This window comes from Schistocerca nitens, chromosome 2 (genome assembly GCF_023898315.1).
Source record: "Schistocerca nitens isolate TAMUIC-IGC-003100 chromosome 2, iqSchNite1.1, whole genome shotgun sequence".
NCBI lineage: Eukaryota > Metazoa > Arthropoda > Insecta > Orthoptera > Acrididae > Schistocerca > Schistocerca nitens.
Genome location: NC_064615.1, coordinates 1,088,343,682 through 1,088,415,770, shown reverse-complemented (window position 1 = coordinate 1,088,415,770; position 72,089 = coordinate 1,088,343,682).

The following is a 72,089-nucleotide window of genomic DNA, read 5'->3' as shown; positions in this document are numbered from 1 at the left end:
GCCAAATATAAATACGATTCTTCGCTGAACACAATATGCTACCATTCTCCGTCCGTAAGTGAGTTGTTGAGATAGGAACGTTTGCTGAAGTTAGTTGGCTGTCAAGGAGGTTGATCGTAAAAGCTGCCTTGGATGAAACTCTAGCCATGCATAAATTTGGAAAACTGTTGTTGCCCAAGAAGTGGTACGTGTTCAAGGGACAACGTTCTTTCGATGACGAAGTCATTAGATAACGAATTCTTTATTAAAGAAGTCGTGTCGGCATTAGACTTTGAAAAGAAAACACGGTACATCCAAACCCGAGTGACTAGAAAGGGATTTGAATTCCATTTATTCAGAACGCTGGTTTCTTAACCGTGGCTCGATCTTGCCCAGTGCCTCATTATGGATCTGGCCACTCTCTGAATGCCTGAAAGTCAGGATAACGGCTCAACTAACGTCAACCGAGAATACCATTCCCACAGAAAAAATCATATTTTTGTGTCATGTACCATAAATTTTCAGAACACTGCATCGAAATTACGTAGACGTTGAATGTCCATCATCGTACAGGCATCGACCACTCAGGCTACATTTGTTACAAACTTTAATGTGACTAACACGTAGTGAGAGAGATACTAACGCAGGACATTTCAGGCTAACTCCGATAATTGGTGCCAAGTGAAGTTCTCCTTCAACTGTTGTGTCTTGGAAAGAACAACGGCAAGAAGATTAAGGTTTAAAGTTCCGTCTGTGATAAGTCATTTGCCTTAATCTATCTGGGTAAACCACATAAACACAAATGTGGGTGTTTGGATGGGGAACTGGAGTTCGGTCTCGCAGAATGTGAATCCAGCGTCGAACCCCTGAGTCTTGGGTCTTTCTGGGTGTAAACCTACCCGACTGGGGCCATCTAATTTTATAATCATCGACAACACTGACAACAAAATCGATAACTAAACCATCTCTGGTTTGAAGCGATCAAAGATTTCTGTCCAGCTTGTCTTTAGATGACTTATCTTCCATCTTCCTTGTTTTGCTTTATGCTTCAGCAATGACTCTACGGTTGTGGTTACTTGTGCTCGTTATAGTTACACGTCTTTTTCTTTAATACTTTCCCTGTACTCAAGCACTTATTAATTCACACGAAATATGTAAAAATCTTTCGCCGTGTTATTTAGTCCTTAGCTCGTGGCCTCTGGATCACGGGGTCCCGGGTTCGATTCCCGGTCGGGTTGGGTGGTTTCCTTACCTGTGGACTGCGTGTTGGCGTTGTTCTCACCATTTCATCATCATCACCATTCGTGACAGTGGCTAGATTGGACTGTGTAAAAACTGGAGTGTGTAAAAATTGGGACTTTGTATGGGCGCTGATGACTGTGCACACACCACATTCCTTCAAGGAACATTAGGTCTGTTTTGGGAAGAAATACCTATAGGAACGAGGTACGGAATGCGGCATCAACACGAGGGTGTTCGGCAGATTTTCCGCTGATCGCTAGAAATGAGTTGCACAGAGAATTCCCAAATCGTTGGATTGGGCGCGGAGGAGATGTGTCGTGGCCGGCTCGTTCACCTGAGTTAACGCCTTTGATTTTTTCTTGTGGGGATTCCTAAAAGACATTGTTTATAAAAACGTTCCAACTACACATGAAGATATGCGAGAGAGAATTGTCACAGCATGTGCTTCGGTAAGTGCCAGTGTGATAAGGAATACCACTCAATCGCCGGCCGCGGTTGTCTCGCGGTTCTAGGCGCGCAGTCCGGAACCGTGTGACTGCTACGGTCGCAGGTTCGAATCCTGCCTCGGGCATGGATGTTTGTGATGTCCTTAGGTTAGTTAGGTTTAAGTAGTTCTAAGTTCTAGGGGACTAATGACCACAGCAGTTGAGTCCCATAGTGCTCAGAGCCATTTGAACCGTTTTTTGAACCACTCAATCCATGATAAGAAGATTGAGCACTGCACTGATGCCAATGGTCTTCACATCGAACACCTCCTGGAAATGGCCGTTCATGCAACCTTTCTGACATTCGTTGACTTTACTGTTACACATAATTGGATTCCTCTCGATAGCCACTAATAAGTACCAAACTATAGCATCCCAGTTTAAAAAATTAAGTTGACCTTCATATCTCTGACGCGACCCCACCTAGCAACAAAATACCAATGTTGTATGGTTTCCCTCCTTGTCCCATACAGCATTTGTCCCACTAACGTTTCAGCTACTACTCGTCCGTAGCTCGTGGTGTAGGGCTAGCTTCGCTGCCTCTAGATCACGGGGTCCCGGGCTCGATTCCCGGTCGGGTTGGGTAGTTTCCTTACCTGGGGACTGGGTGTTTGCGTTGTTCTCACCATTTCATCTACTACTACTCACATAATTTCGGAGTTATTCTAGGTGGCAATAGTGACTGACTTCTGAGAGTTGATAGCAGTTCTGTCAGCAGCTCCTTCTCCCGCGTCCTCGAAGGCAAATGTTGCGTGGCCCCTGGGCAATGCAGCCAATCGGGAGGAGGTTGACAGGAGAGTCTCCACCGCCTTCAGATTGAGTCATTCTTAAAGGACCACAACCCGATCAGAAAAACAGTCAGTTCTGTAATACCAGAGGTGGGTTCTCCACTACCAGACAGACAGAAGCTCTGACAAGAATGATCAGTCACACATTTGCGTCTATCCGTGGGGACCGTGCTTTTCCTCGGCATGGAGGCATCTACCAGCAGGACAATGCAAAGTGTCACACAGATCGCAGTGTTTGTGTGTAGTGCACAGAGCACCAGGATGAGTTCACTGCGCTTCGCTGGCGACTTAAGTCTCCAGATTTAAATCCAATTGAAAATCTGTGAGACTGCCTGCATCGGGCTGTTTGCGACATGGATCCTTGATCAATAAACCTAGCGCATCTGGCGACGGCACTGAAGTTGGCGTGGCTCCACATCCCCGTCGGCACCATACAGACTCTCACACACTGTCTTCCTGCATGTTTCGCAGCGGTCCGCGCTGCTTTTGACAGGTAGTCGCGTTAATGTGACTGGACAGTGTATGCACATGGCCTAAGCTTGGTTGTCAACACCAGTCTTTTGGGAAATGTCTTCCACCTGTGGGCATATGTTTACTAATACACTCCTGGAAATTGAAAAAAGAACACCGTGAATTCATTGTCCCAGGACGGGGAAACTTTATTGACACATTCCTGGGGTCAGATACATCACATGATCACACTGACAGAACCACAGGCACATAGACACAGGCAACAGAGCATGCACAATGTCGGCACTAGTACAGTGTATATCCACCTTTCGCAGCAATGCAGGCTGCTATTCTCCCATGGAGACGATCGTAGAGATGCTGGATGTAGTCCTGTGGAACGGCTTGCCATGCCGTTTCCACCTGGCGCCTCAGTTGGACCAGCGTTCGTGCTGGACGTGCAGACCGCGTGAGACGACGCTTCATCCAGTCCCAAACATGCTCAATGGGGGACAGATCCGGAGATCTTGCTGGCCAGGGTAGTTGACTTACACCTTCTAGAGCACGTTGGGTGGCACGGGGTACATGCGGACGTGCATTGTCCTTTTGGAACAGCAAGTTCCCTAGCCGGTCTAGGAATGGTAGAACGATGGGTTCGATGACGGTTTGGATGTACCGTGCACTATTCAGTGTCCCCTCGACGATCACCAGTGGTGTACGGCCAGTGTAGGAGATCGCTCCCCACACCATGATGCCGGGTGTTGGCCCTGTGTGCCTCGGTCGTATGCAGTCCTGATTGTGGCGCTCACCTGCACGGCGCCAAACACGCATACGACCATCATTGGCACCAAGGCAGAAGCGACTCTCATCGCTGAAGACGACACGTCTCCATTCGTCCCTCCATTCACGCCTGTCGCGACACCACTGGAGGCGGGCTGCACGATGTTGGGGCGTGAGCGGAAGACGGCCTAACGGTGTGCGGGACCGTAGCCCAGCTTCATGGAGACGGTTGCGAATGGTCCTCGCCGATACCCCAGGAGCAACAGTGTCCCTAATTTGCTGGGAAGTGGCGGTGCGGTCCCCTACGGCACTGCGTAGGATCCTACGGTCTTGGCGTGCATCCGTGCGTCGCTGCGGTCCGGTCCCAGGTCGACGGGCACGTGCACCTTCCGCCGACCACTGGCGACAACATCGATGTACTGTGGAGACCTCACGCCCCACGTGTTGAGCAATTCGGCGGTACGTCCACCCGGCCTCCCGCATGCCCACTATACGCCCTCGCTCAAAGTCCGTCAACTGCACATACGGTTCACGTCCACGCTGTCGCGGCATGCTACCAGTGTTAAAGACTGCGATGGAGCTCCGAATGCCACGGCAAACTGGCTGACACTGACGGCGGCGGTGCACAAATGCTGCGCAGCTAGCGCCATTCGACGGCCAACACCGCGGTTCCTGGTGTGTCCGCTGTGCCGTGCGTGTGATCATTGCTTGTACAGCCCTCTCGCAGTGTCCGGAGCAAGTATGGTGGGTCTGACACACCGGTGTCAATGTGTTCTTTTTTCCATTTCCAGGAGTGTAGAAGTGGTTCAAATGGTTCTGAAAACTATGGGACTTAACTGCTCAGGTCATCAGTCCCCTATAACTTAGAGCTACTTAAACCTAATTAAGCTAAGGACATCACATACATCTATGCCCGAGGCAGGATTCGAACGTGCAACCGCAGCAGCAGCGCGATTCCGGAATGAAGCGCCTAGAATCGCACGGCCATTTCGGCCGGCAATCGAAGTGGGCAATGACACCTGCATATTTTTTCAGACTACATAAACTACCATGGTCAACTTCGAGTTCTTGATTCATTAGTACGAATGTTTATCAGCCTGTAACTTACGGTGGACTTGGATGATGATGATGATGTTTGGTTTGTGGGGCGCTCAACTGCGCGGTTACCAGCGACCGTACAAATTCCCAATCTTCTTCTCAGTCCAATCTCGCCACGTGCATGAATGATGACGAAATGACGAGGAAAACACAAACACCCAGTCATGTCGAGGCAGGTGAAAATCCCTGACCCCGCCGGGAATCGAACCCGGGACCCCGTGCTCGAGAAGCGAGAACGCGACCGCGAGACCACGAGCCGCGGACATGGACTTGGAAATACATACTAAACTGAGCAGAGCAATTTTATTGCTCACTAGTTACAAGAAGTACATACTGAAACGTTATTCATTGTTCTGTTGGATAAGACGTTTTGCCACTTGTTGTTGTTGTGGTCTTCAGTCCAGAGACTGGTTTGATGCAGCTCTCCATGCTACTCTATCCTGTGCAAGCTTCTTCATCTCCCAATACCTACTGCAACCTACATCTTTCTGAATCTGTTTAGCGTATTCAGCTCTTGGTCGCCCTCTACGCTTTTTACCCTCCACGCTGCCCTCCAATACTAAATTGGTGATCCCTTAACGCCTCAGAATATGCTCTACCAACCTAACCGTTCTTCTAGTCAAGTTGTGCCACAACTTTCTCTTCTCTCCAATTCTGTTCAATACCTCCTCGTTAGTTATGTGATCTACCCATCTAATCTTCAGCATTCTTCTGTAGCCCCACATTGCGAAAGCTTCTATTCTCTTCTTCTCCAAACTATTTATCGTCCATGTTTCACTTCCACACTTGGCTACACTCCATACAAATACTTTCAGAAACGACTTCCTGACACTTAAATCTATCCTCGAAGTTAAAAAATTTCTCTTTTTCAGAAACGCTTTCCTTGCCATTGCCAGTCTACACTTTATATCCTCTCTACTTCGACCATCATCAGTTATTTTGCTCCCCAAATAGCAAAACTCAGTTACTACTTTAAGCGTTTCATTTCCTAATCTAATTCCCTCAGGATCACCCGACTTAATTCGACTACATTCCATTATCCTCGTTTTGCTTTTGTTGATGTTCATCTTATACCCTCCTTTCAAGACACTGTCCATTCCGTTCAGCTGCTCTTCCAGGTCCTTTGCTGTCTCTGACGCCGCGATGGGTCAGCCGAGCGGTCTGAGGCGCTGCAGTCATGGACCGTGCGGCTGGTCCCGGAGGAGGTTCTCCCTCGGGCATGGGTGTGTGTGTTTGTCCTAGGATAATTTAGGTTAAGTAGAGTGTAAGCTTAGGGACTGATGACCTTATCAGTTACGTCCCATAAGATTTCACACACATGTTTGCTGTCTCTGACAGAATTACAATGCATCGGCGAACCTCAAAGTTTTTATTTCTTCCTACTCCGAATTTTTCTTTTTTTTCCCTTCTTTATTGCTTGCTCAATATACAGATTGAATAACATCGGGGATAGGCTACAACCCTGTCTTACTCCCTTCCCAATCACTGCTTCCCTTCCATGCCCCTCGACTATTATAACTGCCATCTGGTTTCTGTAAAAATTGTAAATAGCCTTTCGCTCCCTGTATTTTACCCCTGCCACCTTCAAAATTTCAAAGTGAGTATTGTCAAAAGTTTTCTCTAAGTCTACAAAGCCGGCCGCTGTGGCCGAGCGGTTCTAGGCGCTTCAGTTCGGAACCTCGCTGCTGCTACGGTCGCAGGTTCGAGTCCTGCCTCGAGCATGGATGTGTGTGATGTCCTTAGGTTAGTTAGGTTTAAGTATGAAACTTCCTGGCAGATTAAAACTGTGTGGCCGGCCGAGACTCGAACTCGGGACCTTTGCCTTTCGCGGGCAAGTGCTCTACCAGCTGAGCTACGGAAGCACGACTCACGCCCGGTACTCACAGCTTTACTTCTGCCAGTACCTCGTCTCCTACCTTCCAAACTTTGCAGAAGCTCTCCTGCGAACCTTGCAGAACTAGCACTCCTGAAAGAAATGATATTGCGGAGACATGGCTTAGCCACAGCTTGGGGGATGTTTCCAGAATGAGATTTTCACTCTGCAGCGGAGTGTGCGCTGATATGAAACTTCCTGGCAGGTTAAAACTGTTTTAATCTGCCAGGAAGTTTCATATCAGCGCACACTCCGCTGCAGAGTGAAAATCTCATTCTCATTTAGGTTTAAGTAGTTTAAAAGTCTAGGGGACTGATGACCTCAGATGTTATGTCCCATAGTGCTTAGAGCCATTTGAACCATTTAGGTCTACAAATGCTAGATACGTAGTCACTTTACAGGTTAAAAAGCTGTTACAAAGGACGCCCACGAGAGCTGATAGTGAGTCCGTTTCAAGGCTGTGCTGTTTAGGGACGACACTCGCGGAAGTTATGACACGTCTGGCCGAGAGTTACAAAAATAGTGTTCTTTGTTAGCGCTGTCTCCGTTTCCAAAGCGTCGCCGCTAGGTGGGCCCTCGCCGTGCCATTGTGTGAGCGGCGTGGCGCTGTTTATCTCTGGAAAACAACGGCCGACGGCGAGTGGCTCTGGTGATTTAGTGCGGCCGCGCCGAGCCGCGAGTCGTAAACCAAAGTAGTCGCAGCAGATAAACGGCGCCAGCCGCCAGTCGGGCCAAGCACTGACCTACAGCCACCAGCCAGCGGCGACGCACTCTTCCGGAGACGCCCTCCTCGGCTCGGCTCAGCGGGAGGCCTGGAGGCCTGGAGGCCAGGAGGCCTGCCCGCGACGCCGCGTAATCAGCACCGAGACGTCCGTAAATCTCTGCGTCTCTGCAGAGTGGCGTTGCCAGCAAATCACGCACGACCTCGTAGATGTCCTTTTTTTACTCCCCTCTGTTCGTGTAATACACTGACGGAAAAAAAACCACAACACCAAGAAGGTCTCGTGGGGCATAAAAGAATGAAAGATGACGTCTATTCAAATTTCGTGCCAGTCGCGTAAGAGTGGCGCTAGTAGCTAGTAAGGAAGCTAATTTTGTTTGCTTTAAATATACGCTCTATCGGTAGTGATTGTTAGTCATCTTTGAGACTGGACGTAGTGAGTTGATGTTAATCAAGAATTCTTTAAATGCGACAAGGTTCAAATGGCTCTGAGCACTATGGGACTCAACTTCTGAGGTCAGTAGTCCCCTAGAACTTAGAACTAGTTAAACCTAACTAACCTAAGGACATCACACACATCCATGCCCGAGGCAGGATTCGAACCTGCGACCGTAGCGGTCGCGCGCTTCCAGACTGTAGCGCCTAGAACCGCTCGGCCACTCCGACCGGCTGAATGCGACAAGGAAGCATTTCATTGAATTTGAATGAGATCATGTAACAGATCTACGACAAGCTCTTCTGCTATACTGGAGAAAGACTTGGCAGGGATCTAGCCACTGCGCATGATGCAAGGAAGCTGTGATTAAATGTACAGTCACAAGAAGACCGGGTTCCAGACGGCCAAGTGGCTCTACCGAAAGGGCGTTTGGTTGTGGTGCGTTGTACTGCACCTGTAGCTACAATCTCAGCGTGAGTTGACCCACAATGATACAAAGAACTGCTGCAAATCGGTTACTTGAAACACAGCGCCAAACCAGATGGCCTGTAGTGCGCATTTCACTGACCGCAAACCACCGCCATTTGCGATGTTGTGGTATCAAGCGAGAGTACGTTGGAGGGCAGAGTGGAGGCCAGTTGTGTTTTCTGAAGAAAGCTGCTTGTACCGCGCGGGATTAGCCGAGCGATCTGGGCGCTGCAGTCATGGACTGTGCGGCTGGTCGCTCGGGCATGGGTGTGTGTGTTTGTCCTTAGGATAATTTAGGTTAAGTAGTGTGTAAGCTTAGGGACTGATGACCTTAGCAGTTAAGTCCCATAAGATTTCACACACATTTGAACATTTTTTTTTAAAGCTGTTTCTGCCTTGATATCAGTGATGGTGGCATGTGGGTTAGAAGGCGGCCAGTTGAGGTCTTGCAAATAACCCGTCTGCGTGCTAGACACACTGGACCCACATCAGGATTTATGGTCTGGGGTGCGATTTCATGTGACAAGGGGAGCACTCAGACGGCAAATTTGTATGTCATTCTCGTTATTCGACCTGTTTTACAGCCAATCATGAACAGCATCCCATGGTGGGTTTTCCAGCAGGATAACGCTCGCCTACATACCTCTGTTGTAACTGAACATGCTCTACAGTGTGTTGACTTGTTGGCCTGACCTGCGCGATCGCCAGATCTGTTTGTAGTCAAGCACATATGGGGCAACATCGCATGACAATTCCAGCGTTACCCACAATCAGCGCTAGTTGTCCCTGTACTGACCAACCAAGCGCAACGAGCATGGAACTTCTGGACAGAAACTAAAATCCGCCACCTGTGCAACACAATGCATTCACGTTTGCATGACTGTACTCAACATTCTTGCGGTTACATCGGTCATTAATATATCAGTACTTTATATGTGCAATGGTGTATCTTACCTGTCGTCTTGCAGTGTTCATCACTTAAATGTTACCTAGACAAATGAATTCCGGAAATCTCTTTACATTAATTATTTTTTGGTGTTGAGATTTTTTTCCATCAGTGTCTTAACTACGAAGTTTAATAGCAACCGATATGAATAGTTCGTTTGTAACGTGTCATTCCAGGTGGCTCCTGTCGACTATTGTGAACACCAGAGAGTGTTCCCGCTTTCGGGAGACGTCGGGCTATTGTTCGGCTTGTGTCTTTCCATTGTTTTCGTTGTGGTCTTTAGTCCGACGACTGGTTTCACGCTGCTCTACATCTCTATATGTAGCTAAATAGATACTCCGCAAGCCACCATACGGTGTATAGTCCATGGTACCCCACACCACTACTTGTCATTTCCTCTTTTGTTCCACTCGCAAATAGAGCGAGAGAAAAACGACTGTCTCTGTGCCCCCGTATGAGCTCTAATTTATCGTATCTTATCTTCATGGTCCTTACGCACAATGTATGCTGGCAGCAGTAAAATCGTTCGGCAGTCAGCTTCAGATGCCCGTTCAAATTATCTCGATAGTGCTTCTCGAGAAAAGCGTCGCCTTCGCTCAAGTGAGTCCCATTTGAGTTCCCGAAGCATTTCCGTAACAGTTACATGTTGTTCGAACCTACCGCAAATAAAATCTAGCAGCCCGTCTCTGTATTGCTTCGATGTCTTCCTTCAGTCCGACCAGGTAAGGATGCCAAACACTCTAGCAATATGCAGCATGCTATATGCGGACTGTTTTACAGGTGAACCGCTTTTTCCTAAAATTCTCCCAGTAAATCGAAGTCAACCATTCGCCTTCCCTCCTATAGTTCTCAAAGGCTCGTTCCCCCTCATATCGCTTTTGCAACGTCACGCTCAGATATTTAAAAGACTGTGTCAAACAGAACACTAGTAATACTGTATCCGAACATTACAGGTTTGATCTTGCTACTCATCCGCATTAACTTACATTTCTCCACATTTAGGGATAGCTGCCATTCATCACACCAACTGGAAATTTCGACTGAGTCATCTTGTATCTTCTTACAGTAACTCAACTTCGACACCTCACTGCACACCACCGCATCATCAGCAAACACATTGCTGCCCACCCTGTCAGCCAAATCATTTATGTATGTGGAGGACAACAGCGGTCCTATCACACTTCTCTGGGGCACTCCTGACGATCCCCTTGTCTCTGATGAACACTCGCCTTCGAGGGCAAGAAGTCTTCGAGCCACTCACATATCGGTGAACTTATTCCATATGTTCGTACTGACGTTAACAGCCTGCCATGAGGCAAATGGTGTCCGGAGATCTAGAAGTACGCCATCTGTCTGTTGCCCTTCATCCATAGTTCTCAGTATATCATATGACAAAAGGACAAGCTGAGTTATACAGGCGCGATGCTTTCTAAAACCATGGTGCTTCGTACACGTAAGCTTCGCAGTCTCAAGAAAGTTTATTATTACTCTATTTTGTTAGTAACCGACTATTGAATCCTGTATCCGTTTGAATCTGCTTACTGTATTCATGTCTTGGGCTCTCTCTACGATTTAAATGCCCCCCCCCCCCCCCCTCGCCCCACAGACACACACCAATATTCCTTCATTACAAAATTCCTTTATTCGTCAGGATGTATCCTATCAACGAATTCCTTCTTTCCGTGTTCTAGTTAAACATTCACTATTTGTTCTGTTTATGCCTTCTGTGTACAGTGCGTAAATTCATATTATAGGTCCAGCCTTACGAACTTGAGGGTTTTTTTTTTTGTCCCGCTCCTTTTTAGTTTATATGTATAGGTCCTTCTAGAAACAAAACCCAGGAAATTTATTAACGCTGATGATACTGATGGCTCAGGATAAAAAACTTTAGACCGCATCGTACGTCAGCGACAGAAGCGACCGACAGCGTGCGACAGTTTCAGGCGGCAAAATACTACTGCAGATTTAGCTATGGATGTGTCCTAGGTTGGCAACGTCCGTGCCACTGCTAGTCGTCCGCTAGAAAAGGCGATGTTTAAATTCAAACGAGTTTGAATCTTGTCGCTGCAGCAGGCGTGACACCGATAACGACAGCTATGAATCTTATTGGTGAAGGTATGGGTTGGAGACGACAGCTCCTCTGAAACACTTATCATCATCCTACTTTAAGAAATCTATTTGGCGAAAAAAATGATTCTTCTGCATCTTAAAACATGATAGTTTCGCTCGATAAACAACTGATTTTCTTTCTGTAATATGTCGTAGTTACTGTGCTGCACGGAACTAAGTAAATGACTACATGAAATTTTGAAAAGTTTGCGAAGGCAAAAACGTATTGCCTAGACTTTGCATACACATCATTTTAGTCCATACTTTACGCTGTATGAGATGCAGCAGACATTCTGAAATCGTACCTGAAGTTGAGGGCAGAATGACCTCTATTTTCACTCTCGAGATATTAGATTTTACACTACTGGCCATTAAAATTGCTACACAGCGAAGACGACGTGCTACAGACACGAAATTTAACCGACAGGAAGAAGATGCTGTGATATGCAAATGATTAGCTTTTCAGAGCGTTCACACAGGGTTGGCGCCGGTGGCGACACCTACAACATGCTGACATGAGGAGAGTTTCCAATCGATTTCTCATACACAGACAGCAGTTCACCGGCGTTGCCTAGTGAAACGTTGTTGTGATGCCTCGTGTAAGGAGGAAAAATGCGTACCATCAAGTTTCCGACTTTGATAAAGGTCGGATTGTAGACTATCGCGATTGCGGTTTATCGTATTGCGACTTTGCTGCTCGCGTTGGTCGAGATCCAATGACTGTTACCAGAATATGGAACCGGTGGGTTCAGGAGGATAATACGGAACGCCGTACTGCATCCCAAAGGCCTCGTATCATTAGCAGTCGAGATGACAGGCATCTTATCCGCATGGCTGTAACGGATCGTGCAGCCACGTCTCGATCCCTGAGTCAACAGATGGGGACGTTTGCAAGACAACAACCATGTGCACGAACAGTTCGACGACGTTTGCAGCACCATGGGCTATCAGCTCGGAGACCATGGCTGCGGTTACCATTGGCGCTGCATCACAGACAGGAGCGCCTGCGATGGTGTACTCAACGACGAACCTGGGAGCACGAATGGGAAAAGTCATTTTTTCGGATGAATCCAGGTTCTGTTTACAGCATCATGATGGTCGCATCCGTGTTTGGCGACATCGCCGTGAACGCACATTGGAGGCGTATATTCGTCATCGCCATACTGGCGAATCGCCCGGCGTGATGGAATAGGGTGCCATTGTTTACACGTCTCCGTCACTTCTTGTTCGCATTGACGGCACTTTGAACAGTGGACATTAAATTTGAGATGTGTTGCGACCAGTGGCTCTGCCCTTCATTCGATACCTGCGGAACCCTACATTTCAGCAGGATAATGGTCGACCGCATGTTGCAGGTCCTGTAGGGGCCTTTCTGGATACAGAAAATGTTATACTGCTGCCCTGGCCATCACATTCCCCTGATCTCTAACCAGTTGAAAACGTCTGGTCAATGTTGGCCGAGCAACTGGCTTGCCACAATACGCCAGTCACTACTCTTGATGAACTGTGGTATCGTGTTGAAGTTGCATGGGCAGCTGTACCTGTACACGCCATCCAATCTCTGCTTGACTCCATTCCCAGGCGTATCAAGGCCGTTATTACGGCCAGAGGTGGTTGTTCTGGGTACTGATTTCTCAGGATTTATGCACCCAAATTGCGTGAAAATGTAATCACATGTCAGTTCTAGTATAATATATTTGTCCAATGAATACCCTCTTTATCATCTGCATTTCTTCTTGGTGTAGCAATTTTAATGGCCAGTTGTGTACATCCGAGGACGGAAGATGTGCGGTGTGCCCAATTCCTTTCCTGCGGATAGGGATTCATTTGGTCGTAAGTATCCTCATAGTACACTACCAGTTTACAATGTCAAAACGAGTTTTTTGAAAATGACAGCACACAAAGAGGACTATTCTGTCATACTACTAACACTCGAAAAGTTTTCGATTTTTGGATCAGAGCGAAAACAAGTCTTCCTACAAATTACACAATGGGTCCTTATACGAATTTTCGCAGCCAAACGTAGAATGGAAACTGGACAAACGAGGTATTAAATTGACCAACGTGATGTGTATTTTGGAAAAAAAATTAATTACTTGAAAGTAATTGGTGTAATGAGGAAAACCTTAGTGAATTGAGGGAAAATCGAAATATTTCGCGAACAGATGCTGCTAGCAATCCAATTGAAGTTACAAAAAGTTAATCTCTTAATGCCTAGCTATTTTGTTCGTAAAAAGATACAATGATGCGATACTTAACTGTCAAATTGGCTTCCTTCGAATTAAGTATTAAATTCAGGACATTTCGAGATTATGCTAGGGAGGCAAATGAGATGTCAGTAATATCACGCTATATGAATAAAAATTGAAAAAAAGAAAGATAGAAAAGAAATCGGTCAAATGTTTTGTGAAATGATTTTTCTAAAAGAAATAAAATTGACACAAATGGGTTGACGAGCCTTTGAATGATTCTAGAAATCATGTACACTAAACGAGGTGCAACAAATTAGAGAAACATTTGACATCTCATTGAATGATACTCGAGGCGCGGAGTGGCCGCGTGGTCTAGGCGCCATGTCACGGATTGCGCGGACCTCCTGCCGGAGGTTCGACTCCTCCCTCGGGCATGTGTGTGTGTGTGTGTGTGTGTGTCTGTTTTTCTTAGCATAAGTTAGTTTAAGTAGTGTGTAAGTCTAGGGACCGGTGACCTCAGCAGTTTTGTCCCTTAGGAATTCACACACATTTGAATATTTTTTGAATGATACTCGAAATCATGTTCAGCAAATGTACTGTATCAGATGTTTCTCTAACCTGTTTTATTCATTAGTTTTAGACAAATCGTCTCACAAAACGACTGACATCTTTTTAAAAAAGAAGTTTCTTTGCTTTTTTTATGCGGACTAATTAGATAAACTGAAACACTTGGCATTAACATTTATTGCCGATAAATTACGTTCTCAACAGTCAGATATCAGTAACATTTCATGTTTGTTCAAAGTGCTTTATTATGGATTTAATGTGTCTGATATACTGGATACATGAGTATACACTTAAAACCAAGTGATTTGGCAATATATTGAAGACATGCTTTTGACATGCGGTGTAAACAGTATAGATAAAAATAGATATTTTAGCTTGGTCAGTTAGAGTATAGTAAGTAGCCGGGTCCGAGACTCACGGAGATTCAGATTCAGGCCAAAGACGTCGCCGATTACATATATATGAATGGGACCCAATTCCTTCCCCCACCGTTCACTGAGCCGCTCCCTGAAACGGACATTCTGTTAGGTTGGTTTTTTATTTTCTTTGTTTTTTATTTTTGTATGCAAATGAAACTTGTTAGACATAAATCCCGAAATTCTGGGACTCACACTAAAAAAAAAAAATCCTCTAAGTAGGACAGAAAGAGAGAAGACTCTGGAACAAGGGGTCTTTGTCACAACCGACTACATAGTGCTCATAGCGTCTGAGGAGCCATACGATCGAATTAGTACTCGTCCGCGGGAAAACGGAAATTTACGGACAGAGAAGAAGTTCAACCGAGAAAGCAACTGCTCCTGATCGGCTAAGGAAAACCAGTTGTCAGCGAATCCCGTGCCAATGTTCTCGTCCGCAAGACACAAGCCCGTGTGGTAACTTATGAGGTTAATGATATGTGTTACAAAGAGCATTCGGACTAAGACCAGTGCGTTGGAAGTATTCGTTAATCCAGACCGCTACAATACAGACACCTCACGGTTAAACTCACTCATTTTTTTCGTACTCATTCTTCGACGCTTATCAGCTGTTGAAAGCTCGTGGTCACATAAGAAACATTCGTCTTTAACACATTGATGAGGTAATCGAATACACCTCTGCTTTCTCGTGCTAATCTTCGTAGTTGATGATGTAAATTATGAAATTGCACTTTGTAAATTTTATGCACAGATCTCCTGTATCGCCGCATATCCCTAAGTACAACTAATTTTGCTGCCTTACTCTGGGAGCTACAACAGTCTACGGTATATGGGCGCCGTTTTGTAGAAACAGCTGGTCGGCTCTGGTAGCCATGTTTTAGCTGGAGTTCGTCGCTTGCACGCAAGACACCCGAACGTATCGTCCGATGCTGTGGCTTGTGGATAGAGTGTAGCGTATGCAGAGGTTGCACCAAATCCTCACAAGACCGTTGTATCAACTTTCCACCTACAGAATAAACAAGCAGACTACAAACCAAACATCACAATTAGAGATCAGGCTCTACAATACTACAACACTCCAAAATACCTGGGTGTGACCCTAGACAGACCTCTGGCATCTCCAGAGTGTTTGCAACAGCTATCGGGTTATCCGTCCTAGCTCTTTGATATTTGGTCGCAGAATGTTGCTGTTCCGCCTGGCTAAACAGTGCTCACATTAAAAATGACACGCAACTCAATCAAGTAATGCACCTCTTCACAGGACATATTCGTCCCACAAACACATGAAGAATATTGGTAATTAGTAATATTCGATCACTATCCGCAACAAGATCACAGTCATTGCTGAACGTGTAGAAAGGAATAAAAACCGCCCAAAATTACCAGTTCATTCAGAAATTTCGTTATCAGAACGCCAGCGATTGAGACCTAGAAAACCTTCATGGTGCACGGTAATCAGACTGCAGGAGAGTAACTTTAACAAGCAAGAAGCCTGGAGCAATCAATGATAGAAGCAATCTCCCACGACCACTCGCCAATTAATAAAACCTCCGCGAGAGTGATCAGCTGGTTTCAATCTACCCTGACGACACTACACTAATGCATACTGAATCGCATCAAAACTGACCAGGACAGATGTGAAGTGTTGCTCCAGCAACGGGGGATAGAAACTGTCTATGGTGACGGGCAGCAATCAGTACATCAAGTAACATTTCAATGTTCTCTCAGGGCTTTCAAAGGGACCTTTACAATTTATCCACAGAAACTTCTGACAAAATTTCAAATAAGGGCTTAGAGCTACGAATCCGTTATGAGTTTGAGGTTGTGTGTGTATCTGTACAGAAATGTTTATATTTGTTGTAAACAGTTGTCCAGTATTTATACCCCTGTCTTACAATAAATAAACGAATAAATAATTCCATCTTTTAGTCACTTCGAGAGATAAATTTCTTTTTTTCCCAGTTCGATTCAATATCTTCTCGTAAGTTATTCTATCTAACAGCTTCTAATGTAGCACCGCATTTCAGAAGTTTTTATTCCCTTCTTGTCTAAATTCCTTAGAGTCCGCGTTTCACTTCCATACAGGGCTACACTCCAAACACTTAGTGCAAAAAAGATTTCCTAGAACTCAAAGTTATGTTAGATGTTAACAAATTCCTCTATTTCAGTTACGATTTTTCTTCATGTTGGCAGTTTACATTTTGCATCGTCTCTACTTTGACCATCGTCAGTCATTTCGTCACCCAATTTTAAAAGTCATTTACAGTTTTTTAGATATATTTTGTAATCTAATTCCTTCAGCATCGTCTGATTTAATTCGACTACACTCCATTACCTTCGTTTTGCTTTCGTTGATGTTCGTGTTATAATCTGTCCATTCCCTTCACATGTTCCACGTCCTTTGCCGTCTCTGACAAAATTACAATGTCATCGAAATACCACAAAGTTTATTTTTGCTCTCTGAACTTCAATTCGCTTCAAAGATTGGTTCCCATTACTGTTTGCTCAGGGTACAGATTGAATAACAGTGGCAGAGGTTATAACCTCATCTCACTCTTTCCTAGACCACTGCTTCCCTTTCACAAGAAAGAGTGTTGGCCCTTGACAAAGAATTCTGTATGTGTTTGGAGTGGTTGCAAAACTGGAAAAGTGGAGAAAAGTAATTAGTACTGTACACACTTGATGTGACGTGAGCCAACAAATCACAGTGACTACTGCTACTTTACGCAGTGAAGATCACAGAACACACCGGAATCAGTAACTGTGGCATTGACTCTCACACATACCACGAGAGCAGTGCTGCATAACGGAAGCATTCCTCTGCCAGCGCCGACCACTGTGTGTGAGAGAGCGACTCCAGATCATGGACTGCACGCTGGATTAGTAACCAGTGGACGTTAAGAAAAACGATCACATCTCCGGAAGAAATGATGCGTTCTATTAGTAGATCCTTCGAATATACTGTTGCCACTTTTGCTGTAATCAAGCAGTTAGTGACAACTTGTAACGTACCTGCAGCTAATACATAACGTAGCTACAACAAATGTGCATATGTTCGTCCGTGAAAATTGGACTCGATAAGCAACCTGATCTATCAGTAAACCGAATCTAACCTGCATAACACTGTGTGGGTGTTGTATAAGTGTCAGTTTCACTGTCTTCATGCCCTCAACAGATAGTTACATGAAAAACTTAGAACTAGCATTTGGATAAGCTAACTGCCTGCGTATTTGAATATGAAAAATTTGGGGTCCTGCCACTCGTCTCGTGCGGGGTGCCTGAAGGATGCTGGACTCTCAGGATGCTATACAACAATTCAAGCAAATAACATTAACAGTTTTATTTCAATAAAGCAGATTGACAATGCTTAACTTGCATATACACCGAATGTTGCAAGCAATGGGCGATATGCAAATAGTAATGTTCTTTGCTATGGACAACATCCAAACAAGTAATGGATATGGATCACTAATAACTGTTCTCGTAGCACTCTCTGCAAGGCCATGGTAATACTCTGCAAATACTATCCACTAATGTCTGGCTAAGGTTGTTTTTTTTTTCTTTATCGGAATGCAATTTGCAATTGCCTGACAGACTGACAGCAGCATAATATGCTGCTCTGAAGCCAACAGAAAAGTTAAAAAACATAATGAAAATATAAACAAACAAGAAAAACAGGCGATAAAACGGTGACATTGTAAAAAAACTGTAAAATGGCGGAAAGTTGTGGAATTTAAAATAGAAAAACACTGCGGTGACAATGCAGATGAAGACACACAAGAAGTAGACATGCACAATTAAAAAACATGGCGACAGTCTGATTTCTGTTCGCACGAGATAAAAAACACAACAAACGACAATATGGTGGCGCATTGCAACACTGACTGGGGATGCACAACACTGAACACTCACTTATAACTGCATTAAACAGGTGGCAGGGTGGCAAATGGGGGGGGGGGTCAGGACCTGGACCTATGAGGGGGAAAAGGGGGGGGGAGAGGAAAAGAAAAAAGGGGGAGCCGACGGAGGGAGCGGACATAGTAAAAAGGGGCTGAGCGGACACGAGAAGGAGTGGGAAGGGCAGTGGTGGGGAGAGTAAAAAGGATTCGGGGGAGAGAAGGGAGTCAGAGAGAAGGTAGGTGGGGGAAAAAAGGATGGAAGGGGGGGGGAAGAGGGAGCTCGGGGAAAGGACAGAGAAAGGGAGGGGGAGGTGAGGATCAGAGTTAATAGGAGGGATAAATGGAGGAAGAGAGGGCATCATCTGGGAGGGGGAGTCGACAGAAGCCACCTTGAGAAAGGAGATGAAGGGTGTAGAGGTGAAGGGTAGGGGGGACACAATGGTGATGGCACGGCAGTGGGCGGGGTTTGGAGAGGAGAGGAGCAACCAGGGGATGAGAAACATCAAGGCTGTGGGAGGTGTAGAACATGCGGATATGTTCGAGGAAAAGGAGCAGATGGGCAGTTGGGAGAAAGGAATCAGGTCGTAGAGGATCCGCGTGGGGGATGGGAGGCGTATATGGAAGGTGAGACGGAGTGCATCGTGCTCGAGGATCTGGAGGAACTTACAGAATTGGGGGGGGGGGGGGGGAGGCGGATATCCAGACGGGACCGGCATAGCAGAGGGTGGGATGGATTAAGGATTTGGCCTAGGCTGACAGGAGCGACGCTTATATTCACTTCTTGCTGAGGTTGCTCCTGTCATTGTGCAGTGCTTGTCAGCGGGCAGTTGGCTGACGTCGCCTCACTGCCGACTCTGGTCTTGCATTCTTCCTCTTCGTTCCGGCGCTTCTAGTTACTCCAGAACAGAAAACTACAAGAACACACGAACCTGTAACAATGAATACCCAAGTTATCTGACTACGTTTCTGAACAAGAGGTTACACCTGATACAGAATCTGGTTTGTGGAACGGAATTTACTGGATTAGAGTACATGACATGTTATGGTGTGCCGGTGTCTCTGTTTTGGCTCTATGTTTTGCACTCACCTCTTTAGATGACTACCTTTTTCCATGTGGTTTAAAGCAATACGCAGCAGCATGCAGCAGCAGCAGCTAATGCTTATTGCTGTTCGGATCCTATTAACCGCTAAATAACTTCTGAGAAGGAATTTCATAAATTAAGTCTATTTAAAACTTCAGAATTATCATGACCATTAATAGACAATGACAATTAAGAATACAATGACATGGGTATCAATAATGGCTGAGTGTCAGAGTAACAAATTATTTCAGTTTCAAAGTTACATTAACATTTAATACCCACAGAATTTATTTATTAATTAGATATGGAGAATAATTATTATTATTTGGAGGATGAGGAGGCTTCTTTAACTGACAAGCAAAACATGGAACTATTGCAAACTCGGACTAACAATCACGAGCCTAACCCTGCAATTGCTTTTGCGCTAAGCTTGCGAATCTTAACTTGAATTCCATTTTCAAGTGTAGCTAAGCCTTCTAAATCTCCACTGGCTATATAAAAGAAAACAGCTCTTGAATGTCCTAATGTCTGCCATCACCGACGTGAGGGCAGCATGACACGTCTTCTGTTTCCGTGCTCTCGACCAACACTACTACTTCCACTCTCGCAGACAGACCTCGTCTCACAACAGTGCTTAGAATCACGCTCCCATGTTGCGCCATCAGATTGTTACTATCGAGTTCTGACACACTCCTAACTACACTCCTGGAAATTGAAATAAGAACACCGTGAATTCATTGTCCCAGGAAGGGGAAACTTTATTGACACATTCCTGGGGTCAGATACATCACATTTTCACACTGACAGAACCACAGGCACATAGACACAGGCAACAGAGCATGCACAATGTCGGCACTAGTACAGTGTATATCCACCTTTCGCAGCAATGCAGGCTGCTATTCTCCCATGGAGACGATCGTAGAGATGCTGGATGTAGTCCTGTGGAACGGCTTGCCATGCCATTTCCACCTGGCGCCTCAGTTGGACCAGCGTTCGTGCTGGACGTGCAGACCGCGTGAGACGACGCTTCATCCAGTCCCAAACATGCTCAATGGGGGACAGATCCGGAGATCTTGCTGGCCAGGGTAGTTGACTTACACCTTCTAGAGCACGTTGGGTGGCACGGGATACATGCGGACGTGCATTGTCCTGTTGGAACAGCAAGTTCCCTTGCCGGTCTAGGAATGGTAGAACGATGGGTTCGATGACGGTTTGGATGTACCGTGCACTATTCAGTGTCCCCTCGACGATCACCAGTGGTGTACGGCCAGTGTAGGAGATCGCTCCCCACACCATGATGCCGGCTGTTGGCCCTGTGTGCCTCGGTCGTATGCAGTCCTGATTGTGGCGCTCACCTGCACGGCGCCAAACACGCATACGACCATCATTGGCACCAAGGCAGAAGCGACTCTCATCGCTGAAGACGACACGTCTCCATTCGTCCCTCCATTCACGCCTGTCGCGACACCACTGGAGGCGGGCTGCACGATGTTGGGGCGTGAGCGGAAGACGGCCTAACGGTGTGCGGGACCGTAGCCCAGCTTCATGGAGACGGTTGCGAATGGTCCTCGCCGATACCCCAGGAGCAACAGTGTCCCTAATTTGCTGGGAAGTGGCGGTGCGGTCCCCTACGGCACTGCGTAGGATCCTACGGTCTTGGCGTGCATCCGTGCGTCGCTGCGGTCCGGTCCCAGGTCGACGGGCACGTGCACCTTCCGCCGACCACTGGCGACAACATCGATGTACTGTGGAGACCTCACGCCCCACGTGTTGAGCAATTCGGCGGTACGTCCACCCGGCCTCCCGCATGCCCACTATACGCCCTCGCTCAAAGTCCGTCAACTGCACATACGGTTCACGTCCACGCTGTCGCGGCATGCTACCAGTGTTAAAGACTGCGATGGAGCTCCGTATGCCACGGCAAACTGGCTGACACTGACGGCGGCGGTGCACAAATGCTGCGCAGCTAGCGCCATTCGACGGCCAACACCGCGGTTCCTGGTGTGTCCGCTGTGCCGTGCGTGTGATCATTGCTTGTACAGCCCTCTCGCAGTGTCCGGAGCAAGTATGGTGGGTCTGACACACCGGTGTCAATGTGTTCTTTTTTCCATTTCCAGGAGTGTATTTAACCAGGTACAGTAAATAGTTTCAATATCCTAGCGTCAAGTTTTCATCAATAGCATCTAAAAAACATAAAGCTCGAACTCTTATAGGCCACAAATACGTGAAGTAATTGTGGACAGCATACTCAAAGCGCGTGTGAGTGCGCTTGTGACAATGTACGGCATTCAAAATGTGGTGCAAAACCTTTCGCAAATTGTAACATCCAAGCCAAGAAAACGTTGGAATCTATCACACTGCACAGTTGCTACGTAAGCGTCAGTGTACACTTCTTTTTCATGGTCATATAAATGAGTTTGCCGGCCGTTGTGGCCGAGCGGTTCTAGGCGCTTCACTCTGGAACCGCGCGACCGCTACGGTCGCAAGTTCGAATCCTGCCTCGGGCATTGATGTTTGTGAAGTCCCTAGGTTAGTTAGGTTTAAGTAGTTCTACGTTCTACGGGACTGATGACCACAGATGTTAAGTCCCATAGCGCTCGGAGCCAAGTTAGTTTCTTGAGAACTTTCATAATTTTATGGAAGATTATGGCGTGCACTGTCATCAGTAGATTCAAGTAACTGAAAAGTGCAGTGTACAATTGACGAGGGGATATTGGATGTTGAAAAGAACTGTACAGATGAATCTAAAAAGACAAAGTCCCAAGGTTAGTCTAGCTCCGTTCGGTGGGATTTCCTTTAATATATTTATCTCTTACTTTCAAATTCGTACTTTCCTTGACAAGACTTTTTCACAGCTGTTGCCCCATATCAATGTCATTAACAAATTAGAGAGTTTTAAAAGTTCGCATTTCATTATTTGTGGAAAAACCTAGGGTAATAAAGAATTTTGTAAGTCATATTCGAAATTTGTAGATAAAATCTAATATGGCGCACCTCTACATTAGAAAACAATTACATCACGCATAATAGTCTTACTGATTACTTACTTTCTTCCTTTCTTCGAAGCATCATGGTGTAACACATAAAAGAGTCTATGGAGACACAATTGCTCCAGCTTAAGGCGTACAGGCTTGATGCAGGGGCCATGAATCTGAACAGATGACTGTCATCAACCGCGTTTCTGGTGTCTGAATCAAATGAAAGTGGAGCCCTAAACTGAGTAACTGTGCTAAAAGAAGTATTTTAAACCATTCCACTGGCTGAATTTGACGATCTGGCATTAATTCACATGTTTTGGAATAGGAAGGCCTTGCTGCTTGCGAAGTCTAGCTTAAAAGCTCCCTGTGGAAAAGTACCACAATCGAGAAAGATTACAAACTTCGTTGGAAGAACACAGGTTGTAACCTCTCCACAAAAATTAATAAATAATAATAATGAATAATGAATGTGATTCTAATTTAGTGTAACCTCCCCACAATATATATATATATATATATATATATATATATATATATATATATATATATAATTAAATATTATTTGGTTAATGATTCTAATTTTGGTGTAACCTCACAACAAAACTAGTTCCCATTTAATGTACCCACAAAATTCTTTTCTCATTTAATATAAGCTCGAAACAGAAAAATTCCTAAACCTCGTAATAAAAAATAAATTCAGTAACCTGGTAAAATTTGGACGACAGCAGTGCTGCGTCATGGCCCTGTAAGATCATTCTGAATAAAAAGCAAAAATTCTCACCTCGATATAGTCGGCAACTATCTGCTCTTACAATAGCTCTTTTCCGGCACAGCTCTGTGCAATGCTGGCCTATACATTTGTTATTTACGAAAGGAAGCAAATGATTTTTCTTTTGCAACGATCGGAATGATCGTGCATTGAAAACAGATATTAAATTCTTTAAATTGAAATGAATGCTTGTTAGAAATTAGACAAAGATTATTATTAGGACATTTTAAAAAGATTTACATGTGAGTTTACATAATATTACTAGATATACGCGAAGCTGCTTTTTTTACCTTATACAATAATACTCAGGCTCCGGCATCGCCGCACCGCGACCGGCCCAGCCAACATGATACACCAGACCAGACCAGACACACACACTGGTAACAACTTACTACTACTGCTACACAGTTCGTACAGTCATCACTGCTCTCTGGTCAGCGATTCTCATATACCTTGCATATCGCAGGCAGCGCATGAGCAGTACATCGAAATTACATCTGCTCGGACCTCTTACATAACCCTCCACTGGGGGGGGGGGGGGGGGGGCAAAAATTTGGCAGCGATGGTGAGTCAAATGGACTTGCCATGAGCAACAAATTTTTCTTAATTAACTAAGTTTACAGTCACAGAGTATGTATATATATATATATATATATATATATATATATATATATATATATATATATATAAGTGCAGAACATGAAATGAAATAGAGTGCACATGCACTGAGCACAGAACATATCAGGAAATCACAAAATGTATACGCAATGAGTACAAATCATATTAACAAATGACATAAAGTGCATACACACTGTAGTACAGAACATACCTAGCAATGACAAAATGTACACGCAATGAGTACAAAACATATTAACAAATGACATAACGTGCATATGCACTGTAGTATTTTTTTACCATTTTACAAGAACTAGGATAAAAAAGGGAAGGATTGCATCATGGTTGTAGCACAGTAGGTTGCACGTAGCTGCACTGAAAGTCCATATCTTTCTCCAGAAGCACAACACCAAGTGAGACAATTTGAAGTTCTCTTCCCTGAAGTATTAATCAGTGTAGCCAAGACACTGAAATGTCGTATGAATATTCAATGTTATCATTTTGGTAGTACATTAGGTACACCAAACAGTAGAACCATAATAACATCTCCATTGTTCAAGGTAGTGGACACCATGATGTGTCAACACCACACTCTTTCATCAACGTAGAATTAGTGCAGAAACAAAATATAGTGCTCCATGATCATAAGGATAGACAGGACAAATGTATATTGCAGTAATTTCTGGTAATTAGGACAGAAGATGAAGGACATTAAGTCTTATGCTAGTCATCATTGAGAATTACACTAGTCTATCAACCGATTTGAGTAATTGGTGGCACTCATTGCCTAGTTACTAAACATGTAGCAAGTATTGAATAGTACAAAACATTTTTCATCATTCAAGTGACATACGACATATTTAAAATAATTATTGGCACTCATTGGCCAGTTACAAAGTATTCTTATATTTTTATAAATCCTTTTTCAGTATTATTCAGAAGTTATCATTCAAAATGAGAGTTAATTATTGGCATAGCATTTATAGAGTATAACAAAAATATTATTTACAGAAATTATTGGCATAGTATTGATGCATTATTACAAAACATCATTCAGTATTACTTAGAACTCATAATTCCAGTTACATAAGACATATTTAAAATGCAACACACTGTAACTATTATTCAAGGTTATTTTTTTTGTGCTAGCAATGCATTGCGTTGGGATCGATAATTAATTGCTGGCGCATGAAAATATTTGCTTTTGATTTATTGCTGCAAATGAGGATAGGTAACGTCATTTGTCATGAGTCAGCTGTAGCAAGGTTATGAAACAAGTAGAGTATATGTGATCACATTCATGAATGACACACACAAATGGGTAAAAAAATGCAAGTACTAGAACAGGTTTAATGACTAACTGCTTATAGCATATTAATTTCAAGAATAGATTCTCCTAGAAAAAAATACAAAATGGATTATTAAGCTGAAAGAAGAAACGCATATTATGCTGAAAAGTAGTGAACTTCGAATTAACAGGTAATGAAATGTGTACTCAATATACATGTACTCTAGCTGTCCTTTCCAAAACCTTCAGTCATTATACCATTCGACATAAGACATACTGTCAAAACGAACTGCAACAAATACATAAATAACTACATAGCATTTCTTAACTAACAGTAAATATATAAACTTCATCATTATCCTCATCTGCAAAGAAAAACTTAAAAGTGGTGCGTTTAGTGGCCATATAAAATTTATCACTATCATCACCTGTAAACAAAAACTTCATTATTCATATCACCATAACTTCATTATTATCATCACCTGCAAAGAAAAACTTCATTATTCATATTACCATATTCTTCATCACTATTCATCATCATTCATTATCATCTGCAAAAAGATACTTCATTATTCATTATTCATATTACCATTTACTTCATACAACTATTCATTGTATAGAGTTCCTTATTTCTAGCATATTTCATCACTAAAACTAAGATGTCTAGTTCTGTCTGACAGCCTACATCAATGGCCTCGTATTCTGAAAGAAAAATAATTAGTTAAGGCTGCTATCATACGATGTGTATAGTATATTCATGTTAATGTTTGTTAATTCTGATCCATTTACTCTTCGTGACGAGGTATTGCATCTTCTTTCGTTCATTCCGAAGGTGAAATTCCCATTTCATAGTAATCCACTGTGGTTTGTTTCATTTATTTCATTTACACGTTATTGCTGTCTGAAAATGATGAACAATGATTAATGTCTTGCATTTAAATCATATACCCATTAAATAAAAACTGGTTTCTAGTGATATAATTAAGCATACAGCATAGCATGACGGAAAACGTAATATGTCAAAAACATAGTGTGCAGGTGCAAAAATGTACACAGAGCATCATAATGTAGTAGCAAAAAAAATGTAAAATAGTCACGATGTTGAGATATCATAAGGCAAAATTCTAATTTAGTGTAACCTCACCACAAAATATATATATAATTAAATATTATTTGGTTAATGATTCTAATTTTGGTGTAACCTCACAACAAAACTGGTTCCCATTTAATGTACCCACAAAATTCTTTTCTCATTTAATATAAGCTCGAAACAGAAAAATTCCTAAAACTCGTAATAAAAAATAAATTCAGTAACCTAGTAAAATTTGGACGACAGCAGTGCTGCGTCATGGCCCTGTAAGATCATTCTGAATAAAAAGCAAAAATTCTCACCTCGATAAAGTCGGCAACTATCTGCTGTTACAATAGCTCTTTTCCGGCACAACAAAGGTGCATGAGTGGCACCGAGGTTTTTGACGAGCTGGGATCTTAGATGAACCCTTTGCCGTTTTACTGATGCGCATGATAATGTTACACACTTCCGTGTTCACGTCACAGGAGGGCTCGAAACAAGAGGGCTGAAAAACCATAAGTAGCCTTTGCTGCATCGGATCAAGTTCAAATTTCGTCTAATGGCTTTGAACGGTCCCTAGTGGTTCCCACTTCTCATGAAATCAAAAATTACAGTGACGCTACACTCCAAAGGGGTGAGATCACATTAGTGGTGATGCAGCCCCAAGTGTCCTTGGAGAAGGGTTGAAACGTCCGAGAATGTCAGCATTGTCAAAGGTTGTCATGAATTTCTTCCTGGTACTCGTCAAACTGCGAGCTGTCGTTTGCGACCACGAAATGGGAAAGGGGTGGTGTTATTCATGCCCTTTGTGTCACCCATTGCGGCCTTCTCGTGTCTATTCTGAAAAGTTTTTCTCGGCCACCTACCAGGCGTAGAAGTATGGAATCGGAATTTGGTTGCAATAATTACACGTCTGTTGTTTGAAACTGATAAACAATATTTTATTAAAAATAACCTTCATTGCTATTTATACACTTCTCCCACCTCTCCAGCAGATTATGAATGCCGTGCCAAAAAAAAAGTCATCGAGCCATTTTAGTACACTTTCATACGAATGGAAGCGTTGTTCAGCAAGAGCGTGTCCCACTGATGCAAATGGATGACAATCGGACGGAGCCAAGTCGGGAGAATAAGCCGCATGCCCTAATATTTCCCAACTGAGCACCTCGATCGTTACGCTCACCCGTTTTCCTGTGTGTAATGGGGCGTTATCTTGGAGCAATATGGATTTGTGTTGCTATTTTCCATATTCCGGTCGTTTTTTACGTAATGCTTGATTTAAAACAATCATTTGCCGTCGGTAGCGATCAGTTTTAACGGTTCCACCAGATTTTGCAGCCAAACACATTGTCTTCTTTCCAAAGCGATTTTGTCTTGCAGTGTATGTCGATGATTTGACTAGATTTACCCATGATTTACGACGCTTAGGATACAGTTTTCATCACATGTCTACATGGAGAAACGACTTTCTTTCGCATGTGGCGAGCAGCATTTCACAAGCGGTCTTTCTAGTTGCTTGCTGTCTCTCACTCAATTCATGTGGAACGCATTGTCCCACCTTCTGCACCTTTGCTATAACTTTCAACCATAAAGAAACGGCTTTCTGCGTCACATTAAATTGTTCCGCGAGTGCCTGTTGAGTTTGAATATCATGTTCATCCAATAATGCCTGCAATTCTTTGTATTCGAACTTTTTCGGTCGTTTCCCGTGCTCGTCGTTTCTCACGTCAAAATAATCACTTCTGGATTTTTTGAACCACCCGAAACACTGTGTTTTCCCAAGAGCGTGTTGTCTGAAAGCTTCGACAAGCACTCGACGCGACTCTGTAGCAGTTTTCTTCAAATGATAACACAAAATGAATGCTGTCCGCAAATCGTAATTCCTAGGCACAAAGCCCGACATGTTTACTGGTTTGAAACAGATACCGATGTGTGGATCTTGAGCTACTGTGTGTTGACATTCCTCGTCAGCCGTTACAGGAAGCAGATGGCATTGCAGAGGCGGTCTCACGGGCCCTACACTGACGTCAAGCACAATCTGTAGAGAAATTCCTGTTTCATACTTCCACACTTGGTATAAGAAATCAGCGCGATTTCAACGCTGGGTGTCGCAATTCTGACCTCCATTGCACAGACGTCAAAACAACGTTTGAAATTTGAGTAAGGGGCTTTGACGATCTTGTCATCGTCCACATCCACGGTGGCGTTGGGCAGAATTGTGGTGAAATTTGATGACAATACGGTGTCATTAATCCTCCTTATAGCTCACATGAACAGCTGAGCTGTGGCTTTTTTTTTTTTTTTTTTTTTTTTTTGTCACGTGTGTCGGCAACTCACTTTTTGAAGCGTCGCCAAGCCCAAAGATGACGGCTCCGCGTGCCACGCCTTTTCACCAGTATCGAGAAGTTTTGTAGGATTTTTTGAGGCAAATTTCACATTTATAGATCGTAGTCGGAGGCAATTACAGGGCTCCGAAAATGTGATCCTTTAGTTCTGTTGCGCAATGTATATTAATGTACGTTAGTACTTCACTTAGTAGAAAAGAGTCCTGCGACAAGACCATGAAGTACTCCAACGCGTTTCGGTATTCTCTGTGCATCTACATCTACTTCTATAGTCCCAAGCCACCCTACAGTGTGTGATGGAGGGATTCTTTGTTCCTCCAGTGTCACTTCCATCCTTTCCTGTTCCAGTCGCGAATGGTTCCGGGGAAAAACGATTATTGGGAAGCTTGTGTGTTGTCTCGAATCTCTATTTTGACAGTCACTGTCTCTTCGCTACATGTACGTAGGGGGAAGCAGTATCTGTGAGCTCTCGGAATTTCAAAAGTGAAACACCGTGGTACGGAGCGCCTGTCCCGTAGCACCTGCCACTGGAGTTAGCTGAGCATCTCTGTGATGCTTTCGCACCTACTAAATGAACCTGTAATGAGACTTGCTGCTCTTCTTTGGATCTTCTCTATTTCCTCCATCAATCCTATCCGGTACAGATCCCAGAGTGATGAGCAGTATTCAAGTACGGGTCCAAAGAGTGCTTTGTAAGCTATTTCCTTCGGTGACGAACTACATTCCCTGGGGATTCTTCCAATAAATCTCATACTGGCATCTGCCTTACCAGCAGTTAATGTTGTGTAGTCATTCCACTGCAAATAACTTCGTACAGATACTCCTAAACATTTTAGTGATTCTTCTGAAACTTCGTAAGCATACGATAAGCGAGCAAAGTGTTTAAAGTTAGTATTGAAACATATCGTGGACCTTACACTCCTGGCTCGGTAAGCTGCTGTGTCGCTGATACCGTTACGACAGTACAACAGGTTTTCCAGGTTTCAGTTGGAGGTGCACAAGGACCAGTTGTATCAGTGACCAGTCTATGAATTTCAATTCGAGGTACCCGAGTAAGCGAATTTATTGGTCTCTGTGTGGTGTATTAATAGGATCTGCTGAGTTTTTCCCTGAGGTACCAGTAAAAATCAAAGTCAGGGGGATTTTTCTTCATGCTGGCTTTCAGACTGACTTTTCCTTGTTAGCATGCCTGTGTACAGCCAAGCTGTCCTTGTACCTAAGTCACGCCCTTTCAGACTAAAGGTCAGTAAAAGTAGTTCAAATAGCCAGCAGACGTGATTCGCTGTTTGGCTATTGAAAGAACACACTGGACATCAGTCGAAGTCACGTAAGACTGACTGAAGGGTTTAGGTGTGTTGCAGCTTTCACATGACATCTTTTAACTCTGGTTAGTTTACTACAATTTCAAAATTGTGTGCGGGTGCTGTGCTGACAAATAGTAGACCCTTCTATCAGAATACATGCGGAGACAATGGGGGAAAGGTTCTGAAAGTGAGAATTCTGGCTCGCTGCGTTCCATAGGTCTCAGCACACATGATGTTTTTAGGGTGATACTTCAGGTCAAGATGTGAGGAGACAAACTACGTATACGTGACGAATTTTAAAGGGTCATTCGCCAGGAAGTCTCTCCCATGCCAAATGAAGTTTGACACTTCCGGCGAAGAGTTTAAGAGAGTACGACCAAAAATAGGCACTCCTTTGATGACTTCATTTTCGAATCGTGAGGCTTTGTTTTATAGATTTCTTTAGATAACCTTACACATTGATCCAACCACGTTACAATCTTCTGTGGTTAGCGAGATTTGTGAAACATACATAATTTTAGTGATACTAGATTTTCATACGAACATGTTATACATCTAATACAAACCTGTAGTTACTTCTTTGTAATGTCCATAAATCTCATCAGGATGAGTGCAGTTTTCATGTCGCAGAACAGTTCCTCTGCTGTATCAGTCATCAGAAAAAAGCTCTAGAACCTGTTCCAAATCACTTAGTAGGGAATGTAGTTACCCATTGCTGGCAAACATACTTATGCAGCGACCCGACACGCTCTCTAAAACGTAGTTCAAGTTCTCACTCGACTATAATTTTCAATTCTCTTGAGGGACTCCGTACGTGACTATTAAAATTAGAGGTGTTAGCTGGTAGGCTGCAGATCTCTTTCCCAATGCGTCTTAAAAACACCACGTAGGATTCACATCAGGAGACCTCACTGGCCTATCATTGCACTGGATTTCTTCACCTGCCGTAAGTTTATCCACAAAAGCAGATCTAAATGGCCATAAAGAGGAAGTCTAGACCAAGTGCACCCATAAAAATCCACGTGTACGGCTAAAGTACTTAATCTCTTTTGCGGCCATCAGCGAAGCACCATCAGAAGCACTATATGTCCACCCATCTTGAAGGATTTCAACACCGGGGTCCACCACCATCACAATAGTATCTTTTACGATGTTCTTAATTTGCCCAAATATAGGTGCGATCAGTAAAGCTGTAAATTCGTCTGTAAATTCTTTACAGACGAATGGAAATACTGGTAGAAGCGGACCTCGGGGAAGATCAGATTGGATTCCGTAGAAATGTTGGAACACGTGAGGCAATACTAACCTTACGACTTATCTTAGAAGAAAGATTAAGAAAAGGCAAACCTACGTTTCTAGCATTTGTAGACTTAGAGAAAGCTTTTGACAATGTTAACTGGAATACTCTCTTTCAAATTCTGAAGGCGGCAGGATTAAAATACAGGGAGCGATAGGCTATTTACAATTTGTACAGAACCCCAGTTGGCAGTTATAAGAGTCGAGGAGCATGAAAGGGAAGCAGTGGTTGGGAAAGGAGTGAGACAGGGTTGTAGCCTCTCCCCGATGTTATTCAATGTGTATATTGAGCAAGCAGTAAAGGAAACAAAAGAAAAATTCGGAGTAGGTATTAAAATTCATGGAGAAGAAGTAAAAACTTTGAGGTTCGCCGATGACATTGTAATTCTGTCGGAGACAGCAAAGGACTTGGAAGAGCAGTTGAACGGAATGGACAGTGTCTTGAAAGGAGGATATAAGATGAACATCAACAAAAGCAAAACGAGGATAATGGAATGTAGTCAAATTAAATCGGATGATGCTGAGAGGGTTAGATTAGGAAATGAGACACTTAAACTAGTAAAGGAGTTTTGCTATTTAGGGAGTAAAATAACTGATGATGGTCGAAGTAGAGAGGATATAAAATGTAGACTGGCAATGGCAAGGAAATCGTTTCTGAAGAAGAGAAATTTGTTAACATCGAGTATAGATTTAAGTGTCAGGAAGTCGTTTCTGAAAGTACACTCCTGGAAATTGAAACAAGAACACCGTGAATTCATTGTCCCAGGAAGGGGAAACTTTATTGACACATTCCTGGGGTCAGATACATCACATGATCACACTGACAGAGCCACAGGCACATAGACACAGGCAACAGAGCATGCACAATGTCGGCACTAGTACAGTGTATATCCACCTTTCGCAGCAATGCAGGCTGCTATTCTCCCATGGAGACGATCGTAGAGATGCTGGATGTAGTCCTGTGGAACGGCTTGCCATGCCATTTCCACCTGGCGCCTCAGTTGGACCAGCGTTCGTGCTGGACGTGCAGACCGCGTGAGACGACGCTTCATCCAGTCCCAAACATGCTCAATGGGGGACAGATCCGGAGATCTTGCTGGCCAGGGTAGTTGACTTACACCTTCTAGAGCACGTTGGGTGGCACGGGATACATGCGGACGTTCATTGTCCTGTTGGAACAGCAAGTTCCCTTGCCGGTCTAGGAATGGTAGAACGATGGGTTCGATGACGGTTTGGATGTACCGTGCACTATTCAGTGTCCCCTCGACGATCACCAGTGGTGTACGGCCAGTGTAGGAGATCGCTCCCCACACCATGATGCCGGCTGTTGGCCCTGTGTGCCTCGGTCGTATGCAGTCCTGATTGTGGCGCTCACCTGCACGGCGCCAAACACGCATACGACCATCATTGGCACCAAGGCAGAAGCGACTCTCATCGCTGAAGACGACACGTCTCCATTCGTCCCTGCATTCACGCCTGTCGCGACACCACTGGAGGCGGGCTGCACGATGTTGGGGCGTGAGCGGAAGACGGCCTAACGGTGTGCGGGACCGTAGCCCAGCTTCATGGAGACGGTTGCGAATGGTCCTCGCCGATACCCCAGGAGCAACAGTGTCCCTAATTTGCTGGGAAGTGGCGGTGCGGTCCCCTACGGCACTGCGTAGGATCCTACGGTCTTGGCGTGCATCCGTGCGTCGCTGCGGTCCGGTCCCAGGTCGACGGGCACGTGCACCTTCCGCCGACCACTGGCGACAACATCGATGTACTGTGGAGACCTCACGCCCCACGTGTTGAGCAATTCGGCGGTACGTCCACCTGGCCTCCCGCATGCCCACTATACGCCCTCGCTCAAAGTCCGTCAACTGCACATACGGTTCACGTCCACGCTGTCGCTGCATGCTACCAGTGTTAAAGACTGCGATGGAGCTCCGTATGCCACCGCAAACTGGCTGACACTGACGGCGGCGGTGCACAAATGCAGCGCAGCTAGCGCCATTCGACGGCCAACACCGCGGTTCCTGGTGTGTCCGCTGTGCCGTGCGTGTGATCATTGCTTGTACAGCCCTCTCGCAGTGTCCGGAGCAAGTATGGTGGATCTGACACACCGGTGTCAATGTGTTCTGTTTCCCATTTCCAGGAGTGTATTTGTATGGAGTGTAGCCTTGTATGAAAGTGAAACATGGACGATAACCAGTTTGGACAAGAAGAGAATAGAAGCTTTCGAAATGTGGTGCTACAGAAGAATGCTGAAGATAAGGTGGGTAGATCACGTAACTAATGAGGAGATATTGAATAGGATTGGGGAGAAGAGAAGTTTGTGGCACAACTTGACTAGAAGAAGGGATCGGTTGGTAGGACATGTTTTGAGGCATCAAGGGATCACAAATTTAGCATTGGAGGGCAGCGTGGAGGGTAAAAATCGTAGAGGGAGACCAAGAGATCAATACACTAAGCAGATTTAGAAGGATGTAGGTTGCAGTAGGTACTGGGAGATGAAGAAGCTTGCACAGGATAGAGTAGCATGGAGAGCTGCATCAAACCAGTCTCAGGACTGAAGACCACAACAACAACAGGTGCGACCAAAATCGTTCTGGAAACTGGAGCTGGTCTCATCTGCAAAAAGCGTATTATTTCATTGTCCTAGGACATTGGAAGTAGAGAGCGTAGAGGCACATGGGCAACATTACTGAGGCATTACTGAAACCAGGAGAAAATTATCTTGCAGACAACGATGCATTTTTAAAAAACCGAAGACTCGATATCGGTGCTGTCGTGAACTGGTTATCATGGCCGAGCTTTTCCGTGCCTCGTACGATCGCCGAAGCCTTGAAATGACACTTCGTGACACATTCAAGGCCACTGGAAATGTTTCAAGGAGGCCGCGATATTCTACGCTGACAGTCAGGGTCGAAACGACGGCACTGTGACAGTAAGTTTTAAAGTTAAGCAAAATATTACATTCTGCCAGAAATGAAAATCCAGAATACTAATTACACATTAAGAGTCTTGCGCATTGCTATTCATCGCATGGAAACCACCTGCCGGCTCGAAAGAGGGAGTGTCCCTTTCCTGCAAAGACAGACAATTGTATATCATATTATCGTCAGCAGGTATTGACATTTGAAGTGACCATTTACTTTTCCTTTCTCTGATGTCCTCTTCTGCCAACTACGTGTAAACTTAGTCTACTGAACGGAGGAATTATACACTGATGAGCCAAAGAAACTGGTACAGCTGGCTATCATCGTGTAGGGCCCCCGCGAGCACGCAGGAGTGTCGCAAAACGACGTGGCATGGACTCGACTCAAGTCTGAAGTAGTGCTGGACGGGAACTCACACCATGAACCCTACAGGCCTGTTTACAAATCCGTAAGAGTATGGGGGGCCGGAGATCTCTTCTGAACAGCACGTTGTAAGGCATAGCAGATGTGCTCAATAATGTTCGTGTCTGGGGGGTTTGGTGACCAGCGGAAGCGTTTAAACTCAGAAGAGATTCTGGATGTGTGGGTTGTCGCATTGTCCTGCTAGAACTGCCCAAGTCCGTCGGAATGCACAATGGACATTAATGGATGCAGGTGATCTGACAGGATGCTTACGTACGTGTTACTTGTCAGAGTCGTATCTAGACGTATCAGGAGTCGTATACCACTCCAACTGCACACGCCCCACACCATTACAGAGCCTCCACTAGCTTGAACAGTCCCCTGCTGACATGCACGGTCCATGGATTCATGAGGTTGCCTCCATAGCCGTACACATCCATGAGCTCGATACAATTTGAAACGAGACTCATCCGACCAGGCAACATGTTTCCAGTCATCGACAGTCCAATGTCGGTGTTGACAGGGCCAAGATAAGCGTAAAGCTTTGTGTCGTGCAGTCATCAAGGGTACACGAGTGGGCCTTCAGCCCCATTTCGTTGAATGGTTCGCACGCTGACACTTGTTGACGGCCCAGCATTGAAATCTGTAGCAATTTGTGGAAGGCTTGCACTTCTGTTACGTTGAACGTCTTCAGTCGTCGTTCGTTCTGTTCTTGCAGGATCTTTTTCCGGCCCCAGCGACGTCGGAGATTTGATGTTTTACCGAATTCCTGATATTCACGGTACGCTCTTGAAAAGATCGTACGGGAAAATCCCGACCATCGATACCTCGGAGATGCTGTGTCCCACCGGTTGTTCGTCGACTATAACACGACGTTCAAGCTCACTTAAACATTGATACCCTGCCATTGCACTGCAACTGCGCCAGACACTTGTTGTCTTATATAGGCGTTGTCGACCGCAGCGCCGTATTCTGCCGGTTTACATATCTCTGTATTTGAATATGCACGCCTGTACCAGTTTCTTTGGTGCTTCAGTGTATACGGTGTATCAAAAACAACTTAACTAGTTTGAGAACTCGTACCGATTTATTCATTAAGCCTTTGGACATGGCTTTGGTTTCATTTTATAACAGTATACATCAAGTTTTTGACTATAGAGTTAAATAAATTAAAAGTGAGGTCCATTATTTATGTGGCACACATCCCTTCTGAAATCGATATCTTGCCAAGCTTGCTGCAGCATGTCAAGCGCGACTTGTTCACCTGCGAGGTAGGTACTAGCTCTGAGATATGATAGAGAAGCTGGCACGAGTGGAACAAACAAGGTACCCTTTGTACCCTTGACGACTCAAAATAAAAAAAAAAAGGTTGTGTTCCAAAAATGAACAGCATAGAGACAGAAGTGATGACACTTTCTGCAGAACCTGACCGTCATTTTGCAGTACAATGATCAAGCACGTACAGTACAAGTTGTTACTGATTTGTTTGACTGATGGCGCTGCTAAGTGCTATACTACCTACTGCACTTCCCTGACTTAAGCCCTCGTGAGTTCAACTCGATTTCTAAACAGAAGGAAACACTTCACGGCATTCGCTTCAGAACTGCTATAAATTCGTCGGGCAATAGACCGCGTCGCTCGAGCTGCCAACACAACTGGCACTGCTAAGATGGTTCAAATGGCTCTGAGCACTATGGGACTTAACATCTATGGTCATCAGTCCCCTAGAACTTAGAACTACTTAAACCTAACCAACCTAAGGACAGCACACAACACCCAGTCATCACGATGCACTGCTAAGAGTATCCTACGATTTCCACATCGCTGGCAACGGCTTTTACACAATGCTTGTGACTACTTTGAAGGTGAAGGTCAGTAAAACTTTGAAACACGTATCTACTTTTTACGAGCTGTAAATAAATTGTTGCCACTATTAAAGTTCCAACCCTCGAATTAAGGAAGTAAACCAGTGCAGTTACTTGGCTTCTAATACCATGACACATGTGCCCGCAAATTTTCTTCGACAAATGAGTGACCCCTTAGCTCTAACAGAATAAGAAAAGGAAGATGAAGATTGCCGCCATTTTCCTAAGTTTGGTTCCCCACTTTACCCATATTACTGGTAATTTAGCTCCACATTATCTGACTTCAGTCCTATCTCTATTTCTTCCGATGTGAATTCAGTGCTTAACGCTGCGGAGTTCTTACCACAGACGACTCGTTGTTTACGGCAACAGACAGCGTTGTGACAAATTCCACTCTCACCTCGTACGCCAACAGAAGATGCTTTAGTGATGTCGCAGTCTGCCTCCGTCACTGTGAAGCCTGCGATATAACTCAATGTGAAAGGAAAATGTTTCTCTCCAATCGTGGGAAGCCACAGCTTACCAAAAAAATTTTTTTTAATTTTCGCGAAATGAGCAGTTGTTCTTTAGAAGCGTCTTTGGACAGAAAGTCTGTCCTTTTCTAACACCAGATACACTTAGAATGACAAAGTAAAATGAAAACTGCCGAGTTCGAATTTGCTGTTATAATGACCTGGAAGAAATGAGAACTGGAGACTTCGGAGTCTGGCAGCAGAACGACTCGCTAAAAATGAAAGTCGCTGAGTTCGGGATCTCAGAACCAAATTGCCCGCTTTTTGTCTCTGCCGACAGAACTCTGTACTTAAAATGTGAGGAAAAGTGCCACCTCAGACCGATACCTCACAATTTCTCTGACATGTCAATGGTTACGAGAAAACTGCACAAGATCTATCAGTCCTTTGCCCTACTGGTCAGACAAACATTCTGAGCGAGTTACTGCTACAAAGGTACAGAGTCCAGTTAATTTTGGCCCCTCTGCACACGACTCCGTTCGTTGCACATGCTTGCGTACAAGCATGATAACTGTCCCCATTTGAAGACTTCGTTAGTCTGTGTCATTGGGGTTATGGATGGCAGGTTATGCTTGGGGCCTGAAGACGACACCATTTAGTGCCGAAACTGCCAGCATGTTTTGAATAAACGACGTTGGATCCCATTGAAACTGGCGGTTTTAGTATCATTACTCAAGTACTTCAAGCCTGGCTGCTGTCCCACTTCCCTTGATGGATCACCAGAGATTCTGTTAGTCGATTCCGAGTACAATGCTGCCCACGAGCCCTCAGCTCGCGGGATCCCAGCGCTATTCAGCCTCAACGCCCTCCCGATCGGCTAGTTCGACTTTCATTGACTTCGCCATTGTGAGTACCCTTGAGGCAGCGTCAAGGACTATCATTTCAGTTTGCAATTGTTGTTGTTGTGGTCTTCAGTTCGGAGACTGTTTTTATGCAGCTCTTGGTTAAAATGGCTCTGAGCACTATGGGACTTAACTTCTGAGGTCATCAGTCCCCTAGAACTTAGAACTCCTTAAACCTAACTAAGCTAAGGACATCACACACATCCATGCCCGAGGCAGGATTCGCACCTGCGACCGTAGCGGTCGCGAGGTACCAGACTGTAGCGCCTAGAACCGCTCGGCCACTTTGGCCGGCTTTATGCAGCTCTTCGTGCCACTCTAACCTGTCATAGGCTCTTCATCTATGAATAACTATTACAGCCTACAACCTACTGAACCTACTTACTGTGTTCATCTCCTGGCCTCTATCTAGAATTTTTATCGCACACACTTCCCTCTAGTACTAAACGTCATCCCTTGATTTCTCAGAAAGTGCCCTATCTGTCGATCCCTCCTTCTCGTCAGGTTGTGACGCACATTTCTTTTCTCCCTAATTCTGTCCAGCACTTCCTCATTAGTTAAGTGATCTACCCACCTGAGCTTCAGGATTCTTCTGTAGCACCACGTTTAAAAAGCTTTTTTTCTCTCCTTGCCTAAGCTGTTAATCATCCATGTTTCAATTCCATACATGGCTACATTCATTACAAATACTTCTAGAAAAGACTTCCTAACGCTTAAATCTATATTCGAAGTTAACAAATTTCTCTGCTCCAGAAACACTTTCCTTGTCGTTGATAGTCTACATTTTGTATCCTCACTACTTCGTCCATCATCAGTTACTTTCCTATGCAAATAAAAAATGCTTATCTATTACTTTTACAATCTGGTTTCCTAGTTTAATTCTTCCAGCATCACCTTGTTAATTCAGCTACATTCCATTATCCTTGTTTTGTTTTGTCGATGTTCATCTTATATTCTTCTTTCAAGACACTGCGCATCAAGTCCTTTGCTGTCTCACCGAATTACAATGTTATCGGTAAAACCTAGCATTTCTACACACACCAGAAAAAGTTTTGCATCACCCCGGTTCTGAGAGTTCAGGAATCTGCAGAGAAAATTGGAATAGAGGTCAAAATAAACATCATTTCCGCCCTTTTTATTGCTCATGGAAACCACACATTGCATGTTGTACCACCATGCGAGACCTTCAGAGGTGCTGCACACACAGGTACCTATAATACCCAGTAGCACGCCCTCTTCCATTGATGCATGCCTGTATTCGTCGTGGCATACTATCCAGAAATTCATCAAGGCATTGTTGGTCCAGATTGTCCCACTCCTCAACGGCGATTCGGCGAAGATCCCACAGAGTGGTTGGTGGGTCACGTCGTCCATAAATGGCCCTTTTCAATCTATCCCAGGCAAGTTCGATAGAGTTCATGTCTGGAGAACTTGCTGCTCACTCTAGTCGAACGACGTCGTTATCCTGAAGGAAGTCATTCACAAGATGTGCACGATGGGGACGCACATTGTCGTCCATTAAAACGAATACTCGCCAATATGCTTCCGATATGGTTGCACTATCGGTCGGAGTATGGAACTCATGTATCGTATAGTCGTTACGGCGCCTTCCATAACCACCAGCGGCGTACGTCGGCCCCACACAATACCACCTCAAAACATCAGGGAACCTCCACCTTGCTGCACTCGCTGAACAGTGTGTCCAATGCGTTCAGCCTGACTGGGTAGATCCCAAACACGTCTCCAAAAATTGTCTGGTTGAAGCCATATGCGACACTCGTCGGTGAAGAGAACGAGATGCCAGTCCTGAGCTGTCCATTCGGCATGTTGTTGGGCCCATCTGTACCGCGCTGCATGGTGTCGTGGTTGCAAAGATGGACCTCGCCATGGACGTCGGAAGTGAAGTTGCGCATCATGCAGCGTATTGCGCACAGTTTGAGTCGTAACACGACGTCCTGAAGTTGTAAGAAAAGCATTACTCAACATGGTGGCATTGCTGTCAGGATTCCTCCGAGCCATAATCCGTAGGTAGCGGTCATCTACTGCAGTAGCAGCCTTTGGGCGGCCTGAGCGAGACATGTCATCGACAGCTGCTGTCGCTCACTGTCTCCTCCATTTCCGAACATCGCTTTGGTTCACTCCGAGACGCCTGGACACTTCCCTTGTTGAGAGCCTTTCCTGGCACAAAGTAACACTGCGGACGCGATCGAACCGCGATATTGACCGTCTAGGCATTGTTGAACTACAGACAACAGGAGCCGTATACCTCCTTCCTGGTGGAATGACTGAAACTGATAGGCTGTCTGACCCCCTTCGTCTAATAGGCGCTGCTCAAGCATGGATGTTTCCATCTTTGGGCTGGTTTAGTGACATCTCTGAACAGTCAGAGGGACTGTGTCTGTGATGCAATATCCATAGTCAACGTCTGCCTTCAGGAGTTCTGGGAACTGGGGTGATGCAAAACTTTTTTTGATGTGTGTATTTTTTCCTGAACCCTAGTTTCTCTCATAATTTTTCTTTGATTTCCTTTCTGCTTGCTCAAAGTACAGATATGTTACAAACCTGTTTCACTCCCTTCTCAACCACTGCGTCCCTTCTATACCCGTCGACCCTTATAAATGCTATCTGGTTTCTGTATAACTTGCAAATAGCCTATCGCTCCCTGTATTTTACCCCTGCTTCTTTGAGTCTTGTGGACCCGTGGTCTAGGGGTAGCGCCTTTGATTCATAATCAAAACGTCTTCGGTCCCGGGTTCGATCCCGCCACTGCCTAAATTTTGATAAATAATCATCATTGCCGGCCGAAGACGTCTGCCATAAGAATTCAGCCTCATTGTGCCAACGGCCTTGTCAAAGAGGGCGGAGGAGCGGATAGAGGTTCAGGGCACTCTCTTGTCCTAGGGGTGGGAAATTGCCCCTAAAGGCGGAAGAAACAGCAATTATCAACGACATGAGGATGCAGAAGGCAATGGAAACCACTGCATTAAAGACATGTAACGTGTATCCACAGGACATGTGGCCTGTAATTGAAGAAGTGTCATGATGATCTCTCCATTGGCAAAAGATTCCGGAATAGTCCCCCATTCGGATCTCCGGCAGGGGACTGCCAAGGGGGAGGTTACCATGAGAAAAAGATTGAATAATCAACGAAAGGATAACGTTCTACGAGTCGGGGCGTGGAATGTCAGAAGCTTGAACGTGGTAGGGAAACTAGAAAATCTGAAACGGGAAATGCAAAGGCTCAATCTAGATATAGTAGGGGTCAGTGAAGTGAAGTGGAAGGAAGACAAGGATTTCTGGTCAGATGAGTATCGGGTAATATCAACAGCAGCAGAAAATGGTATAACAGTGTAATGTTGTCGCTTTAATTTGCTCTGAAAGCGGTGCTGATAGACAATAAAAGCGGGTTAAAAGCTGTGAGCTGTCTGGGGAAGTTAACCTTGCATTACTGCGCAACTGTTTCACCAGGTATCCAGTCTAGCTTACCAAATTCCCAACCAGACTAACATTAATTATAATCTTTTAATAGTCATGCGACAACTGCTGATATATATATATATATATATATATATAAAGATAATTTAAATAAAAAGAAATAAATCAGTTTATATTTGGAAATTTATTTTAACATTGTTCATTGAAATTTCAGCATATTAAACCTGATTCATAACTAAACTGGTGCCTTATTTAGGGCTGTGAAAATGTGAGATTGTAATCTTACGGAACACATCAAATATGGAGCCAAGATTGGAAGACTGCATACAACACTGCATTCATAAAATAACACACGAAGAACGTTGAAACATATGCAAGAGGAAATTAACCACAACCAACCGATTCAATTTTCACCCAAAGAAGTTACGTTCGTAGCACAATCCTGTCCGTCATGTAATTACCACACACTGGTATACTAAATTCATACTAACTCTCTGTGAAATCTTCCCGAAAATAATAGCTGAGGGCTACTTTGATGATTACACCACATGCTTCACGTGGTCAACTTGGTTTACACAAAGAGTGTAACTCCATAATAATTTTGATAATTAAAATAAATTAGATCGAAAAGCAATATACAAAAGAAAATCCTCGAACTGGTTACTATCGTCTTACTATTAACCTGATGGGTCAAACAATTGTATAAGCACGTGGTACTGGTCTCACAAAGTACACCCCACGTGGGTTGAACATAAAGAAAAGTTGCTATATTGAAAAATATTGTCAAGACGAGACGTTATAATCTCACGCACATTCGCATTTATGATTGATGAACTTAGTTAGAGTTTCTGATCAACACGTGGTTCCACTTTACTCAAAAAGTAGTGACAAAGCAACTACCGGAATATATTCTGAACTTAACACTCGAATCACACTGCGTTGCAATTTAAGATAACATTAGATATTTTAGAGCTAAACCTGAAATAAAGGTGATTAAATTTTCAGTTAGGCTGAACATAAGAAATCCATTGTCCTGCAGACTTAGCAGACATGCGCTTAGCCGGAGATCTTACCACTTCAGACGCTCGCTGTGGACAGACTGCCCTGGGCTCCTACCTGAGGGTGCCTCACAATTACAAACGGAAGTGACCAGAGAGGCAGCTTCCTATACCAACATGACAACGGACGGACAGGACCATACTAAGGATAGAAACCTCTTTGCTTTTAGAAAGCGTAGCTACCTGTTCCGACGTTGGTCTTACTGTTCTCTAGCAGACAGGCTTGTCTGCTACCATCCAGCATGCAACTAGAAATACATTTGCTCATTCATCTTCTCACACAGATGGGAAGGGGGATGACAGTATCTTATCATATACAGTATATAAAAGAAAGCGGATGTAGGTTCCGTATGAGACTGTGGGACAAGAATTACATATAAACTGTGTTTTAAAGTGTAGTAGTGTGACAGATCTTTCTTGTTTATGTGTAAAAGTAACACGTTCCACTACTCAGTCTCCTCCCAGATAGTCAGTAACACCACAGTAAATTTAGAAGAGGAATTTATGCCGTAAATGACAACAGATTTAAGAAATTAACATGAAAGGAATCCAACAGAGACCTTTCATAACCCCAACGCTCCGGGAAAAGACTGTGCAGGGAATTTTCTGGCCATGCTAGGACATTCCCAAGCAAACTTCTCACACCCAACTTAAACCAAAATGTAAAGAAAAGGCAAAAGGTCACCAGATACTTGCTAAAACACAATAATTTCAACACATCTTTAAAATCTACCAATTTCAAAGAGAAAAAAACAATCTGTGACACCCATTTAAAAGATAGTGTAGACCTAATTCGGTCAGAAAGTAAAAACCATGGTTCCTGTGTCATTAATATGAAAACAATTTCTGGTAGTTAACCTTATGGAGTTCACCAGTATTTGCTCATTGCAAGAGCCAACTGATCACAGGAAAATTTATGACTGTTGATTAACAAGTAAAATTTATGAAAATAGCAAAGGTGTCACAGCAATTAAAAAAATATGAAAATAACATCAGTATAATAAATCAGAACATTACAATGCACAATCCGCAAAAGCAAAAAATAGATAAGAGAAAAAAACATGTTTTACAAAGTGGTTATCGCAAAAACATTCTATATCTTATAAAACTAATAATTTGTAGAATTAAAATAACTTTGTGGCACTAATTTAATCACTCTACTATCTTTCAGTTAGTTAGCAAACAATGATCACTGTGTCATTATACTGAAACTAGAATTAATTATGTGATTGTTACCCTTAAGGGGTTCCTCACTATAAATATGCCCCATGCAAAGGCTAATCGATCACAGTCCAATGAGCATGAATAGCTATCTGACTGATAAACGAAGCAGTGCCACAGGAATGAATTTACGAAACAAAATATCACAAATCTAATACAACACACACAAACAAACATTGAGAAATAAAACGGCTCTGAAAGTACAATAGTCAACGTCTAAAAAAAACACCAATAAATAAAACACCTGCAAAATACAAGAGTCAAAGTTTAAAAAGAAACAATAAATAGAACACCTGCAAAATACAAGAGTCAGTCTAATAAACACCAATAAATCGAACCCCTGCAAAACACACGAGTCAAAGTTTCTCTGACAGAAACACACGTATATGCATTGAACTAAGAACCGTATAATCACTGTTCACTGACACACTCAGTAGTTCCACTGTTTCGAGGCACAATATAAGGGGAGGCGGGGGGGGGGGAGGTTCGTCCCCGCAGCTGTCAGTAGGATTTTTTGTCCATCTGTTGCGTGCAATCCCGCCGTCTCTGCCCTCTCATGAAGTTTCTCTTGGTGGCCCGTGTCACATACATCTCGATTTGGTTTCATGTTTGTGTTGTCAAATTCGTGCGGTATCCTCGTTTGACAAGCCAGGTTGATATTCCTGGGCAAGGATGACACTTAATGGCTCTTCTTTGTGCCACCCTTAGCTACCAGAGAACATCGAACTATGATTTACTGTCGCTTGACAGTGGGCATCCGTCAGGAAATGTTGATAGGCATCGTTGAAGTCTGCCAGTTTCTTTGGACAGTATGTGTCAAAAGGCTCCACGCCCATTGTGTTGTTAAATTCTTGAGTAATCCTCAATTGGCTCGCCGGGTTGATATTCCTGGGCGAGGATGACACTTATTGGCTCTTCTTTGTGCCACCCTTAGCAACCAGAGAACACCGAACCATGATTTACTGACGCTTGACAATGGGCTTCCGCCAAGAAATGTTGATAGTCGTCGTTGACGTCTGCAAATTTCTCTGGACAGTACCTGTCAAAAGGCTCCACGCCCCTTTATCCCCTGTCTTCTGTCGTTTCGCCGTGGCCGTTTCGTCATGGACGCGTGCGTGTTGTGCGTTGCCAGCAGATGGATTTCCATGCGGTGGACCGCTCGGCCATCTCAGGTCATCGCCTCCACGGAGGGTTGCACTGGTGCGGCCGGCCATTAGCTCTGGGTGCAAGGGAAAGTGTTTGTCCGGTCCCCTTCTTTTGTAGTCGACCGCGCTCCTGAAGTGGCCCGGTTGACACTGTGTCCTGTTGGGAAACCCGCCTGTTTACAACTAGTCCAGCTGCTCCCGCTGTCTTGTAAGAGTTGAGCCGGTTTGCTTTCACGTTCTCAACTGCATTCACATAAATTGTTCGTCATAGTTATGTGATTACAATATGTCATACATAATACCACTTAGTATTGTCTTTCACAATTTTTAAGAACAAAAGTGAGACTTAATTTTTTTTAAATAAAAAAGTTAGATGAATCGACAATATAAAAATAAAAGTTAAATGACTTGACAATATAAAAAAATAAAAGTGAAATGACTTGACAGTATAAATATAAAAATTAAATGAACTGACAATATAATATCTAAATCCACATCACAAATGTGGTTCACTTGCGTTTTAATAAATCAAATGCTACTTATTAATTCACTAAAATGAATAGGATTATGCCTTGTGCTAGTATAGGTCAGGACAGCACAGGGTTCACATGTTATTTACACACACACACATGCACACCTGTTTATCCTACAAACTAACTACCCATAAACATATATTACTCAAAATTCTACTTCTATCCACTACTAGTTAATCCAACAAGCTACTTCAATGCTACTTCAACAAAGTGTTTACACCACTACAACATTGTTCTAATTCGTCCTCTTCCTGACGCTCGCCGCATAGGTCTTGTCACATGATAAATATGGAGAAACTTTCCTTAAACATACACAGTAAAAAGAACAATGGTTATTTACACGCCAAAACATTTATACCAGTTGACACACCTGATAAGAGACTCGCAATTATACATTTATCATACTCATATATTCACACATAAAACAGTAAGAAAATTTCATCTAAAATTACGTTATCACAAGAATTAATCACACAAATGACTCTGAGTGGGGTAAAAATATTTTCATTATACAGGTTATACTACATTTTCTTACCCATTTCGTTCCTTGTTTAAGTTACCTTTCGCTTCCAAATCAGTTATTTCGCCTGTGGTGGTCATTCTGGATTCATTTCTCATGAATGGCAAAATTGTGGTCACCTCTATTCTCTAAAACAGTTTCATCTTAACATATTGGACTTACAACAGACACAAAAGATCCGAATCCTCCTGTAGTTTGAATGATAAATGTTTTGCTTCATCCTTATTGCATTAAACCAAGCTTTCCTTCGGTCCCATAATCAAAATTATTTAATCTTCCTCTACCTTCAAGAGGGAAATTTTCTCAGTACAAATCATATAGGCTGCAGTGCATCCCGCACCTTCGGAAACAGTAAGCTGTAATGCTCACAGCATCAGCAAAACATATAAACGTCGCTTTTCTAGGACAAGTATTAAAGCAGAATAATTTTTCAGGCTTTGGCTCAACATCAATCAAGACTACAGAAAGGATCCATATTTCTGTTCCATTCTCCATTTGCTGAAAAACTGCTCGTATTTGACTACCACAATAATATTTCAGGGCCACGTAAATTACACAAACCACAATTCTTCTTTCACCTTGAAGGGAATCAATATACTGACGAAATACACAGACAGCACCTTACATACTCAGCTATAAAGAACAAAAAAGACATATATCATCAATATTAACATATCATCGCATATTGGGAAGCCAATGGTTAAACAATCGTATTATCGCATCCTGTTTTCAAGATTCTAAACTTCCTCATTCCTTTCTCAGAGTTCTCCTATCTTAAAATATTCATACACCACGCATACTATAGTAAGAGATCCTCATTTATACTGACAGATATAGAATAGTAATAGATAGATAGTAGCACTGAAAGCAGAAAATCGGAAACGCGGCTACTAACAGCTGGGGACCTGGGTTTGCCAGGCCCATAATACCCACAGATCGGATATTCCCCTGAGTTTTGCATTAATTCAGCACAGATCTTGCTTCCCTCAGGAGCGACTCTTTTCAATTTACACAAAAAAACCATAAACAGCATTTCACTCGTTCACAAAGAAACCTTTTATCTTCACATTTGAACCAACGTAAATCCTAATTGCACAAGGAAAGAAAAGAAAACTAAAAACATCACTTCAATCAATCACATCGAAACATCTTTATCATTATTTTTACCAACATATTATTCAAAATGCATATGTCACAAATGAAAACCAATCAATTCATTCTCCTCTCTATACACCCTATGTACTCATTTGCCATGTCGCTCATTTGTTCCGATTGGGCGCCTTCTGCGCTGATCGTTTGTCATTGCCGGTTTTGTTCATTTCCATTTGCTGGATTATGTCTAGGGTTAGCCGGCCGAATTTCAACATCATGAGGTGCTCCGCCTACAGTCCTATTCCCACCGTGTTCACCGTAGTATCGATTCTGGTTGCCGTAACTGTTGCGTTCACGATCCTGTCTACGTCCTCGATCATTTCCGTTGATCCACCTGTGTTCGCGACTGTTACCCCAGTTTCTATACGGCCGGTCCCGATTATTGTTCCGTTCGCGTCGCGACGACCAGTCACGCCGTTGATTAGTACTACGGCCACGACTGCGATCGGGCTGCTGTGCCCCGTAATAACTTTGTGCCTGATTAGGCGGGCATTCTCCTGTATTGTATTCCAACTCTTGGAGAAGTGTCTTAAACGTTTCCACGTCCTCTTTGCATCGTCCCAGAAGAATGACGTGGCGCAAGTGCATCGGCAATTTGGTGATGCATATCCTAATTAGTTCCGCAAGCCCGTATGGGTCGTATAAAAATTGATTTGCCTGCAGCATGTGGCCGAATAGGCGTGCTGGGCTGCCAAAACCAGACTGGTTCAAATTTGGCAGCATAATTATGCCATTTTTGACCCTATCTTGTGCCGCTTCCGACCAATAGGCGGACAGAAAGGCTTGTCGAACCTCCCGAGTGGAGTTGCAGTGACGCGCTCCCGACCTCATGAGAATCGCTGGTTCGCCTTCCAAATAGCCACACACATATATTCTATCTTATGTGAACTTGCCCAGTTGGGGGGAAGACAAAACTCAAATTGCTGGAGCCATGCTCGTGGATGTATTCCTTTTTGCGAATTTCGAAATATCTCAAACTTTCTCACCCTAAGGAAATGTTTGAAATCAAATCCCCTCATTTCCTCCCGGCGAGGCCCTTGAATGTTTATATTTTTCTCATGTCTGCCCCTCAAAATACATTCTTCCCTGTCGTCAAAATCTCCCTCGTGGCCGGAGTCCCTCTCTGCACTGTTTGTACGGCTATTTTTAGTGCTATTGGCGAGTTCGGAATCACACGCCATACGGTTTTCCAGATGCGCCACGCGTTCTTCTAATTCGCCTGTTACAGCTTTGTGCCGCCTGTTCACTTCGAACTGTCCCTTCTGAAATCTAAGAAGCGAACGCACTTCTTCGGTCTCTGCGACCGCTACCGGTGTAGTATTGTTCTCGCTTTCCGTCACCTTCATCGTGCCTACGATGTCCGCTAATGCCGCAATCTTATCATGTATTTGTCTGTTGTCCTCCGCCCCAGTCTGCTTCAATTGTTCTACTTGCTGTTCGAATGCGTGAATCACTTGACTGGTGTCCGCTACTGTGTTGCTAACGGACGTGGGACAATGCGTTTCCGCCTCCTGGACCCTCGAGAGTACCTGCTGGCGTTTCCTTTGGCATTCTTCTCTCAGCGCTTGGAAATTCCTAAGCAGCTTTTCTTTGATCTCTTTCGATTCCGCATCGCGACTCCGCATGCCCTGTTCTAAGGCTTGCAGACGATCATCGATTTCTTCAAATGTACGGCCTAATTCTTTCATAATATCACTTTTTATTTCACTTGCCAGATAGTTTATTCTTTGTGCAATATCATCGGACACTCTCTGCATCGACTTGTCGACTTCATTTGTCTGCTGGATTAGGGATCGATTTTTCAGATTTCTGCGTCATTTGTTCACCTAGCTCGCGGATCGATTTTTCAGTTTTCTGCGTCAATGTTCGCCTAGCTCTCGGATCGATTTTTCAGATTTCTGCGTCATTTGTTCGCCTAGCTCTCGGATCGATTTTTCAGATTTTTGCGTCATTTGATCGCCTAGCACTCGGATCGATTTTTCAGATTTCTCTGCGTTTTCTTTATTTAGTTGCAATAAAGCTTTCATGAGTTCTGCCAAATCAATTTGGTTAGTTGGAGGCAAATTAATTTCTGGCTCTGATGTGAGCCCGTTCATCCTGTTTTGCATTTCCTCTGAAGTATTCCCCAATGCATGTTCGGAACCGTCCGACGCGTTAATATTCGAAAGCAAATTATCCCCTTGGTCCATGTTGTTGGACCGCCTACTTTTAGCTTGGTTACGTGTCTGCATTAGTTCAATTTATACCCGGTATGCGACACACTAATCAAAATAAATGTATCCCCCAAAAATATCGACAGTCACGCTCAACAACGCCGTGAATTTTTGAAAGTCTGCTCAGAAACAACGCAGAAGTTGTTTGAGCGCTGCCGGGGAAAAAACATTAAGAATATACAACGCTCGCAATCTAACGTTTTAGAGATTCCAGAGTCTAGCGGAATAACAGAACAGGGTCGCCATGTGTAATGTTGTCGCTTTAATTTGTTCTGAAAGAGGTGCTGATAGACAATAAAAGCGGGTTAAAAGCTGTGAGCTGTCTGGGGAAGTTAACCTTGCATTACTGCTCAACTGTTTCACCCGGTATCCAGTCAAGCTTACCAAATTCCCAACCAGACAAACATTAATTATAATCTTTTAATAGTCATACGACAACCGGTGATATATATATATATATATATATATATATATATATATATATATATATAAAGAGAATTTAAATAAAAAGAAATAAATCAGTTTATATTTGGAAATTTATTTTAACATTGATCATTGAAATTTCAGCATATTAAACTTGATTCATAACTAAACTGGTGCTTTATTTAGGATTGTGAAAAAGTGAGATTGTAATCTTACGGAACACATCAAATATGGAGCCAAGATTGGGAGACTGCATACAACACTGCATTCATAAAAAACACACGAAGAACGTTGAAACATATGCAAGAGGAAATTAACCACAACCAACCGATTCAATTTTCACCCAAAGAAGTTACGTTCGTAGCACAATCCTGTCCGTCATGTAATTACCACACACTGGTATACTAAATTCATACTAACTCTCTGTGAAATCTTCCCGAAAGGAATAGCTGAGGGCTACTTTGATGATTACACCACATGCTTCACGTGGTCAACTTGGTTTACACAAAGAGTGTAACTCCACAATAATTTTGATAATTAAAATAAATTTGATCGGAAAGCAATTTACAAAAGAAAATCCTCGAACTGGTTACTATCGTCTTACTATTAACCTGATGGGTCAAACAATTGTATGAGCACGTGGTACTGGTCTCACAAGTACACCCCACGTGGGTTGAACATTAAGAAAAGTTGCTATGTTGAAAAAATGTATTGCCCGCATCTCGAGGTCGTGCGGTAGCGTTCTCGCTTCCCACGCCCGGGTTCCCGGGTTCGATTCCCGGCGGGGTCAGGCATTTTCTCTGCCTCGTGATGGCTGGGTGTTGTGTGATGTCCTTAGGTTAGTTAGGTTTAAGTAGTTCTAAGTTCTAGGGGACTGATGACCACAGATGTTAAGTCCCATAGTGCTCAGAGCCATTTTTTGAAAAATATTGTCAAGACGAGACGTTATAATCTCAAGCACATTCGCATTTAAGATTGATGAACTTAGAGTTACTGATCAACACGTGGTTCCACTTTACTCACAAAGTAGTGACAAAGCAAATATCGGAATATATTCTGAACTTCACACGAGAATTACACTGCGTTGCAATTTAAGATACATTTGATATTTTAGAGCTAAACCTGAAATAAAGGTGATTAAATTTTCAGTTAGGCTGAACTTAAGAAATCCATTGTCCTGCAGACTTAGCAGACATGCGCTTAGCCGGAGATCTTACCACTTCAGACGCTCGCCGTAGACAGACTGCCCTGGGCTCCTACCTGAGGGTGCCTCACAAAAATACAAACGGAAGTGGCCAGAGAGGCAGCTTCCTATACCAACATGACAAGGGACGGACAGGATCATACTAAGGATAGAAACCTCTTTGTTTTTAGAAAGCGTAGCTACCTGTTCCGACGTTGGTCCTACTGTTCTCTAGCAGACAGGCTTGTCTGCTACCATCCAGCATGCAACTAGAAATACATTTGCTCATTCATCCTCTCACACAGAAGGGAAGGGGGATGACAGTATCTGATCATATACAGTATATAAAAGAAAGTGGATGTAGGTTCCGTATGAGACTGTGTGACATGAATTACATATAAACTGTGTTTTAAAGTGTAGTAGTGTGACAGATCTTTCTTGTTTATGTGTAAAAGTAACACGTTCCACTACTCAGTCTCCTCCCAGATAGTAAGTAACACCACAGCAAATTTAGAAGAGGAATTTATGCCATAAATGACACCAGATTTAAGAAATTAACACGAAAGGAATCCAACAGAGACCTTTGAACAGGTGTAGGATTCGTTATGAAAAGGAAGGTAGGGCAGAGGGTGTGTTACTGTGAACAGTTCAGTGACTGGGTTGTTCTAATCAGAATCGACAGCAGACCAACACCGACAACGATATTTCAGGTATACATGCCGACGTCGCAAGCTGAAGATGAACAGATAGAGAAAGTGTATGAGGATATTGAAAGGGTAATGCAGTATGTAAAGGGGGACGAAAATCTAATAGTCATGGGCGACTGGAATGCAGTTGTAGGGGAAGGAGTAGAAGAAAAGGTTACAGGAGAATATGGGCTTGGGACAAGGAATGAAAGAGGAGAACGACTAATTGAGTTTTGTAACAAGTTTCAGCTAGTAATAGCGAATACCCTGTTCAAGAATCACAAGAGGAGGAGGTATACATGGAAAAGACCGGGAGATACGGGAAGATTTCGATTAGATTACATCATGGTCAGACAGAGATTCCGAAATCAGATACTGGATTGTAAGGCGTACCCAGGAGCAGATATAGACTCAGATCACAATATAGTAGTGATGAAGAGTAGGCTGAAGTTCAAGACATTAGTCAGGAAGAATCAATACGCAAAGAAGTGGGATACGGAAGTACTAAGGAATGACGAGATACGTTTGAAGTTCTCTAACGCTATAGATACAGCAATAAGGAATAGCGCAGTAGGCAGTGCAGTTGAAGAAGAATGGACATCTCTAAAAAGGGCCATCACAGAAGTTGGGAAGGAAAACATAGGTACAAAGAAGGTAGCTGCGAAGAAACCATGGGTAACAGAAGAAATACTTCAGTTGATTGATGAAAGGAGGAAGTACAAACATGTTCCGGGAAAATCAGGAATACAGAATACAAGTCGCTGAGGAATGAAATAAATAGGAAGTGCAGGGAAGCTAAGACGAAATGGCTGCAGGAAAAATGTGAAGACATCGAAAAAGATATGATTGTCGGAAGGACAGACTCAGCGTACAGGAAAGTCAAAACAACCTTTGGTGACATTAAAAGCAACGGTGGTAACATTAAGAGTGCAACGGGAATTCCACTGTTAAATGCAGAGGAGAGAGCAGATAGGCGGAAAGAATACATTGAAAGCTTCTATGAGGGTGAAGATTTGTCTGATGTGATAGAAGAAGAAACAGGAGTCGATTTAGAAGAGATAGGGGATCCAGTATTAGAATCGGAATTTAAAAGAGCTTTGGAGGACTTACGGTCAAATAACGTAGAAGGGATAGATAACATTCCATCAGAATTTCTAAAATCATTGGGGGAAGTGGCAACAAAACGACTATTCACGTTGGTGTGTAGAATATATGAGTCAGGCGACATACCATCTGACTTTCGGAAAAGCATCATCCACACAATTCCGAAGACGGCAAGAGCTGACAAGTGCGAAAATTATCGCACAATCAGCTTAACGGCTCATGCATCGAAGCTGCTTACAAGAATAATATACAGAAGAATGGAAAAGAAAATTGAGAATGCGCTAGGTGACGGACGATCAGTTTGGCTTCAGGAAAAGTAAAGGGACGAGAAAGGCAATTCTGACGTTACGGCTAATAATGGAAGCAATTCTAAAGAAAAATCAGGACACTTTCATAGGATTTGTCGACCTGGAAAAAGCGTTCGACAATATAAAATGGTGCAAGCTGTTCGAGATTCTGAAAAAAGTAGGGGTAAGCTATAGGGAGAGACGGGTCATATACAATATGTACAACAACCAAGAGGGAATAATAAGAGTGGACGATCAAGAACGAAGTGCTCGTATTAAGAAGGGTGTAAGACAAGGATGTAGCCTTTCGCCCCTACTCTTCAATCTTACATCGAGGAAGCGATGATGGAAATAAAAGAAAGGTTCAGGAGTGAAATTAAAATACAAGGTGAAAGGATATCAATGATACGATTCGCTGATGACATTGCTATCCTGAGTGAAAGTGAAGAAGAATTAAATGATCTGCTGAACGGAATGAACAGTCTAATGAGTACACAGTATGGTTTGAGAGTAAATCGCAGAAAGACGAAGGTAATGAGAAGTATTAGAAATGAGAACAGCGAGAAACTTAACATCAGGATTGATGGTCACAAAGTCAATGAAGTTAAGGAATTCTGCTACCTAGGCAGTAAAATAACCAATGACGGACGGAACAAGGAGAACATCAAAAGCAGACTCGCTATGGCAAAAAAGGCATTTCTGGCCAAGAGAAGTCTACTAATGTCAAATACCGGCCTTAATTTGAGGAAGAAATTTCTGAGGATGTACGTCTGCAGTACAGCATTGTATGGTAGTGGCACATGGACTGTGGGAAAACCGGAACAGAAGAGAATCGAAGCATTTGAGATGTGCTGCTATAGACGAATGTTGAAAATTAGGTGGACTGATAAGGTACACTGATAAGGAGAAGGGACAGGATGACAGGACATCTGCTAAGACATGAGGGAATGACTTCCATGGTACTAGAGGGAGCTGTAGAGGGCAAAAACTGTAGAGGAAGACAGAGATTGGAATACGCGAAGCAAATAATCGAGGACGTAGGTTGCAAGTGTGTAACGTTGTTGCTTTAATTTGCTATGAAAGCGGTACTGATAGACAATAAAAGCGGGTTAAAAGCTGTGAGCTGTCTGGGGAATTAACCGTGCATTACTGCGCAACTGTTTCACCAGGTATCTAGTCTAGGTTTACCAAATTCCCAAACAGACTAACATTAATTATAATCTTTTAATAGTCATACAACAACCGGTAATTTAAATAGAAAGAAAGAAATCAGTTTATATTTGGAAATTTATTTTAAGATTGATCATTGAAATTTCAGCATATTAAACTCGATTCATAACTAAGCTGGTGCCTTATTTAGGATTGTGAAAAAGTGAGATTGTAATCTTACGGAACACATCAAATATGGAGCCAAGATTGGGAGACTGCATACAACACTGCATTCATAAAGTAACACACGAAGAACGTTGAAACATATGCAAGAGGAAATTAACCACTACCAACCGATTCAATTTTCACCCAAAGAAATTACGTTCGTAGCACAATCCTGTCCGTCATGTAATTACCACACACTGGTATACTAAATTCATACTAACTCTCTGTGAAATATTCCCAAAAAGAATAGCTGAGGGCTACTTTGATGATTACACCACATGCTTCAAGTGGTTAACTTGGTTTACACAAAGCGTATAACTCCACAATAATTTTGATAATTAAAATAAATTAGATCGAAAAGCAATTTACAAAAGAAAAACCTCGAACTGGTTACTAACGTCTTACTACTAACCTGATGGGTCAAACAGTTACATAAGCACGTGGTACTGGTCTCGCAAAGTACACCCCACATGGGTTGAACATAAAGAAAAGTTGCTATATTGAAAAATATTGTCAAGACGAGACGTTATAATCACACAAGCATTCGCATTTAAGATTGATGAACTTAGTTAGAGTTACTGATCAACACGTGGTTCCACTTTACTCAAAAAGTAGTGACAAAGCAACTACCGGAAAATAATCTGAACTTCACACGAGAATTACACTGCGCTGCAATTTAAGATAACATTAGATATTTTAGAGCTAAACCTGAAATAAAGGTGATTAAATTTTCAGTTAGGCTGAACTTAAGAAATCCATTGTCCTATGGACATAGCAGACACGCGCTTAGCCGGAGATCTTACCACTTCAGACGCTCGCCACGGACAGACTGACCTGGTCCCTTTCTGAGGGTGGCTCACAAATACAAACGGAAGTGGCCAGAGGGGCAGCTTCCCATACCAACATGACAACGGACGGACAGGACCATACTAAGGATAGAAACCTCTTTGCTTTTAGAAAGCGTAGCTACCTGTTCCGACGTTGGTCCTACTGTTCTCTAGCAGACAGGCTTGTCTGCTACCCTCAAGCATGCAACTAGAAATACATTTGCTCATTCATCCTCTCACACAGAAGGGAAGGGGGATGACAGTATCTTATCATATACAGTATATAAAAGAAAGCGGATGTAGGTTCCGTATGAGACTGTGTGACATGAATTACATATAAACTGTGTTTTAAAGTGTAGTAGTGTGACAGATTGTTCTTGTTTATGTGTAAAAGTAACACGTTTCACTGCTCAGTCTCCTCCCATATAGTCAGAAATACCACAGTAAATTTAGAAGAGGAATTTATGCCGTAAATGACAACAGATTTAAGAAATTAACATGAAAGGAATCCAACAGAGACCTTTCATAACCCCAATGCTCCGGGAAAAGACTGTGCAGGGAATTTTCTGGCCATGCTAGGACATTCCCAAGCAGGCTTCTCACACCCAACTTAAACAAAAAAATGTAAAGAAAAGGCAAAAGGTCACCAGCTACTTGCTAAAACACAACAATTTCAACACATCTTTAAAATCTACCAATTTCGAACAGAAAAAGAACACAATCTGTGACACCTATTTAAAAGATCGTGTAGACCTAATTCGGTCAGCAAGTAAAAACAATGGTCCCTGTGTTATTAATATGAAAACAATTTCTGGTTGTTACCCTTATGGAGTTCACCAGTATTTGCTCATTGCAAGAGCCAACTGATCAGAGGAAAATTTATGACTGTTTATTAACAAGTAAAATTTATGAAAATAGCAAAGGTGCCACAGCAATTAAAAAAAAACAAGAAAATAACATCAGTATTATAAAGTAGAACATTAAAATGCACAACCCCCAAAAGAAAAAATGATAAGAGAAACATGTTTTACAAAGTGGTTGTCGAAAAAAATTATATATATTATAAAACTAATAATTTGTAGAATTAAAATAACTTTGTGGCACTAATTTAATCACTCTACTATAAATCAGTTAGTCAGCAAACAATGATCACTGTGTCCTTATAGTGAAAATACAATTAATTATGTGATTGTTACCCTTATGGGGTTCCTCACTATAAATATGCCCCATGCAAAGGCTAATCGATCACAGTCCAATGAGAATGAATAGCTATCTGACTGATAAACGAAGCAATGCCACAGGAATGAATTTACGAAACAAAATATCACAAATCTAATACATCACACATAAACAAACATTGATAAATAAAACAGCTCTGAAAGTACAATAGTCAACGTCTAAGAAAAACACCAATAAATAAAACACCTGCAAAATACAAGAGTCAAAGTCTAAAAAAAAACAATAAATAGAACACCTGCAAAATACAAGAGTCAGTCTAATAAACACAAATAAATTAAACCCCTGCAAAACACACGAGTCAAAGTTTCTCTGACAGAAACACACGTATATGCATTGAACTAAGAACCGTATAATCACTGTTCACTGACACACTCAGTAGTTCCGAGATTGGAATACGTCAAGCAAATAATTGAGGACGTAGGTTGCAAGTGCTACTCTGAGATGAAGAGGTTAGCGTATTTCTCTCAAAGTTGACAAAACCTTTCTCTAAGTTTGCAAATGCTGTAAACGTAAGTTTGCTTTTCTTAACCTATGTTCTAAGATAAGTTGTAGGTTCATTATTGCCCCATGTGCTCCTACATTTCTCCCAAATCCCAACTCATCTTCCGTGAGGTCGGCTACAACCAGTTTTTCATTCTTCTGTAAATAATTCGTGTTAGTACGAGGGCCGTTCAGAAAGTAACCTCCGGTTGATTTAAAAAAATACACCAAGTTAAATAAAAATATTTTAATATATACATCTTACAACTACATCTTTGCACTATTTTTCTACATAGTCTCCATAGCGATTGAGGCACTTATCGTATCTCTTCACAAGCTTTGAAATTCCTTCTGCATAAAAATCACCCGCCTGTGCCTGGAGCCAGCCTGTGACCGCATCTTTGAGCTCTTCGTCGTCATCAAACCGCTGTGACCCGACCCATTTCTTCAAATGCATAAAGAGGTGATAATCACTTGGCGCCAGGTCTGGGCTGTAAGGTGGATGGTTGATAACGTCCCACTTGAAGGACTCAAGAAGGGCCGTTGTTCTGCGAGCAGAGTGAGGACGGGCGTTATCGTGCAAAAAAACGATACCGGAAGTCAGCATACCACGGCGTTTGTTCTGTATAGCCCGTCGTAACTTTTTTATTGTTTCACAGTACACGTCTTGATTAATGGTCGTACCACGTTCCATGAATTCTACCAACAACACCCCTTTGGCATCCCAAAACACCGTTGCCATCAGTTTTCTGGCAGAAAAATCTTGCGAGGCTTGTCTTGGTTTGGTAGGCGAATTTGAATGTGCCCACATCTTTGATTGTTCTTTTGTCTCCGGGTTCACGTACTTAATCCAGGTTTCGTCACCAGTCACGATTCTGTTTAACAATGGTTCTCCTTCGTCCTCATAATGTGACAGAAAGTCTAATGCAGAGGCCATTCTTTGAGTTTTGTGGTGGTCGGTAAGAATTTTGGGCACCCATCGTGCACAGAACTTACGGTAACCCAATCTTGCTGTCACTATTTCGTACAAGAGAGTCTTAGAAATCTGTGGAAAACCAGTAGACAACTCCGACATTGAGAAACGTCGATTTTCACGAACTTTTGCATCAACTGTCTGAACGAGTTCGTCAGTCACCAATGATGGTCTACCACTCCTCTCTTCATCATGAACGTTTTCTCGTACCCATTCACGGACAACTCCTTCACTCATAACTCTTGGTCCGTACACGGCACAAAGCTCACGATGAATAGCTGCTGCAGAATATCCTTTGGCTGTAAAAAACCTTATGACAGCACGCACTTCACATTTGGCGGGGTTTTCTATTGCAGCACACATTTCAAACTGCCACAAAAACTAAACTAGCGCAGGTACGACGTTCACTCGACCACGGCTTGATGCCGACTGACCTGTTGAGTGCGTGAACGCACAGATGGCGTCGCTACTCCCCCCATAACCCGCACTGTGACCAATCGGAGGTTACTTTCTGAACCGCCCTCGTATTTTGCAACCTACGGCTCCCCCCGTCGGAGGTTGGAGCCCTTCCTCGGGCATGGGTGTGTGTGGTGTCTATAGCATAAGTTAGTTTTGAGTTGGATGAAGTAGTGTGTAGGCTTAGGGACCGATGACCTCAGCAGTTTGGTCCCATAAGACCTTTCCATAAATTTCAAAGAAAATTTGCACCTGAACTGATAGTTCGATAATATTTAGACCTTCCAGCGTTCAGCTTTCCTTTCTTTGCTTAGGACTGGTTTCACATCTGGACTCTTGATAATCATACAGCTGCTTCTCTTTTCTCCATAAATCTCTTAATTTTCCTGTAGGCGGCATCTATATTTTCCTTAGTTAAACGTTCTTCTATATCCTTACATTTGTCCTCTAGCCATTCCTGTTTATCTATTTAGCACTTCCTGTCAATCTCATTTTTAGATGTTTGTGTTCCCTTTCGTCTGCTTCATTTTTATGTTTTCTCCTGAGATCATTTAAATTCAATATCTCCTTTGTTATCCAAGGATTTCTTTTACCCATTTTATCCTCTTCTGCCTTCACCATTTCATCCCTCAAAGTTATCCATTCGTCTTCTACTTCTATAGTCAATCGTTACATAATGCCCCCTCTGAAACTCCCAACCACTTCTGGTTCCATCTCATCTCTCAAAGTTATCCATTCGTCTTCTACTTCTATAGTCAATGGTTACATAATGCTCCCTCTGAAACTCTCAACCACTTCTGGTTCTTTCAACTTATCCAGATCCCATCTCCTTAATTTCCAACCTTTTTGAAATTTGTTTGCTTTTAATCTACGGTTCGTAACCAATAAATAATGATCAGATCCCACGTGTGCTCCGGCAAATGTCATAAATTTAATATCTGGTTCCTTAATCTATGTCTTACCATTATATAATCTATCTGATACGTTCCGGTGTCTCCATGTTTCTTCCACGTATATAACGTTCCTCCATAAACCAAGTGTTACTGATGATTAAATTATGTTCTGTGAAAAATACTACCAGGCAGCTTCATCTTTCATTCCTGTCCCCCAGCCCGTGTTCATGTATTACCTTCTCTTCCTTTTCCTACCATTGAAATCCAGTCCCTCATCACAATTAAAATTTTTCGTCTACCTTGACTGTCTGAATAATTTCTTTTATCGCGTCATACATTCTTAAATGTCTTCTTATCAGCGGAGCGCATAAACTTGTACTATTGTGGTGGATGTTAGCTTTGTGTCTATCTTTGCTACAACAGTGCTTTCACAAGTCCTTGTCTGGAGATCGTAATGGTGGTCTATTTTACCTGCGGAATATTTTACCCAAGAATATGCCATCATCAGTACAGCAGAGCTGAATGGCCTCGGTAAAAATTACGGCTGTAGTTTCCCATTGCTTTCAGCAGTTCGCAGTGCCAGTTGATGTTACACAACCAGATGGTCAATCATCCAGATCGTTGCCCCTGAAACTGCTGAAAATGGTGCTGTCCCTCTTCAGGAACCACACGTTTGTCTGGCATCTCAACAGATACCTCTCCGTTGTGGTTGCACCTGCGGTACGTCTGTCTGTATCGATGAGACACGGGAGCCATCCCACCAGCGGCAAGGTCTATGGTTCATGTAGGGTGAAATTTGCAATAAAGTAGTGTGAAATTCATTCCCAGAGGCTGTTCTGTTCATTAGTTAATAAACAAACAGTTGTTAATGCTACCTGTGCACTTCAAATGTCACTTGTCGCTATCCTCAGCAAACAGATCAGCCACACGTCGCCTGTAACTTTTCCTTTATTTTGACATGTTTCACTCACCCAACGAGATCATCTTCAGAAATTACATAGTCGAGCGCAACACGTAACAGTCATCGGGCTGTATGTAGCAGCGCCTTCATACTAAAATTAATAGGTGTTCCAGAACTGCTCTCATTAATAAACGGTCACAACGCCCATATAGTACTAGGGACAGAAAGTTGGCTGAAACCAAACGTTAACAGTAATGAAATCCTAAACTCAGATTGGAATGTATACCGCAGAGACAGGCTGGACAGTGAAGGGGGAGGCGTGATTATAGCGATAAGAAGTGCAATAGTATCGAAGGAAATTGACGGAGATCCGAAATGTGAAATGACTTGGGTGAAGGTCACGGTTAAAGCAGGCTCAGACATGGTAATTGGATCTCTATAGGCCCCCTGGCTCAGCAGTTGTTGTGGCTGAGCACCTTAAGGATAATTTGGAAAATATTTCGAGTAGATTTCCCCACCATGTTATAGTTCTGGGTGGAGATTTTAATTTGCCAGATATAGACTGGGAGACTCAAACGTTCATAACGGGTGGCAGGGACGAAGAAACCAGCGAAATTTTTTAAAGTGCTTTATCTGAAAACTACCTTGAGCAGTTAAACAGAGAACCGGCTCGTGGCGATAACATATTAGACCTTCTGGTGACAAACAGACCCGAACTATTTGAAACAGTTAACGCAGAACAGGGAATCAGCGATCATAAAGCGGTTACGGCATCGATGATTTCAGCCGTAAATAGAAATATTAAAAAAAGGTAGGAACACAAGAGTTTTGTCTCAAGTACAGATAGTGTTGAGGATCAGTGGGCAAAGTTCAAAACCATCGTACAATATGCGTTAGATGAGTATGTGCCAAGCAAGATCGTAAGAGATGGAAAAGAGCCACCGTGGTACAACAACCGAGTTAGAAAACTGCTGCCGAAGCAAAGAGAACTTCACAGCAAACATAAACATAGCCAAAGCCTTGCAGACAAACAAAAATTACGTGAAGCGAAATGTAGTCGAGGAGGGCTATGCGAGAGGCGTTCAATGAATTCGAAAGTAAAGTTCCATGTACTGACTTGCCAGAAAATCCTAAGAAATTTTGGTCTTATGTCAAAACAGTAGGTGGATCAAAACAAAATGTCCAGACACTTTGTGACCAAAATGGTACTGAAACAGAGGATGACAGACTAAAGGCCGAAATACTAAATGTCTTTTTCCAAAGCTGTTTCACAGAGGAAGACTGCACTGTAGTTCCTTCTCTAGATTGTCGTACAGATGACAAAATGGTAGATATCGAAATAGACGACAGAGGGATAGAGAAACAATTAAAATCGCTCAAAAGAGAAAGGCCGCTGGACCTGATGGGATACCAGTTCGATTTTACACAGAGTACGCGAAGGAACTTGCCCCCCTTCTTGCAGCGGTGTACCGTAGGTCTCTAGAAGAGCGTAGCGTTCCAAAGGATTGGAAAAGGGCACCCCCCGTTTTCAAGAAGGGACGTCGAACAGATGGGCAGAACTATAGACCTATATCTCTAACGTCGATCAGTTGTAAAATTTTGGAATACGTCTTATGTTCGAGTATAATGACTTTTCTGGAGACTAGAAATCTACTCTGTAGGAATCAGCATGGGTTTCGAAAAAGACGGTCGTGTGAAACCCAGCTCGCGCTATTCGTCGACGAGACTCAGAGGGCCATAGACACGGGTTCACAGATAGATGCCGTGTTTCTTGACTTCCGCAAGGCGTTCGATACAGTTCACCACAGTCGTTTAATGAACAAAGTAAGAGCATATGGACTATCAGACCAATTGTGTGATTGGATTGAAGAGTTCCTAGATAACAGAACGCAGCATGTCATTCTCAATGGAGAGAAGTCTTCCGAAGCGAGAGTGATTTCAGGTGTGCCGCAGGGGAGTGTCATAGGACCGTTGCTATTCACAATATACATAAATGACCTGGTGGATGACATCGGAAGTTCACTGAGGCTTTTTGCAGATGATGCTGTGGTGTATCGAGAGGTTGTAACAATGGAAAATTATACTGAAATGAAGGAGGATCTGCGAATTGACGGATGGTGCAGGGGATGGCAATTGAATCTCAATGTAGACAAGTGTAATGTGCTGCGAATACATAGAAAGATAGATCCCTTATCATTTAGCTACAAAATAGCAGGTCAGCAACTGGAAGCAGTTAATTCCATAAATTATCTGGGAGTACGCATTAGGAGTGATTTAAAATGGAATGATCATATAAAGTTTATCGTCGGTAAAGCAGATGCCAGACTGAGATTCATTGGAAGAATCCTAAGAAAATGCAATCCGAAAACAAAGGAAGTAGGTTGCAGTACGCTTGTTCCCCCACTGCTTGAATACTGCTCATCAGTGTGGGATCCGTACCAGATAGGGTTGATAGAAGAGATAGAGAAGATCCAACGGAGAGCAGCGCGCTTCGTTACAGGATCATTTAGTAATCGCGAAAGCGTTACGGAGATGATAGATAAACTCCAGTGGAAGACTCTGCAGGAGAGACGCTCAGTAGCTCGGTTCGGGCTTTTGTTAAAGTTTCGAGAACATACCTTCACCGAAGAGTCAAGCAGTATATTGCTCCCTCCTACGTATATCTCACGAAGAGACTATGAGGATAAAATCAGAGAGATTAGAGCCCACAAAGAAGCATACCGACAATCCTTCTTTCCACGAACAATACGAGACTGGAATATAAACCTATAGAGGTACTCAAGGTACCCTCCGCCACACACCGTCAGGTGGCTTGCGGAGTATGGATGTAGATGTAGGTGTAAGCTGTTTTATGTTTTGCACATCATTTCATGATTTAGTTATCAGATAATTTCATCCCCTTGAGATGCCTCTGTTAGTTGCATCGTACTAAAAGGGTGTAACCCTACAACATTAAATAAGGCAAGATCAAAAAATTTCCTTTCGAATGCCGGGCAGTCCAGAATTGGTACGCCAAACAGGTAAAATCGTCGTTAGCATTGAGGCAATCATCGCGCCGAATCACCAGGTTGAAGATACCTGTTTGGCAAAACACTGTATCCTGCTGCGTGAAGAAGTCTGTAACTGACTGCTCCACATCCTCGTCCGATAGGAATGGTCGACCCTACAACGCCTTTTTTTAAGGAATCTAAGGTACGATAATCGCTTGGGAAGAGATCAGGACTATAGGGCGAGTGCTTGAGTGTCTCGCACTGGAGTTGGTGTAACTTCTGCGTTTCAATATTTACGATATAGGGATCTGCGTTACCATAAAGCACCAGCACCCCTTGTCGCGAACAGCACGTAACTTGGCCCACCATTATACAGCTGTGGTTTCCGATAGACATACTGCCCCATAGACATTCTTCATTGTCCAATGGATGTCTAAGTGTTTGTCCTTCAGTAGCACGCCGCTCTTCTTTGGACCTTGTGAATAAGGTCGTCGTAGTTCACGTTTCCGCATTTACTGCACGCTACAATGATCCCTTACCTGTGCGTCGATGCTTATATACCAGGATCGGAGTGGCGCTACGTTGCATAAACGCTGCAGCAAAGAAGGTTTTGGATGGCCCTCGCATGATCCATACACCTGTGTGAAGGAAGGAATACGTGGCAGTGTCCTTAATATTGATTTCACACAACCATAGTAATTATGGGGACAACTATCTGAGATGTGAAAACCACATGTTAAACGGGAAAAATACAACCCACAAGAGTCTTTTGCGGACAGCGCTATCCTGATGACCAACAGTAATTATAGCCTGAAAGGCGTTGCATTAAAATTAGCCTGCACCAAAATTTTTCCTGTGTTGTGGGAGTGACGGTACGTAATTTCTGTACCATTATAGTTTCGGGGAGTCAGAAAGTCGGAAGCTGAGGTTTATTTCTTATTTTACTTTAAAACGTAATATAAATAAATAAAAATGAAAATGTTCATTTGTTCAGAATCGTGTACCTTCGAAAGTTCTTGACCTATTACATTGAAATTTTAACACTGTAGTGTTGGCAGAAGAGCCAACACCGTGTTGCTAGAGGAGGCCGAAATGCACGCGTTCAAAGCTCACGCAGATTGGCGTGAGGTCTGGAACAATTAAAGGAGTTGAGTCTAATAAGAAAAGAACGTAGTTCTTGGAATACTTAACTTTAATCCATAATTGGTGTACATCGTTCTTGACGGTACATTAATAACAATCGCAATATAAACTGGCAATGGCGCCTTGCTAGGTCGTAGCAAATGACGTAGCTGAAGGCTATGCTAACTATCGTCTCGGCAAATGAGCGCGTATTTGTCAGTGAACCATTCCTAGCTAAGTCTGCTGTACAACTGGGGCGAGTGCTAGGACGTCTCACTAGACCTGCTGTGTGGTGGCGCTCGGCCTGCAATCACTGACAGTGGCGACACGCGGGTCCGACGTATACTAATGGACCGCGGCCGATTTAAAGGCTACCACCTAGCAAGTGTGGTGTCTGGCGGTGACACCACAGACACAACGTTGAATTCTAATACGGCAGTGTTTAAGGTACCTAACTCTTTATTATATGTGTATTTTGCTATTTAAAAATAATATATAAATATGTACATGTATACTTCTTCTTCTTCTTTCGCTTGTGCGTTTTCCCGCACTTTTCGCAGGGTTACGATCGGCTTTGGCGTGGTTAATTGAAGGGGTGGCCAGATGGCCTTCCTGCCACCACCCCATACCTTCCAGGACGGACTCAGTGTAACCCAGCTGTCTATGTCTAGTGTAATTCATGAAATAGTGCGATAATGTTTCAGATGTCTGCGAATCGTGTAACTGAGGCGGACTTGGGGAACAGCCCGGTATTCACCTAGTAGGATGTGGAAAACCGAATAAAAACCTCAGCCGGTCTGGCCAGCACACTGGCCCTCATAGTCAGTCCGCCAGGCAGATACGAACGGGGGCCAGCGCGCCTACGTGAGTCCAGGAAACAGCGCGTTAGCGCTTGCATGAGGGCTTAGTTATATTATGAATGCAAATACTTTTTAAATTTTGTCGCTGTATGTCCGGCTACGCAGTCTCGTAACCGGTTGGCCCTGATTAATATTTGTACGCAATCTGACTGCATAGAACACAACAAAGAATGAAACGAAATTTCCGTTAACACAATTAATCAATTAAGTCCCCAGTAACTGTGAAAGCTACGAAACAACAAGGCACAAGTGTCGCTGTTCTGTGTGTGGAAGTGTGATTCAACGTACACATCTCGCACGGTTCTTCCTCAATAAGACCAGATATTTTAAATACCATTTATACTGAAGTAATAAAAAAAATAAACGGAAATACTATAATTGCACATAGAAACCAGAAATACAGTCTAATACAAGAACACGAGCCAGATGCTTTGTTGACTGAACCTGTGACCAAGAGGCATTACTGTTTAAGACATTGAAATAATGAAGAAAAGGAATTTTATTGACGAAAAGCACACTCTGATCATTACAGCATCCCCAGTCCAACAATATCTAGTGTCTAGCCCATCAAAACAATATGACAACATCTGAACAAGCACTCTCCATGGGAACTTCTCAACAACGACTCACCACTGCTACATCTCAACAAGCACTGCCTACTGCTACTTCTCAATAAGCACTGCCAGTGGAGGCGGCTGAATAATACTCTTTGGCGCAATCTCTGGCGCTGTGGCTCAGTGTAGCCACCTTTCACGCTCTCGGCTAACCTGGCAGGTAAATATGTAGATGTAATATCTAAAGGGAAGATATTGTTACCACCAACATGAAAATGTATTTTCTCCTATTTCCTTCTGATTGTTACACGTTACGATGATAACCGTTTAGACACAGACACATTACATACGTTTTAATGTATAGATATGTGTATAAAATATACAATAGTGAAACATTGTTAGCAAGCAGGAAAGTTGTATGTATGACTTACTTGTTTATGAATAGAATATTATTACAGAATCTGAATTTACAATAACACTCAAGGTCAGGGAGAAAGGGGGAAGAGGAGCGGTGAGAGGAAATGCAGATAGAAAATAAGAAGGACATGGTGGACAGGAGGCAGGAGGAGGTGACGAGAGGAGGAGGGGAAGATGGACAGAGAAAGGGGTGAGGAAGTGATGGACTTAGAGAGGGTGAGAGGGCAGGAGGAGATGGAGATAGAGTAGGGGAGGAGAAGATGGACAGAGAAAGGGGGATGAGGTGATGGTCAGTGAGAGAGAGGGAAGGAGGAAGTAGAGGGGGAGGAGGTGATGGACAGAGAGAGAGAGAGAGAAAAGGAGGAGGTGATAGAGAAAGAAAGGGGTAGGAGGAGATAGAAAGAGACAGAGAATGAAATTAGGCTGTATATTCATTTCATATCAGAAGAGTGTGCTTTTTTTTCTTTCTTTTCTATTTAAGCAGACTGAACCACAACAAAGCATGGACAGGTACAGGTAGTTCTCTAATAAAACAAAATATGCATCTTGGCACGTGGACCCACGGCTACAGATGGGTACGGTAGAGTTACTCTTGACTACCAGTACAGTAGTGGGTAGTGGTAATACAATAACCACGCTGGTTGTTTGTGGGGAGGAGGCGTTTGCACAGGCAGGCGCCGCCCGGTCGCGCCCACAGGACCGGCAAACAACTCGGAGGGTGTCCGGCGCCAGGCGCGATAGCCTTGCTCTGCACGTCTGCCTCTGACAACCTCACGTAGGCTACAGCTCCCAAACACGGCGAGCCTTCTGAGAATGCCTGCTGCTCCCAGATTCGCAAATGGACGCCGGCGGAATGTTTATACCTTTCCGACATCATAGAGTAGATGCTTAACGAAAGGTTGAGGGAGTGTCCCCAAGGAAACAGGATCACAGTGGCCCCGGATGGTAGGCCTACATACTGGAGTTGGAACAAATAATGTGAAAATCCTGGTGTAAACGAGATCGGATAGTGCAAGACATTCATACCTTGATTGTATTGTGCTCCACGTCCAGACACTGCTTCAACAGAAAGTTTAATCCACTCATCAAGAGAACATTGTGTTAGAATCACAGGTTGTGGTTCTATAAGTTTTCCGGCGTAATGAATATTCCCTGAGGTTTCGCGCTTGCAGCCTGATTACCACGATATTTCGGCTCACAATCTATCAGGTTGGAGGCTGTTGGTGCACGTCGCTGACTTTATATCAAAAACTGGAGTGGTAGATAATCAGTATAGTCCTTAGCTGCGTGGGAGCCCTCTGGCGAATTTAGTATCAACTGTCAATGTTGTTCCATCTGAAGCGCACAGGCGCATGCGAAATGTGATACTGAATGCACGTCCGCTGTCGAATTGCGCATCTGCAGACTTAAAATTCAGTGGTCAAAATGTTAAAATTAACATAATAAATGTTGAAATTAAGATTAGCGTTAAATATTGTCTTTATCAAGAACTTTAAGAAATCACCAGGTTCCATGGCTCATCAACTACAAAGTCGGTATCACGACTAACAAGATCTTCTGCCAAAGATATTTCCACAGATTCCTTAATAAATGATATCCAGAAACATCTCCTTCTTCGCATCTCCATTTTCCATCTCTAGTTAGCTTGAACTAGATTTCAGTATAAGTGCTACACGTAAGAAAGATATTAGAACACACTATAAAATTCCTGACAGCGTCTGTGAAAACTGGACGCCCTCTTAAGGAAAATAAAACATACTGGAGGCAGATACGAAATTAGTGTGGAAAGTGGAGGATCGATACTCTATTAGACTTAGGACTTAAGATATAACACAACGACCAGTGCGACCGCTACGGTCGCAGGTTCGAATCCTGCCTCGGGCATGGTTGTGTGTGGTGTCCTTAGGTTAGTTAGGTTTAAGTAGTTCTAAGTTCTAGGGGACTGATGACCTCAGAAGTTAAGTCCGATAGTGCTCAGAGCCATTTCAACCACAACGACCAGTATGTTAAATTCTGCAATAGACACAGAAATGTACAAACCTTTTGTAAGGAATTTATAAGGAACGACTAAGGCTATGAGAAATACCCATCCAGCAGAAGAGAAATGGAGAGATATTTCGCAAAATATGGATGGGACTATAAGCCAATACTGGTAATTGTGATGAGGAACTTTTCTATTAACCAGAACTCGACCAGTTACACCTGGTACTGCCGGTTACGGAAGCAGTTAACACAACCCCTAAATACTCTTCAGATCTTCATAGTGACTATGAAGATACGGGGTGTCCCAGAAGGAATAAGCAGATTCAAGGATATAACAGGAAAGATTAATTATTCGAAGCTAAATAGTCTAGTAAACATGGGCTCTGAAATACATACATTAAGAACTGTGACCACGTCTCCATCTTTGATACTGTCTTACTGACAGTTCTATGCTTGCCAAACTTTACAAGTTAGTAGTATGGACCAAAACAAAACAAAAAAATGACCAGTAAACATGGCCTCCAAGGTTCATATCTTAAGAAGTATTCGCAATTATTCATCTTTGCTACCGTCCAGTCATGACAAAACTCTACCATCTGGTGAGCAAGATGTATGAGACAGGCGAAATACCCTCATACTTCAAGAAGAATATAATAATTCCAATCCCAAAGAAAGCAGGTGTTGACAGATGTGAAAATTACCGAACTATCAGTTTAATAAGTCACAGCTGCAAAATACTAACGCGAATTCTTTACAGACGAATGGAAAAATTGGTAGAAGCGGACCTCGGGGAAGATCAGTTTGGATTCCGTAGAAATGTTGGAACACGTGAGGCAATACTAACCTTACGACTTATCTTAGAAGAAAGATTAAGAAAAGGCAAACCTACGTTACTAACATTTGTAGACTTAGAGAAAGCTTTTGACAATGTTAACTGGAATACTCTCTTTCAGATTCTGAAGGTGGCAAGGGTAAAATACAGGGAGCGAAAGGCTATTTACAATTTGTACAGAAACCAGATGGCACTTATAAGAGTCGAGGGGCATGCAAGGGAAGCAGTGATTAGGAAAGGAGTGAGACAGGGTTGTAGCCTCTCCCCGATGTTATTCAATCTGTATATTGAACAAGCAGTAAAGGAAACAAAAGAAAAATTCGGAGTAGGTATTAAAATTCATGGAAAAGAAGTAAAAACTTTGTGGTTCGCCGATGACATTGTAATTCTGTCAGAGACAGCAAAGGACTTGGAAAAGCAGTTGAACGGAATGGACAGTGTCTTGAAAGGAGGATATAAGATGAACATCAACAAAAGCAAAACGAGGATAATGGAATGTAGTCAAATTAAATCGGTTGATGCTGAGGGAATTAGATTAGGAAATGAGACACTGAAAGTAGTAAAGGAGTTTTGCTATTTAGGGAGTAAAATAACTGATGATGGTCGAAGTAGAGAGGATATAAAACGTAGACTGGCAATGGCAAGGAAATCGTTCCTGAAGAAGAGAAATTTGTTAACATCGGATATAGATTTAAGTGTCAGGAAGTTGTTTCTGAAAGTATTTGTATGGAGTGTAGCCATGTATGGAAGTGAAACATGGACGATAACTAGTTTGGACAAGAAGAGAATAGAAGCTTTCGAAATGTGGTGCTACAGAAGAATGCTGAAGATAAGGTGGGTAGATCACGTAACTAATGAGGAGGTATTGAATAGGGTTGGGGAGAAGAGAAGTTTGTGGCACAACTTGACTAGAAGAAGGGATCGGTTGGTAGGACATGTTTTGAGGCATCAAGGGATCACAAATTTAGCATTGGAGGGCAGTGTGGAGGGTAAAAATCGTAGAGGTAGGCCAAGAGATGAATACACTAAGCAGATTCAGAAGGATGTAGGCTGTAGTAGGTACTGGGAGATGAAGAAGATTGCACAGGATAGAGTAGCATGGAGAGCTGCATCAAACCAGTCTCAGGACTGAAGACCACAACAACAACAACCGTGAAACACATCTCTTTTACTTACAAGTCCTCTCAGCAGTTAAGGCATGCATTTTAGAGCCCATATTTCCCTGATAATATTTCTTGGTTTGGTCCTCCTACCTCCTCCTAAAATATGGAAAGCTAAGTGCTTGCAGCAGAAGACTTTGTTTCGTATCGTAGATGAAGAAGTGCACATAGCCCTTAAGCCATGTATTTTAGAGCCCGTGTTTACTAGACTGTTTTGCTTTGAATAATTCCTGTTATATATCTTAATTTCTTTTTATCATTGGTGCTGTACATACTTCTTGTATCTTAAGACGTTGCACTGCTTTCAATTGTGACCTTATTAATTCCATTGTTTTAGGATGTCCTGGTTTTGTATTACTTTACGAACAGCTTACATTCGGTGTTTGGTTACTATACTACAGACTGTAGAAACTGAACATCGTTCCTTACATTTCATACAACATAAATCTATTAGATAATACTTTGTATCATTATAAAAGTACCATTTTTGTAAAACTTGGTTGGTTATAGTGTCGTCTTGCAATTTATCGTTTTCGTATAGCAATGCGGCCATTCATTTGGCAGCTGTAATACTGCTGTTTTCTTGTTCCTGTAGCGTTACGAATGATGTAGACTGAAGAGCCAAAGAAACTGGTACACCTGCCTGACATCTTGTAGGGCCCCCGCGAGCACGCAGAAGTGCCGCAACACGACGTGGTATGGATTCGACTAATGTCTGAAGTAGTGCTGGAGGGAATTGACACCATGAATCCTACAGGGCGGTCCATGAATCTGTAAGAGTACCATGGGGTGGAGATCTCTTCTGAACAGCACGTTGCAAGGCATCCCACATATGCTCAATAATGTTCATGTCTGGGGAGTTTGGTGGCCAGCGGAAGTGTTTAAACTCAGGAGAATGTTCCTGGAGCATCGCTTTAGTAAATCTGGACGTGTGTGGTGTCGCATTGTCCTGCTGAATTTGCCGAAGTCCGTCGGAATGCAGAATAGACATGAATGGACGCAGGTGATCAGACATGATGCTTACGTACGTGTCACCTGTCAGAGTCATATCTAGACGTATCAGGAGTCGCATATCACCCGATCGCACACGTACCACACAATTACAGAGCCTCCACCAACTTGATCAGTTCCCTGCTGACATGCAGGGGCCATGGATTCATGAGGTTGCCTCCATAGCTGTACACGTCCATCCGCGCGTTACAATTTCAAACGAGACTCGTACGAGCAGGCAATATCTTTCCAGTCATCAACAGTCTAATGTCGGTGTTGACGGGCCCAGGCGAGGCGAAAAGCTTTGTGCAGTGTAGTCATCAAGGGTACACAAGTGGGCCCTCGGTTACCAAAGACCATATGAATGATGTTTCGTTGAATAGTTCGCACGCTGACATTTGTTGATGGCCCAGCATTGAAATCTGTAGCGCCGGCCGAAGTGGCCGTGCGGTTAAAGGCGCTGCAGTCTGGAACCGCAAGACCGCTACGGTCGCAGGTTCGAATCCTGCCTCGGGCATGGATGTTTGTGATGTCCTTAGGTTAGTTAGGTTTAACTAGTTCTAAGTTCTAGGGGACTAATGACCTCAGCAGTTGAGTCCCATAGTGCTCAGAGCCATTTGAACCATTTTTTTGAAATCTGCAGCTATTTGCGGAAGGGTTGCACTTCTGTCACGTTGAACGATTCACTTGGCCCCGTTCTTGCAGCATCTTTTTCCGGCCGCAGCTATGTAGTAGATTTGATGTTTTACCGGATTCCTCATATCCACGGTACACTCGTGAAATGGTCGTACGGGAAAATCCCCACGTCATCGCTACCTCTACCTCAAAGATGATGTGTCCCACCGCTCGTGCACCGACTATAACGGCCCGTTGAAATTCACGCAAACATTGATAACCTGCCAGTGTACTAGCATCAATCGATCTAACAACTCCACCAGACACTTGTTCTCTTATGTAGGCGTTGCTGACCGCAGCGCCGTATTCTGCCTGTTTACATATCTCTGCATTTGAGTACGCATGCCTATACCAATTTCTTTGGCGCTTCAGTATATATACGAGGGCCGTTCAGAAAGTAACCTCCGGTTGATTTAAAAAAATACACCAAGTTAAATAAAAATATTTTAATATATACATCTTACAACTACATCTTTGCACTATTTTTCTACATAGTCTCCATAGCGATTGAGGCACTTATCGTATCTCTTCACAAGCTTTGAAATTCCTTCTGCATAAAAATCACCCGCTTGTGCCTGTAGCCAGCCTGTGACCGCATCTTTGAGCTCTTCGTCGTCATCAAACCGCTGTGACCCGAGCCATTTCTTCAAATGCATGAAGAGGTGA